General features: G+C 37.4%; 3 protein-coding genes across 3 annotated transcripts; all 3 read left to right on the top strand.

The window, feature by feature from the left end:
* The first annotated feature begins 19,673 nt into the window (after positions 1–19,673).
* On the top strand, positions 19,674–20,117 carry LOC141641354 (uncharacterized). Its single transcript, XM_074450021.1, has one exon. The coding sequence runs from the start codon at positions 19,674–19,676 to the stop codon at positions 20,115–20,117; it is 444 nt and encodes a 147-aa protein (XP_074306122.1).
* A 54-nt stretch (positions 20,118–20,171) lies between these two features.
* LOC141641353 (uncharacterized) lies at positions 20,172–21,603 on the top strand. The gene is made up of 2 exons (XM_074450020.1): positions 20,172–20,343; positions 20,456–21,603. The coding sequence occupies exons 1-2, from the start codon at positions 20,172–20,174 to the stop codon at positions 21,601–21,603; spliced, it is 1,320 nt and encodes a 439-aa protein (XP_074306121.1).
* Positions 21,604–22,146: 543 nt separating this feature from the next.
* Positions 22,147–26,441, top strand: LOC141641352 (uncharacterized). Its single transcript, XM_074450019.1, has 4 exons — positions 22,147–22,271; positions 22,378–22,623; positions 22,703–23,332; positions 26,438–26,441. The coding sequence occupies exons 1-4, from the start codon at positions 22,147–22,149 to the stop codon at positions 26,439–26,441; spliced, it is 1,005 nt and encodes a 334-aa protein (XP_074306120.1).
* The last annotated feature ends 45,648 nt before the right edge of the window (positions 26,442–72,089 follow it).

Raw genomic sequence — 72,089 nt, 5'->3', positions numbered from 1 at the left:
GGTTTTCGACGGAAACCGTTATTCTCATTAGCGCGGTCTAGGTTTCCGCCAATATTTTAAAAACGGTAATCTAAGTGTCGTTATTAAATGCATTAAAATGTCGTGATAAGCTCCTTATTGATGATCAGATTTGGTGTAGTGATAGTTTATGCTTGAAGAACATCCCTTATATGACAGATGTGAACTGGACCTCAGCAGGCATACCCGACTCACTTTATTTGTCCCCCTCCTTTTGTGCCCCCACTGGTCATGGATCAGGGGGGGTGTGATTACCTTTTACTTGATATATGAGGCATACAGCTAAGATGGAGCTAAACCAGGCTTTAGCCGCGTTCCCTGTTTCTGACCACTACGCCTGTTCTGGATGGTTGCCATCAGCTGGGTGCCCACACCCGTCTTACTACATTTACCCGGAGGGGTGGTACCCAGGCACTGCTACTACAGAGGAGTAGGACATAGCTGAGGTGGAGGAGCGGTACCGTGTTGGGCTTACTTCACGCTCCCGCGAGAGGGAGGAGGACGACGTTGACTACCTTACGGGCGACGTCTAGTAGCTGCTTGCTACGACGTCCCCTTGTTGTTGGCTGCTTTGAGGAGGGTATGCATCTGTCTGTTTGCATCCATTTGCATATTTATTGCATTTCTGTTTGCATATTTCTTGCATTTCCGTATGCATTGTTCTTTCTTTTCCACTTAAAAAGAAAAAAAGCTAAAAAACAAAAAAAATTGACAAATTTGAAAATTTGAAAAAAAATACAAAAAACATGTTTTCTTTTGCATATTAGGTCGAGTCGGAACTGTTGAATAACAATGATGAAACCGCGTCTGTGCTTTTATTTTTTCCCCCAAGCCTTGCATTGCCAGTGCTATTCTTGTATAATCATTGCATAATCTACGATTTTTTGATTAAATTTAATGAACGAATAGACTTGACTTAATATCAGCAACCTACTTAAAATTTCTAAGGTATAAAGCTTAATAAACTGATGACATTCATGATCAGTTTCATTCTAGGATGAGAGTAGTACTCCTTATAAGGCATGTAACATCAAATTGCATAAGCATGACATTTGTCTCTTAGTACATGTATGCATTCGGTTTGTGGCGCTGACACATGTGGAGAGGAAATTCCTCCCTTTCTTGTCTTTTTACCCTTGAACTTCACTAACCAAATTCACCTATTTTGACCCATTTATTAACTACAATCCTAAATTAGCCTACCCTAGTCAAACTCGTTTATTTGTAAATTGTGGGTATGTGTTGTTCGTCAGTTTGGTATTTGCATTTGATAATAAGAAGAGGGTTGAAATGAGAAGGAAGAAAAAAAAATAGTCGAAAAAAAATAAGCTAGAAAAAGAAATAAAAAAAAAAGAAAAGGAAAAAAACGGCTGAGAAAGAAAGAAAAGAAAAAAAAAATTGTGTCGGTCTTTTACTCCCATGTTGGTCTTTATATATTATGAGGAGTCGTGTTTTAATAATGTGAGTGAGTTTGTACCACATTGGCATCATTTATATCTTTTAAGTTGGGTATACAAAGCGGAATAAGCTTATTATTTGGTTACGATTGTACTAGCTTTGCTTTGCCTCCAAATTTCCAAATAGTTTTGCCCCTTTTTACCCAATTACCTCACCTCACACTATATGTAAGTTCTCGGCATGTGTCTTCGTCCTGTTTGGTTGGAATGCATATGTACGGTTGTAGAGATCAATTTATTTCATGTTTGATTGCATGCAAGTTCTTATAGGTCGCAGTTAGGTGAGTGGCTTATTTTCTTTCAATCTTACAATATACTTACCTTGTGCTTTAAATGGGTGATGAGTGACCCGTGAAAGTCCGATATATACAAGTCTTGCAAGTTCGACGGTTCAATAGCTTTATCATTGGTTTAACTCGTTCGCATTTGATTTAGTACTTTGGTTTTGGCTAGATTGCATTAAATTGGTTTGGGTATGACAAAAGCATACTTAGTTCTGAGTCTTTTCATCGTTCAATTAATTCCTTTGTTGTGTGTCAGTCTTTGCTTGTTTGGGGACAAGCAAGGGTTTGATTTTGGGAGGTTTGATGCGTGCTTTATTTACGTACTTTTACTGCTATTTTACCACGCATTTCAAAGCACAAATCGTAGCAAGTAGCTACTATCCTTCCGAGAATGATTTACTTTGGGTTACTTTGTATTTTATACAGGGTCAGGCCCGAATGATTGAAAACAAGCCAAACCTTGTTCCCAGTGTTGCATATTGGGAATTGGAAGAGTTAGAGCTCAAATATTGTCGTCTCGAGACGCGCGAGCAAGTGAGGAAGCATTTTGGAGAGAAAAATCAATGCTGTGCTAAGTCATTAGTCGATCGACCAGTTCTTTCAGTCGATCGACTAATGTGAATTTCTGCTGAAGCTGTTTTGGTCGATCGACTAGTTTTTAGTACATGCCGGGTTTGTTAAGTTATTATCTCGGCTCATTAGTTGCTTATTTAATAATTTTCCCTTATTATTATTTAAGGGGAAACTCAGAACTTTATTAGGTTATCATTTAATATCTCAAAACTCTCTTACACACGTTACTTTGCTTTAGAATTTTCGGATCTGAAACTTTGTAATCTTTCTTCCTTGTTTCGGTAATTTATTAATCCTTGTTCTTCAGTTAATTCTTATTGTCTATTTCGTTCTTCTTCTTCTTCATTAATTGCAAGCTTTATGTTCAGTTGTTATTTACATCTTGTGAACATGTTTAATTCAATTTTCATTATTATCGGTTTGTTTATCAATATAATTATGTGTACCTAAATTTCCTATGCTAGGATATAGGGAAGCCATGGTTATAAGACGATCATAATTAGATTATTAGGTCTGGTATTAATATATATATATGTGTTGTTAACTGTAGCATCTAATAGCATTTAATTGGTTAAGTCGACGTAATTAATTATCTGACCCGGGAAATTTTGACCTAGATTGAGAGATTGGAAGAAGTTAGACCTGTTGCAAACTATAGACCATCCTGATTAGAGCGAAAGCTAAATTATTACTCTAGGGCGAATAGTGGACCGGAAGGATCTTTTCATTACCCCTCAGACCGTATTTATGCCGACTGTTGACCTTACCTTTGATCGTTGTTGACTGCGGTGACCCGATATCCTAGCCTTTTCTCTTAATTGAAATCCTTTTCCTTAATTTAATTTCTTTTGCTTGCTACTTTAGTTAATAGACAAAACCAATCAACCCCCAAAATTTGTGACTCGGACGGACTAAGAACTCCAATTAGATCACTTTTGTCTTCTTATGGATATGACCCCGACTACTGCACTAGTATAGGCCAGTTGAATTATCTTTGATAGGTGTGCGATTTAGCATGGTAGTTAGTATCACTAAATTGGACATAAGTGATGCAATGAAAGACTAGCATCAGATTGCTTGATAGCACAATTCCATGGGCTATGAGAACATGGGGGTGTTCACTCAATCGCGTGGATATTATGGATATTGATACCGTCGTTTAGTACCAAAAATAATATTTATAACCTAAATACTACTAACAGAAGCTAGTGGCAGTCAGGGTCGATCCGCAGGGAGGAAGGGAATTTCAGTTGTTCTATATTTCAGTCTAGAAGTAACAAATAAGGGGGGTGTTTTGGTTTATTGATTCTAAGCTAACTACCGAAAATTAAATGAAGTTAAGTAAATAATAAAAGTTAGCTAGGAATTTCGGTTTACCATGGCTTAAGGGTCAGTCTAGTAAAGTCAAGGTCTATCCAATACCGTCTCAGGATGTCAAATAGGTCGTCTAAGCCCCTATTCAAATTAAGCCTTTCGGTCTCTTATCCACCCTAGAAAGAAACTAAATTACTTTCGCACTATAGTCTTTCCAATTACTTGCAAGAAGTCAAACTTTGCTAATTTCTCAATCTAGCAAGGGGTAAAAATCTCACAAAGGTAAATAAGGCCGGTACGGGTTCAACCTAGACTAAATAAAATTAACTCATGACGCCATGGATTCCCTAATTCCTAGCACATGGGTATTAGTTACTCATACTAGAAATAATAACAACAACGAAATTTACTAATAAAACAATAGAATTCATGATTTAAATAGCTAAACAAACAATTAACATGAAACGATAAATTGGCTTTCGGGAAACTATTCTAGCAATTCTATACTACGAACGAAATAGAACAATAAAACTGAACTAAGAACAGAAGAATACCGAACGGAAGAATAGTAGAGGAAAGATCCGAAACCGAATGCAAAAGGAACTTTTATTGAAGGAAATTATTCTAAGCTAATGAACCCTAAAATTTTATAATCTAAAACTGAATTCATAAAACTGAAAGCTAAAACTACGTTATAAAGGAAAAGTACGCAACTATTATTCCTAAACCTAATAACTTGTGGGCTTGATAAATCTCGATCTTTTAATTCTCGTCTGAAGTAGCATCTTGGTCGATCGACTAAGCATGGCGGTCGATCGACTGAGTAGCAGCGAACAGTAGCTACTGGAACCCGTGGGGTGGTCGATCGACCACTTGAACCAGTCGATCGACCAACAGCGCTGTACAGAATTGCATTCTGACGATTCCTGCAGTGCGCACTGATCTTAAAACAGCTGCCATTTCTTCGTTTCTTGGTCAAATCATGAGTTCTACGCGGCGTTGGAAAGCTAAGAGGATAAGCTTTCACCTCCAATTAGAATCACTCGATTATCTGCTCTAGAACTCGAGATATAGCCATCTGAAGCAGCCTGCAATGTCGTGAGGTGCTTCTTTGCTTGTAAAACTCGTACGCACCCATGCTTTTGCTATCTTCAGGCCTTGAAATGCATTCTAAACTTCAAGTCTGAGTCAAATATTCATGTCCTTCCTAAGCTTAGCTTCCGGGGTCAAGATTTGGTTCATTTTCTACCCATTTCCGCAATAATCTGCAATATTACATAAAAACACGAGAGTAGACAGAAATAGGGGAAATAGTAGAATAAACTACATATAATAGACATAAAATGCATGGAAATAAAGATGTAAAACATCTTATTATAGACACGCATTAAACTTCCCCAAACCAAACCTTTGCTTGTCCCCAAGCAAACTAAATGCAAAACTAAATCCAGATAGAAAGGAGCAAAACATGGACAAACTGAAAATCGTCTATTTAAACTAATTTAATGCATATGAATCAACTACTAATAGCTCAATGTCACGCAACCGAATTTATGCATATTTCGAAAAGATGTTGAACGTTTGACCTTGCAAGACTTTCAAGATTGGACTCTCCCGGGTCACTCTTCTCTCAACAAAGCAAATGGTAAGCAATTTATATGTAAGAGAGAAAGAGACAAAAGAGTCGCTCGCCTAAACTACGACCGACATAATCGTGCATGCAATATAGTATGATAAGTAATTCTAGCTACCGTGCACATACATTCCAACCATTTAGGGTCCATCACATGCCAAATACTTGCAAAGATTTGGATAAGTGAAGCTATGGGTAAGAAGAGGCAAAACAATATGGGAATGAGAGGGAAATAGCCAAGCTAGCATCCTAGCAAACCGAATAAAACATCCACTTCTAACTCAATGAAATAAGCTCAAATGCCTTAATGAATTAGGCAAACACTTCATTAATCCAAATAACACTCCTCATAAAATATAAAGCAAACATAGGATTAAACTTTTTTTTTCATTTTTCTTTGCCGTTTCTTTTTCTTTTGTTTTCTTTTTTTTTCCGTTTTTTTTTTCTTTTTTTTTTCTTTTTCGGCAGTCACTATATTTCAATTTTTTTCATTTTTCTTTTTCTTTTCTCCTTCATTCATTACCAACTTCATAGAGTGCAAATCGAGCCAAAATTGATACAATACAACGAATACCACTAAAACTACTAAACTAGCTCAGCAAAAGGGTAGGCTTAGTTTATGGATTGTAGCTAAAGGGTCAACTGGCAATTTTTGGCTAATGTGAAGCTAATGGGTAAAATGAACTAAAGGGATTTTCGCAAGCATTCTCCAAACATGCAATACCAACCACTAACCCGAATGTATGCAGGCAAAAAGAAATTAAATGTCATACTTGTGCAAATTAATGTTATACGATATGCAGGGAGTAACTACTCACAATCCTAAATGAAACTGGTCATGAATGACACCAGTTTATAGGCTCTAATTCCTTAGAAAGTTTTGTAGTTTGCCAAAATTTCAAGTCAAGTCTAATTGTTCAACAAATTTTGAAACTAAATTCGAGATATTGCAAAAACTTTTGCTAAAAGATGTGATAAAATGCAGGGTTTAAGCAAATGACAACTATCAGTAATGAATACTCCAATCTGACTCAACCTAATATGCAAAATTAAACATGATATTTTTTAATTTTTTTGAAATTTCTCAAATTTCACAATTTTTTTTTTTTTTGGATTTTCTGTATATATAGGGGAAAATACACAACAATGCAAGACAAAAATGTAAACGTGTAACTGAAATGCAATAAAAACAATGCAAATGCGACGCAAAACCCTTCCCCAAACCAAATCACACAATGTCCCCATTGTGCGAAATCATGTATAAAGAAGCAAAAGGAAACGGGATTTTGCGATAAATAACTAAATAAGACATGAAATTGGGACTCGGAAACTTACAAGATTTTAAGTGCAAAGGGAAACCTCCCCAAACCAGCGTGAGCTAGGAGGTTTCAGTAGCCAGCAGTGCTACCATATAGTACCTGAAAAGACAGAAAATACCGCGCATAATTCGAGAAAGCAAAATTGAAACGGTAATTATGTGTAGAGAATTAATTAAAAGAACGAGGTATAACTATTCTAGCAATTCTATACTACGAACGAAATAGAACAATAAAACTGAACTAAGAACAGAAGAATACCGAACGGAAGAATTGTAGAGGAAAGATCCGAAACCGAATGCAAAAGGAACTTTTATTGAAGGAAATTATTCTAAGCTAATGAACCCTAAAATTTTATAATCTAAAACTGAATTCATAAAACTGAAAGCTAAAACTACGTTATAAAGGAAAAGTACGCAGCTATTATTCCTAAACCTAATAACTTGTGGGCTTGATAAATCTCGATCTTTTAATTCTCGTCTGAAGTAGCATCTTGGTCGATCGACTAAGCATGGCGGTCGATCGACTGAGTAGCAGCAAACAGTAGCTACTGGAACCCGTGGGGTGGTCGATCGACCACTTGGACCAGTCGATCGACCAACAGCGCTGTACAGAATTGCATTCTGAAGATTCCTGCAGTGCGCACTGATCTTAAAACAGCTGCCATTTCTTCGTTACTTGGTCAAATCATGCGTTCTACGCGGTGTTGGAAAGCTAAGAGGATAAGCTTTCACCTCCAATTGGAATCACTCGATTATCTGCTCTAAAACTCGGGATATAGCCATCTGAATCAGCCTGCAATGTCGTGAGGTGCTTCTTTGCTTGTAAAACTCGTACGCACCCATGCTTTTGCTATCTTCAGGCCTTGAAATGCATTCTAAACTTCAAGTCCGAGTCAAATATTCATGTCCTTCCTAAGCTTAGCTTCCGGGGTCAAGATTTGGTTCATTTTCTACCCATTTCCGCAATAATCTGCAATATTACATAAAAACACGAGAGTAGACAGAAATAGGGGAAATAGTAGAATAAACTACATATAATAGACATAAAATGCGTGGAAATAAAGATGTAAAACATCATATTATAGACACGCATCAGATATATTGGGACTTGACCAAACTGAATTCTAACGTAGAACCAAAATCTATATTTAGAGGATTCCTTTGACATGAGTATATCATTTCAACCATGATATGATTAGTAATGCATTGACACTGTTAAACGCCGCGCCGTAAAAAGAGGTAATAAAGGCACTATTCATGGTGACTACGAATTAAGTGGGAGTTTTGATGATACAAAATTGGATAAGTCCTACTATACAATAGGATTGGTGTCTAGGCCTCTTGATGAGCAAGAACTAAGAAAATGCATGGCCATGCTGGATTGGATTAATAAGTTAATCCTTGTTTAATTAGTTTGCACTTGGGATCAAGGAATGTAATTTTGATGGAAGTTATAATGAACAACGGATGTTAATTATGTTATTAAAATTGACATTAAGAGACTTAAAGAATTTTAGTATTGAGATGTTGTTTACGGACGAGTGGGAGATTGAATATGTCCTAAGACATTTTCGGCAATTTTTAAATATAATATCTGATATTTTATAGAGATAATTATTATGTTATTTTCATAAATCATAATTGCTTGCTAGAGAATAATTATGGTTATTATTCACAATAATATTGGATTAATGACTAAGATAATACAATCCTATAAGGTCACACATAAAAGCACAATTAGGAAATAATATCAGTCTTATAAGGAATTAAATATGAGGCACCGGTTTTAGGAAAGGAATAGGAGTTCTTTCTTTGAGTTCTTTCCTTATTCCACCTAAACTCCATTATGGTATGTGATACTATATATAATGGGTTCTAGAGTGATGGAAAATGATGATGAAGTTTTTCCATAAGAAACCACAAGAGAGAAAACATATTATTCTTCCTATATACCGTCTGCCTCAAGCACCCATAAGTAAGAGAGTGATATTGACCCTTCTCTTCCGTTCGAGCAGACGTGGGTTTCCGGGTTGTGTATGTGGACCGACTAGAGGAGCAACAAGTGGGGCTCTCAGATCTCTTCTATAAGCTATTTATGGAATTTACGCTTCAACAGGTAAATATTTTTTTCGCCTTTTATTATGATTCTTATTATCTTATGCATGTGATCCTAGGGTAGATGTTAGGAAATTATTTCCTGAAATTCCGCTTTCGCATCTATATAATCCTACGGTAATGACGAATCAATTATTGGTTGATTTGTGGTCGTGGTACTTTGATATCTGAAAAGGGTGATTGATATGGCAAGTTGTGTGAGGTTGAGAGGATATGGAGAATATAATATGGTTACAGACTTACAGTACCACCTACTGTGTTCTATTAAAAATTCACAGTCCATTAGACATGCCACTACCAATGGCGTGTCTCGAACAAGTATACCCGCCATTTCATATGGCGTGTTTTGGCTTCTTAATTTATTTGGCTACTGACTATCTTAGCAACTTCAAACACACCAGTGCCAATGGCATGTTTACTCCGTGTTTCAAGTTTTGCAAATCCGAGTTTACGTAGACATCATTTTGACAAATATTTTCAAAATCAACCTAAAATGATAAATAATTTATTTTTAAACATTATTTTAAAAAATCGTTCTATTCCGCGAATTACCAACCTTGAAAATGTGAAGTGTTGTGTACAGTGTACTCATCTGTCATACTCTGGCGGTCTCACATTTTCGCGGCAAAATACAACTGGATTATGTCAGTAGGCCCATCCTAAGCATAAGTCAATGACAACTAGTTTCTAAAACCCAATTTGCCACGGTTGAAATAAGAACTGAGGCCCATTAAAAAAAGTTCACAGGTATCACGTTTAGCCCAGCAACGTCTATGAAGCCCAATGATTGGTTTGGGATGTTAAATTAATCCCAACGGATGCGACCTGGTTCTAGTAATTCAGTGTGACGGAAGTCGGAAACTACAATATGCTTTGCTTAAGACGGATCCTAAAATGTGACCCAAGTAAGACAAAATGTAACCAGATTATTTTCTAAGGTATAAAAGTTTGTCAGATAAATGGTCACATTTTTTATTAAAATGGCGACATATAGCCCGTCTTGTTAAAGTGACGAAAAGTGTCCGCCTTTACTGAAAATTCGTGCTGAAACAAAGGCAGTACCTGTAGATAACTAGATACTCGTATCCGTCGATATTGAAATTTACAGAAATCCCGACAAAACACCCGATGATGATAGGGCACATGTCTACTTACACCGCTCGTTAGCGGATTTCGTTTAGTGATGCGCGGGACAAGCGTTATTTGACGGTTTTTATAATTTAAATGAAATTTAAATAAATGAGATTTATTTCGACGGTTTTTATATTTACGAAGTTTATTTAAAATTTAAGCTTTTATAATTTACTTGAAAAACAAATTATTGTTCAAAATTTTTATTTTAATTTATTTGAAATGAGAAACGTGACGGTTTCATTTTATCGCTTTATTTTTAATTTGAAAAAATTAATTTTAAAGCGGTTTTCAAAAGAGTTTTTCAAGTGATTTCTAACTCGATTTTACGACGGTTTTAAGCTCGGTTTTTAGACAGATTTTGACATGATTTTCGAGGCTTGCTTTGGCCCAACCCATCCCCCCATACATCGCAGGTTCGAACCCCATAACCACCTCTTTTTCCCTAACCTTTTTCCACCCCAAACCCGCGCAAACCCGACACCCTTCCCCTGTTTTTGCCCAAGCCCAACACCAACCAAACATCACCCACCTAGCTCAACCCTCAACCCATCACCTTAACCATCAGCCCAACACCTATCTCAACCTATGACCAACACCAAACTCCACCCAAACAACCCACACCCGCACCCTGTTTTGCGAGGCAAAACAGGGACTCAACCCGTCCCTTTTTCGAGCCATATCCAAGCTAGCTCCCTTCCTTATCTTTCCGTAGCTTATTCCCCAAGTAAGCCATGTCATAACCAGCTCATACAATCTCTCCCAAAACCGAAATAATTTTCCAATTCCTATCCTTTCCATAACCGATTTATCTCCTTCCACCTTCCATATCTCATCCAACTCGTTTCCCCATTCCACAAGCCAACTCCCAACCAGCAAAATGACCTAACCCTAGCTCTCGTACCCCGTTTCCTATATAAACCAACTCCCATACTCTAAAAAACAGGACGATTTTAGAGAGGAAAAGCACTCGGTTTTGAGAGCTCGAAACCCTAGGCAAACAACCATCAATCTCACGTTCAAATGCAACTCTAAACTCCTCTCATACACAGAAACAAAGCATAAGGTTCATACAAAGGATTAGACAAACATTAGAGCATCGATTTGCTCTCTTGTTCGTGTCTTCCCGTGTTTTGGACAGCCACTATTCTCGTCCATTTTTCTTCATTTTAAAACTATTTTCACTTATGTTTCTTGCTAAAGTTTGAATCTTTGTCATTCAAGGATTCTAGAACATATTTCGTATTTAAATTTGATCATGAAAGGAAGTCACAATCTTCGTTTGAAAATCGGTGTGCGAAGTACAACAAAATCGCATTATTTGAACTTGTGTGGACTACATCTTTTCACACTCGTTGTTAATCATTTCAAAGTGCTTTCTACTTCTTATTTTTTTTCTAAAGTTAGAATCTTTGGAGTCTACGGATTCCAGAACATCTTTCGGATTTAGATTTAAGTAAGAAACGAAGTCACAATCTTTGTTTGAAAATTGCTGCACGAAGTGCCTTTTAAGCGAAAAAGTTAGTTTGTTTTTCGAAATCGTTTTCGCTAAATTGTTTCAAAATTTAATTTACAATCGTCGAAGACGCACCTTCTAAGCAACACTTGCATACGGGATCCCGAGTGGCGTCCAAGTCTACATGTAAGTTGAGGGTGCACAAAATCCCGTCTCTCTTTCTCTCTTTCACTCGTGTATGGCACGGAAGGCCTTCTTTTGTCTCGTTTTTTTATTGTCTTTTAATTATCGTTTCATTAGTTAATATTTTGTAATTAGGATGTCGATGATGGGTTAATTGCTATTTAGAATGAATAGTATGTTAATTGTATGCTTAGTCTTTCAATTTATGACGATAACATGCTTAGTTAGAATAATTAGCATGTTTAATGAAATAGTTTGCAATTGTATGACGATAAAATGTTTTAAATCAATTAAAATTAAATTTTAATTAATTTAATTCGATCTCACATGTTTAATATTTTAATTATGAAGTAATTGATTTGATTCACATTTTTAATGTTTTGGTTTAATTTTAATTATGAAATAATTAGATTAAATCATATGTTTTAATTGATTTATGATGCATGTTTGTTATTTGTATCGTTATCAATTGTTAAATCTGAACTTGGCCTAACTAATATGTAGAATGCATGTTATTTGAATTAGATATTCATAGGTCATACAAAACCCGACATAGGATTTAAAATGAATTTCTTTAAAGAATTAAAATGAATTCATCTTTTCTTATGACGATTTCTCGCTAGTTGAATTGTGCATGCTTAGCATCCGATTCATTGCACTCGATGACTAGAATAGTCAACGTTGACCATCCCCTTAGACCGTGTGTATGGACGTGTTCTGTCTCGTTTTCGTGCCAAGTTTGTTTCGTTTTTGTTTTGCTTTATTTAACTATTGCGGTTTTATTTAAATTGTTATTGTTATTTAATCGTTGTAATTATTGTAATTCATTTCAAGCAATGTAATTTGTACTTTAAAATCTGGGTCTAGTAAGTCCTTTATTTTGAGTCAAATTGATTTTATAAAACCTTTGTTTTAATTGGTTAAATTGAAATATTTAATCAATTAAATCGAAGTGAGTGCTCAAAACGATGTTGAGGCTAAGGACGAAGTGTGTCAAGTGTCGTGTGTCGTGTTTAGCAATTATATTTTGACCGTGTTGTATATTTAATTCAATTGTTTGAAAATCGCGTCGACGAGAATCGTCTGGGTTGTAATAGCTAGTTCCCCAATGGCTCCCCCATTCCCATCTAAGCCATGTTTGTGAATGCTTGTTAGTATAGTTCAAATCAATCTCACATGCTAAATCACTTGGACAAAATAGATTAGATGCATTAAACGATTAGAAACCAAGCTCACATGTTAGGAACAAAGTGGTGTTTTGCATTCTTTTACAACGAATCGTAGTCTTGTCCAATTAGCCATCGTAGTCCTTAGTAGAGGCCGTTATTGCAACGGCGGGGTGGATGTTTTATTAACGAACTTCCCATCACGTACTTTCGACAACGAACTCAAATCTCATTTATGGTTCCCAAATTTCCTTAAATTTGGTGGCGACTGCAAACGGTTTTCAAACCCGTGGATATCCGAATACCCACATCCACATTTTGGCGACTCCACTGGGGATTTGTAACTTAGAAAGAAAATGATGGCTAATAGGACTAACACTATGTGTAATACTACGGTTTTATGTGCTGTTGGGTACTCTATCGAATAGGGCTTATGATACCGTCGTCAGGTACCAAAAATAAACCTAGATATACTAATAGAAGCTAGCACTAAGTAGGGTCGATCTCCACAGGGAGATGGGAAAATGTCAGCTTTAACTAAGTTCGTGAAGGTAACCAGTTTCTGGGGGTTTAAATTTGTTTGTTCTAAACTAATGAGATTAAGAAAGAGGGAAAAGATAAGAGAATAAGGATTAAGCAAATAGAGAGAAAATAGCTAAGACAGTCGGTTCACCATGATCATTCAGTCAATCAGTGTATGTCTCAGGTCAAAGCAAGTATGGTCTATGGGGCAGTGAATATCTCCTTCCGGTCTCAATTCGCCCTAAAGCACAAATAGCTTAGCTTCCGCCCTCACTACGTGCCCTAATGTTCGCTACAAGTCTCGCCCTTTCCAATCTTCCAATCTAGGTCAAGGTTTACCGCAATTAAATGACTAATTGGGTCGACTCAATTAGACAGAAACAATTAAATGTAGCGATTAACAACATAAAGTACACAAGCATTAGACCTAATAATTCGATTTACAATTCCTTCATAATCATGGATTCCCTAAGACTTAGCAAAGGAAATTAGCTATGCATTATCATCGAATTAACAACAATCATACATAGACGATAGAAATTAAACATCATAACAATGCAATAGGAGAGATTTGAATAAAAACAATAGTACATAAAGGAAGAGAAGAAATAAGAGCAACAAAGAGATTATGATTAAGAAATAAAAGAGTGTATGATACCGATTACAAGATTCGATCCAAGCCAAAATTCCAAAGGTAAGAGTAAGAGTAGTAGTGAATCGAGAGAACAGAAGAGAGGAAAGTAACGTAGTCTCCTGGAGTAATGAAGTAGTAGAAAATCGTCCCCCTTAACCTAATAAAAATATAATTACAAAGCCCACTCGAAATAAGGCAAAAACACGGCTACAGGATAAAACCTCTCGATCGAGTAGAATTAAACCACTCGATCGAGGAACTAACCAGCAATTCCTCTCGATCGAATGGAAAAACCGTTCGATCGAGGACTTCTTAATTTGGCCTTCTCGATCGAGTATGAAAACAACTCGATCGAGTAAATCTTCAAGGGATAAAGCATTCGATCGACTGAAAAGTGCTCAATCGAGCTATATTAGCACGTAAGGCACTTTCACACCTTTCGAAATCAGTTCACGCGTCTCCAAAGTGATAGATTTCAAGCTCCAATTCCTTGTTCTCTCCATAAATGTATGCAAATGGGACAAGTTTAAGCTCGATTTATCTTCTTTCTGGTCCGTACCTACAATTTAGACAAGACAAACCAAAGTAGACTATTCGGGAGCATTTGTAGCTAGATGCTACATAAATAGTACAGAAATGCGTGTAAAAATAAGGTAAAACCTTATATAAAATACACGCATCAGCTTACTCTGTCGAGTAAGTGATTGTTGCGTGCGAAACAGTGTACTGCTGATGGGCACTCGATTGAGTAAGTGGGTTACTCGATCGAGTTAGGGGCACTCAATCGAGTAAGTAACTTACTAGATTGAGTAAGCCAGTTTTTACGGTTTATTTGCCGGGTTTTGATAGCAACGCGAGAAGTTTATAAAAACATATTTCATCATTTATTTTTCACTCTTACTTTATTCTAGACTTTTCACAAGAGAACACAAGTTACGTAGCTTTCCCTTCTCACATTGCTATCAAATCCTAAGGGCTAGAGTCGTCGGATCGTGGAGTTCTTTACGCCGTTGAGACCGTCTTATTGTGGGTAAGATCCTAATATAGTTTTTATGTTGTTTCTTTGATTTTGGTTGAAATCCTAATTGGGTAAATTGGGGGTTTTGGGAGTATTGTGTTTATTAGATGGTGATTGTATGATTGTGTATTTGATAGGAGGCGATTTCGTAGAGGAACTTTGCTGATTCGTTATTGTGACGGTATTGGTGATTGATTAAATTGTATTTGATGGTTGGTTGATTGTTGATGGTTGTTTAATGTTGTTGACCTATACCGTATTAGAATTGGTAATTGGTAATTTGTTGTTGTATAATGTGGTTGGTTGTGTTTGTCTGTGGTTCTCGAGGTGCGTCCTCGACTGAGTGTAGTCACTTGCGCGAGTGGCTTCATACCCTTGATTAGCCCTCTGTGGAACCCGCCACAGAAGTAGATGTGCACATTAATGAACATGAGTTATCGCTCGGAATAGATGAGCGGGGATTAAGTGGGTACGGTTGCGGTCCCTGACTGGCGGCATGGAATATCTGTTGCGATGGGTATTCTGGCAGGACTACAGACTTTAGTGTGTAGATAGGTGTGTGGAGATATAATGGAGTTGGGAGTTGTGTGTTGTTTGTATATTGTGTATCTTGTTTTGTTTAATCAGTAACTGACACTGTTTAAATGTTTTAAAAACTGTGGTGATCCATTCGGGGGTGGTGAGCAGTTGTCTAGCAGGTATACAATGGATGCGCGCGGGATTAGCTGAGGATGGAGTCGCCACGAGTCTGATAGTAGTCTTCCGCTGTGTTGTCATAATACTTTTGTTACTTTAGTTGTAGTTTGTTTTTAGAACAGTTGTACTTTACTTTACAGTTGGTTTTGTTATGTAATCACTTAAACTTATCTATTAAAGTACGTTCTTTTATAGTCTATTTGATATACATTGCCTCGGGTAACCGAGATGGTAGCATTCTCATACATTAGGTGGTCCTGGTAAGGCACTTGGTGTATGGGGTGTTACAAAATGGTATCAGAGCGACGATTTTGGAACCTGTAACTAATGAGCTCAATGAATATAGAGAGTCAAATTAAAATGAACTCGGGTAGGAGTTGTTAGGAGCTAATGCAAAGACTTGGAAGATGTCCTAAAGTCGCGAACTCGCCCTACAACTTTAAACCGGTCACTATGGGGTGTCATGGGATCGCTATGTGTTTATTAATATTTATATGAATATGATGGATGGATAAGATGTGATTGAATGGAGGATGTTGTGGAAAAAGATGAAGTAATTACTGCATAAGAATATGATGTATGATTAAGAGCATATTATGTGATGAAATGGAGAATTTATAATGTGGCTATACTAGCAACATGTGATTAGAGGATGTGATATGAGTATACATGATTTTGTTTGCGTAAAGGTATATAATAAAGTTATATACTTGTTTACTGTTGTTTCATATGCACATGTTGGATGAAGAATGTGGTTGAAATGGATGAATTGATTAGAAAAGATGGAGTGACAATTGCATGAGAATATGAATTTCGTGTTTAAGAATATGTTTAGGTGACAAGGTGGAGTTGTAATATTGTTGTATTAGTAACATGGGAATAGGCTTTGTAATGTATAAGTATGTTTTGTTTTACGAAAAGTTATAAAGTTAAAGCATGCCGGTAGTACATGATTGATAAGTTGAATATTATACGAGCATGATAGATGTTATTGTTTGGCTATTAGTAGATAGTAACATGTGGTTAGGGATACTAGTTTTACAACTATCGAGTCGCTTTTGTTCACTTTGTTGATGTTTAAGTTGTTTGAAAGGGAAAATCAAATAGTTATGTTGTTCAATTATAGAGAAGTTGTCTTTAAACTGCTATAAATTGAGATGTATATGTTGGAATATGTGTCCTCCGACAATAATGCGATCACAACTGTCGATCATGATGATCACATGTTTAAATCTCATTTTAAGAATACATGTGGGATGTAATATTTTACAGTCAACTGGTCCACACATATCGGTAATGACTGGCTGACTAGAGTTTGACATTACTGTCGTGCGACGGTGGTGATCAGTTGATCCCCTTAGGCCATACCTATAGGGAAAAACTCTTAATTGATTATTTAATTAATCGTATGCCGATACGAGTTAATTAAATTGCTTAAAATTGACGGATGATTTTGTGAGTAAAGTTAACGTGTCTTATTGTAATTCGATTAAATTGGATACGGTCTAAGTAATCGAATTGTTTTATTAGTTAGATAAAATTATTGTTTACGAAACAATTGAAATTGAAATTGAATGAATAATTTATTATAAATACAAGACGTTGTAATTTATAATTTGATAAACCGTTTTGGTACAAGTAATTATGAATTACTAGTCGATTTTGTATATGACATATTTTATGAGTATGTTGATTTTTAATATGTTAAAAATACATTACAATTTCATATGTCAAGTAACATGTCACATATGTTACAATTGACAAATGACAAAAATAAAATGGACCTCCCATTTTATATGTATGTGCCGAAAATGGAGGGGATTATGGTTGAATTTGTGTTAATTATTTTTAAGTGGAAAACACAATGATTACCCATAGTTGTAGCCATGCAAACCTATTTTCTTGGGAAGAAAATGAGCACCATGCATTGGCTCCCCTCCACCCCTCCCCACCGGCTTTTAGAAGAAAAGATAGAGGGTTTTTCCCTTTATCATTCATTCAGTACTTTACATTATATTTTCTAGTGTGAGAAAATATATTCTCTACATTTTTGTGAAAACTTAGAGAGATAAAACGTCACAAATCTCTCCTCTTGGCCAAAAATATTCAAGAGCAAATACTATATATTTTTGTGTCAAATTTTATGTAAGACATATATTGTTACTAGTTCATAAAAATATAAGTTATTAAGGGATTTTCTTGGGTATATACTTTTGGGAGAGGTTCTAATTTGGACCTTTGTTCATCCATTATAAGGAAGTCAAGAACTAACAAATAGGTGAATTTGTTGGTGCCCTAATCTTGTTTTAGTTTGCATGCATAAGATCTTGTATTTATTTTATGACTAAATAAATCAATTCATATATGATTATATAAATTTATGAGATTAATAATTCTAACAAGCGGTATCATGAGCCTTAGGTTGTTTGCATGCAAATCGGTTTATAGTTATTCCGAGTTATAAGATTAACATACAAAACTAATTAATTTGGATTTATGAAGATAAACCTAAAAATAAATTTGCATGTTAAAAGTTTCTGGTCCTAAGTGATTTTTAGGGCATTTTGGCACTACAAGAATAACTAAAACAGGCGACAAATGGTTTATTTATGGATTTTATTGTTCATTTTATATATTATTGGCATTAAAATGTGATTTATGAATTTTATTGTTCATTTTATATATTATTGGCATTAAAATGTGATTTTTATGATAAAAATGTCATTTTTGGACGACAAATAGCTAAACTTCGAATTTTTCAGTGGTTTTTGGATATGTTTTCACATAAATTATCTGCTGATGGCCTGTAAATGTTCATGTTAAAATAAGTTGTTTTGCTCGAAATATGATTTTTTAAAGTTAAAATCGTATTTAAATGGGTAAATGGTTAATATGAGTTATATTTAGAATCTGGTCATGAAAATTTATTATGTTGTCACATGTAATTTTATAAGATGTGTGTAAAATATTTGGCTATAATGAAGTCTTTATGCATGATTTATAAATTTTTGATGAAAAATCACATAAATAGTGACTATTATTAGTAATAGTGCTAAAACATACTTCATGACTAAAGGAAAAACGTCACATGTTGCATTTTATCATATATTTCAGATCTAAAAGTGAAAAGTTGATGAAAATATTTTTCTCATATTTTTATGGTCATAATTGTTAAAACCGATAAACCGCAACATTGTTTTTCTCGATAAATTTTCGAAATTTTTAACCTAAGTTTTGAACATTATGAGTGTCATGGTATTTTCCAAAATGTTCATGAGTTTAAATTTCAAATTTCGAAATTATTTGAAATTTTTATAATTTAATTTGAAGTTTATAGCATAATTTTGTATTTTTGGGTCCATTTATGAACAATATTAAGAAATCAAGTTTAATTATTGTCAAAATGTTAGTGGAGACCAATTTTGAGTCCTAAGATAGTTAGGGTAATTAACTTGTACATAAATATGAATTTATGTAATTATTGTGATTTTAACAAGTTATAATCACACAAATCAATGAAAAAACTAATTCCACAAAAGACAGAAAAAAACCCTAATGAGAGAAAAAACCCTATTAAGAATTTAATGCAATTTAATTTTGATTTTTGATTTGATTTTCGAGCGAATGGCTAGGAAACCAATCCAACAGAAGCAGCGTGAGATGACATTAAGAGGACGTAGTATTCAAGTTACTGCAGAGGCATCATCGCCTGTTGAAGAGATAGAGGAAAACGATGGAAATACAAACGCTAATGAAATTCAAACAGGCCCGGATGGTGAGAATGCAGGGAAAACAAAAAATATTAATGAGATAACAGGAATTCCTGAATTGGAGATAGAAACTGAGGATGAAGAAGAAGATGTGGAAGATATAGAGGATGAGGAGGAAATTGTAAGAGAAACGGTAGAATAGAGGACTGAAACTTCTGAGGAGATTCCAGAAACAGAGCATGCTGATTTACTGCAGATTCAACATGATGATGTAGAGGAGGAGATTGAATACTAGAGTCAGGCTATTGTATGCTATATCTTAGGAGCTAACCCTCCTTGGGAGGTGATAGAAGGGTTTATTAGGAGGATTTGGACCAAGTTCAACATTGATAAAAGCTCGTTTATGCCTAATGGTGTGTTTTTGGTTCGTTTCAAATCTGTAGAAATGAAAGACAAGGTGATGAACTCAGGTTATTATATGTTTGACAATAAACCAATGATTATGAAATCCTGGACACGAGATTTAGAGATGAAAAAAGAGGAGGTAAGCTCAGTTCCTGCATGGATTAAGATGCATAATTTACCATTGAAATTTTGCGGCAAGGGGCTGCCTAAGATAACTTCCTTGGTTGGCAAATACATCAAGAGTGATGTAGCTACTGAGGAAAAAACTCGGCTAGGTTATGCAAGGGTGATGGCAGTGTTAATGGTGGATCAAGAATTGTCAGAAAAGATAAAATTCATAGATGAAAATGGCACTGTGCTTCAAATTGAGGTAGAATATGAATGGAGGCCAGTTAAGTGTAAAAAGTGTGTGGGAATGGGACATGTGGAGGAAAATTGCAGGAAGAGTGATCAAAAAAAGGGTCACAAAGCTCAGATGGTCTAGAGACCAGTGGTGAAGAAGGCTTCTTTACCTCCTCCTGCTAATCCTCCTGGGAGTATGCAAGGCCCAATTCAGAATACAGATGCTAGGACTGTTACTCCTGTTAAAAAATTAGTTCAGTTGCAGAGACAGGACTACAGTGGAGGTGGATACAGCTCTGACTCTTTTGGTGCACATTCATACAAGGAGGTGGTCTCATCTCCTTCTAGAAGAAGTGGTGGTTCAAATGGTAACAGTCTCAAACCTACAAACCCTAATGGATAAAATAGGTTTCTGGAATGTGAGAGGTATGAATAGAGTAGGAAAACAAAAAGCAATAAATTTTTTCTTACACAATAAAGAGATCAGATTGTTTGGTCTACTAGAAACTAAAATAAAGAGTAAGGTTTTGAAGAAAGCTGTAAATAATTTCAATAACTGGTGCATATCAACTAATAATGGTCATCACAATGGTGAGAGGATCTGGATTTTGTGGCAACCACAAGCTGTGAAGGTTCAATTTCTAGAATATAATGCACAATTCATCCATATGAGAGTTGAATCTTTAGAGACTAGAAGTATTTTTTACATGACAATGGTCTATGCTTTCAATTCTATTCATGATAGGGCTCCTCTATGGGATCATTTAAGAAGAATTGCTAGTCATGTTAGTGGTCCTTGGGCTATTGCTGGAGACTTTAACTGTGTTTTATCAGCTGCTGAGAGGGTTGGTGGCAACACACCTTCAGGTGAGATGGAGCCTTTTAGGCAATGTGTGGCAGATTGTGGAGTCATTGATATAGATGCTACAAGATCTCTTTTTACATGGAACAATAAACAAAAACCTGAGGATAGAATTTATAGTAGGATTGATAGGTTCCTGATCAATAAGGATTGGTGTGATCATATGCCTGATTTGTATGCTCATTTCTTGCCTGAGGGTTTGATGGATCACACTCCTTGCATTGTAAGTAGCTCTAAGAATTCCCAAAGGAGACGTTGCTTCAAATATTTCAACATGTGGGGAGATGCAAAGGATTTCTTTCCTACTGTTAGAAGTAATTGGGACAGGGATCTTGTGGGCACTAGCATGTTCAGGCTGGCTAAAAACCTAAAAAACCTGAAACCTGCTCTGAAAAGACTGAATAAAGAGGGGTATAATGATATTGAGCATTCAACTAGCAGACTCCAGAAACAGGTCCATGATCTGCAGGAACAACTTGGAAGGAATCCTACTGATCTTCAATTGCTTAATGCAGAATATGAGGCCTCTCAGGAATTAAAAAAGTTAAGCATAGCTAGGGATAGCTACTTGGCACAAAAGACAAAGCAGTTTTGGATGAGAGAGGGGGATACAAATAGTGCTTATTTTCATGGCATTCTCAAAAAGAGAAGGAATGGGAATAGGGTGATCATGATAGAGGACATGAATGGCAAGATGTGTGACAGTCCAGAGCTTGTTCAGGCAGCATTCCTGGAATACTATATGCACCTACTTAGGACTAAATAGGCCACCACTAGAATACACAGGAAGATTATTGATCAAGGACAAAGGTGCGGGGAGGATCACAGTGCTATCTTACTGAGACCTGTCATTGGGGAGGAAATTAGAGCAACTGTTTTTAGTATCCCTGATAACAAATCACCGGGTCCTGATGGATACACAAGCAAGTTCTTTAAGGATGCTTAGAATAAGATAGGAGGGGAGGTAATTAATGATGTCCAAGATTTTTTCAAAACTAGGCAGCTGGTGAAGCAAGTGAATGCAACAAATGTGACTCTGATCCCTAAGTGTGATAGCCCTCAAACTGTGCTTCAATTTCGTCCTATAGCCCGTTGTAATGTAGTCTACAAAGTAATATCTAAGCTGATATGTGCCAGACTAGCTGAAGTGTTACCTCTTATCATTGATCATAATCAGGGAGCTTTTATACAAAATAGGAGCATACAGGAGAATATTCTTATATGTCAAGATCTAATTAGGTGTTATGAAAAGCCTAATGCATCTCCTAGATGCCTGTTTAAAATAGATCTCCAAAAGGCATATGATACTATGGAGTGTATTTTTGTTGAGAAGCTTCTTGATGAGCTAAGGTTTCCTGTGGAGTTTCAGGAAATGGTGATGCAGTGCATAACTACAGCTTCCTTTTCTTTATCCCTCAATGGGGAAATGTTTGGGTACTTCCAAGGCAGGAGAGGTCTCAGGCAGGGAGACCCCCTCTCTCCATTAATTTTTACATTATGTATGGAATACCTGACATGCTGCTGCTAAATATGAGTTCAGGTATCACCCTATGTGCAAGCAAGTTCAATTGGCTAATTTGATGTTTGCAGATGATGTGCTCTTATTCTGTAATGGGGATGCCAAGTCTATAATGTTGCTACTCCAATCCTATTCTACCTTTTCTAAAGCAACTGGGCTAAAAATAAGTGTTGCAAAGTCTAATGCTTATTTTAGAGGGATTCCTGATCAACTCAAACAAGACATCCTGAGTGTATCTGGTTTTGCAGAGGGTAAGTTGCCATTTAAGTATCTAGGTATGCCAATTCAAACTACCAGATTGCAGAAACAGGATTGTGAATGTTTAGTTGAGAAAAATTTGTAGCAGAATACATGGCTATGGAGCAAAGAAATTTTCTTATGCTGGGAGACTTGTCCTGGTGAAAGCTGTCTTGACTACCTTACATTCTTATTGGGCATCGTTGTTTGTTTTGCCAAAGGGAATTCTTGCAAAGGTTGAGGCTACTTGCAGAAATTTCCTATGGGATAACTGTGCTGACTGCCATAGGGTTCCACTGGTGGCATGGGACACTGTGTGTAGGCCTAAAGTAGAGGGTGGTCTAGGGATTAAAAACTTGGAATTGATGAACAAGGCTCTGATAGGTAAGCTGGTCAATTGGATTGCTGAGGATAAGGACACTATATGGGTCAAATGGGTGAAGAATAACCATCTTAAAGGACAGACCTGGTTGCAGTATAAGCCTAGTACTAACACAAGTTGGGTGTGGAGGAGAATTTGTAGAGTGAAACAGGATCTGGCTGCTGATTACACAAATGGGGCCTGGGATATACAAGGGGCGGGATTCTGTACTGCTAGTTGTTATCAATGGCTCCTGCGTTCTCGTCCTAAGATTAGCTGGGGTAGTGTGGTATGGAATGAATGGGTGGTCCCAAAGCACCAATTCATGGGCTGGCTTCTTGCACATGGAGCTTTCAGAACCAAAGATAAGCTGATCAGGTATGGGTTGGACAGTGATGATTGTTGTGTTGGGAAATGTGTCCTCGACAATAGTGCGATCACATGATTTAATATCATAATTAAATCCCTCTACAAATGACTTTATCACAAGTTATGCGATAACAATGGGAGCAACTTTCAAGTTAAAGAACCCAAGTCTAGTTAGAAGACTAGACAAATACTTAGAAATGAATTCAAGTTATTAGAGATAACATTGAATTGAAGGAAATAGCAATTGATAAAGTTGGAATATATAGATATCGAGTATGTCTACTTTCCAAGCTCTTATTGTATCTAAACTAGTGTTAATAATACACTAAAGATTATAAGATATGAAGTAGTAATAGTGTATTGACTATTCATATGTGATAATCGCATTTATCGTTTGAGTTTCATTAAACTCACCCGCTACCTTGTCGTATCCGAATGGGTTGTAGAGACAAATTGAACCCCATTAAAGTGAACTGGATTGACATGGTATTCGCCCCTAGTTACTTATATGAGGTGACGTCTCGAAGTGACTAGAGTGTGATGCGATTGATGGCAAGTTTAAGTGCCATAGAGTCATAGGGGATGACTAGTCGATCACATAGGCAGACTGTATGGGACACTTTGTCGGGCAGTGACCGCTTATAGAGTTCTGGTAATTCATAAAGCCTGGACGTGGCAGAAGCTACTATAGTATTCTTATGAGTCAATTCTTTTGACTAGAGACTATTCGCCCAAGTTGGCACAACTTCTGATTAGCTTTGATTTATACTCTACGATTTTGTAAATGAGGTTAAACTGGGTATATTTTGGGTTATGATGAACTGTGGCTGAACAAAGGGAATAGGGCGATAGGAATTGTCCACCCCTTGTCAGGGTTGTTTGAAATCTCAAGGCCACTCGAGGAGTAGTTAACTGGAAATGCGTGGCCACGCTTGGAAGGTATCTATGATAGATAATTCCGGTCAGACAGTTAATCTCCAGATCGAGAAAACCACTGAAGATATGATCAAGTGTAAGTACGACCTGCAAGACACCTTGCATTGATTGGGAGATTGTAATAGGACAAGGGAATTGATGACACACACTTGTCTCGGACAAGTGGGAGATTGTTGGGAAATGTGTCCTCGACAATAGTGCGATCACATGATTTAATATCATAATTAAATCTCATATAAAGAATACGTAAGGGATGATTCAATTATATAGTCAACTGATCAACATTAATCGATAACGATTGGTTTGCTAGAGTTTGACGTTACTGTCGTGGGACGGTGGTGGTCAGTTGATCCCTTAAGGTCACACCTAAAGGATGATGCCCTTATCTGTAAAGTTAATTAATTGTATGTTGATACAAGTTGATTAATTCCTTAAATATGAACAATTTATATTTATGAGAGGAAATATGTATCTTATTGTAATGTGATTAAATAAGATTCAATTTAGTGAATTAATATGGTAATTTACTAAATTATGTTGAGGTTTTATAAATATTTCGAGGTAGAGGTAATTAGTTATTTATATTTACAAGAGGTTGTAAATTTAACTAACTAGCAATTATGGGACCCATTATATATTGATATAATGGTAAAATATTACTCAATAAGTTGAGTGAATATATGTTTATTAATTTGTCATATAATTGTTGTATGATTAAATTAATATTTAATTATGTAAGATAATTAAACATAAGACTTATAAGCATTTGTGGGACAAATATTATAAGACAAAAATGGACCATAATAGCACAAGTGTACCGTCCAAATAAGAGGGATGCTTGAGTTTTATAGCTTTGTCATTTAATTGTTGGAAAGATACTCCAACATCTTATGACACAACTTTAATCTAGCTAAAGCCTACTACCTACACAATAAAGCATGTGATTTTGAAAGGACCAAAATGGCTCTAATAAGAGCATGTTAGACGGACCATTTGAGGATGTGAGAGAACATTTTTGTTGTTCATACTTTTCTTCACTTATTCTCTAAAAAGATGCTTACATCTTTATCACATGAAAAACCTCCATTATTCATAGTTTTCTTTCTATCAAAACATGAGATTTTTGATTCAAATTGTTCATAAAAGATTACTAATATTATTAGTGTAATATAAAAGTATTAGTAATCAATTTTAAGGTAAACTACTAAACAAATATCTAGCAAATATTATTTAGTGGGGATAAGGGATAATCTTGGGTGCAATCAAGAGGAGTGACTTCTATACTTGAAGTCTTTGGAGGATCATCATATTACTCATCAAAGCTCAAGAACAAGTGAAGGTAGGAGACCTTACTTGTGCCCATAAATCCGAAATTTACAATGTAAGTGTAACACCCGCGAATTTCCCATTTTGACATTTATAATTTAATTAACCATCTACTGTCTTATTTATATTTTAAATTATTTAATTTAAATTAATTTCATTATTAAACATGATTTTTATAAATATTATATTTTTAAAGCTTAAGTTATACAAAAATAAATATTTTGGTCGGATAATAATGATCATAATAATAATATTTTCCGTCTTGAGTTGTAGTGGGCTTGAGACGTAAATTCTTGTGTATATCGACTCAATCTTGCATTTTGGGCCTAGTATGACTAATGGGCTCACATACTACTCTTTCCTCCTCATAAAAATCATGAAGGAAACACTAACTACATCTCCTTTCTCAATTTTTCAGCATTCATCTTCAACAACAAACACCATTGTTACACATCTCTTTTACAAATCTTCAAAACACCATAACTTGCTCAATTCTTATCCGAATCAAGTGATTTTCGTGTCTATCTCTTCCTCTCATCGCCCTCCATCTTTCTAGATAAGAAAAGAACCGACGTTCCCCCTAATTTAGGGCTGTCGATCTATATTACACACGGTACCCTTTTTTCGAATTTCGATTCTTAGTCTTAATTTGTGTTTTCTTATGTTTAGGAGAAAGATTAGTTAACCCGGAAGTGGATTCTTGAAAGGTAGATGAGTATATTGTGGATTTAAGTGAAAAAAAGTAACGGTGATGGGTTACTCGACATTCTGTCAAATTTGTGTGTTTATATGTTGTAGTTTGTTCATATGTATGTTAAAGTTTGAATCTTTTCTTGTTTCACATGTTTGTAGTTGAATGGGTTTGTATGAGAAACCATCTCATGGTTGGTTGAAGAGATTTCCAATCTTTTGGGTTACATGAGTGTTTACATGGATGAATTAGTGGGTAAACCATCTTATCCTTGCTTAATATTTGTGTTTAATCATGTCATGAAATTGTTAGTTTGGAAATATTTGATTTGAGAACAAATTGAGTATGTTTAGTTGTTTAGAGTATGTAAAATTGTGATTTTAGAATAATTGGGTAAGTTGGTTGCTTGAATATGTAAACTATTGATTTCCTCCCAAGTATACATGTGGAATTTCATGTTAATTACATGTTCTTGTTCAATCGGATTGTAATGATAAGATAAGATTGACTTGAGGATGAAGATTTAGTTCGCATGTGTCGTGGGAATCAGGCCGTTGCCGCAGGCTCCGGCCACCACCGCAGGCTCCGGCCACTATCGCAGACTGCGGTTTAAGCCTGACCAGTTTTGGTAAAATGGCCATAACTCCTTCGTTACTTGTTTGTTTTGGGCTTATGACCTACCGTTAGAATCGTGAGAGGATAATCTATCACCTCCAATTAGTTTCATCTTATTCTCATGTCTAAAACTCAAGTTATGACCGTTTGAAGTTGACCCTTATTGTAGTCGAGTACTAAACTTGTTGTTATAGTTTGGGTTTTATGTTTCTTGTTGGGTATGCATCTTAACCTTGGTTCTAATGTTTGTGTATGGTGTGTTGACACTCTTATTATCATGGGAGCCCCGTTGTTTGTTATACTCATGTAATTATATGTGCTTCACATGAATTATTTACGTTATGTTTGTGCAATCATTTTTACTCGTATTTGTGACCCAAGTGTGACGTTTTACATTGTGTGACTACTTGACATTCCTTATTTAGCCCTTTCGGACCTTTGGTTACGGATATGTTTGCCATGTTTCCGGATTGCGTTATCCTACCGCCTCTTCGGACCTTTGGTTACGGACTGTGTGCCATGTTTCCGATTTGGGGTTACTCGACCTTTGGTAGCGGACTGTGTGCCATGTATTGAGTCTTGGATGCGGATAGGTCACCGCATGTCGAATCGGGTGACGCCCATCCCGAGAGTCTGGATCTAGGTTTAGACTTGGACCTTATTATTATCGTCGTCCTATCGAATCGGGTGACGTCCATCCCGAGAGTCTGGATCCAGGTTTAGACTAGGACCGTATTATTATCGTCGTCCTACCAAGAGGTTGGAGCCTAGGTGTTTGTCTTGTTTGAGTCCATACTACGTAAATGTCTTGCTTGATTATGGTCATTGGCGTGTCCTTATATACGAGAGTTCACGTCTTATATGATTGTTTGTGAGAGTCTTGGTCCTATCGTATACTAGTGGTGGGATGCAAGCCTCTAGTTGCGATATGATCGCCGGGATCGATGTTCCCATCCGTTCTTATGGTGAGATGCAAGCCATAAGTATGAATGTGACATTAGTAGCCACGTCCCGTGCTATGGTTGTTAAGAGGTTTTCAAAGAAATGGCTATTGGTTTCCATCCATGTATTTTCTATTTAATTGATCCGATATTTACCCTCTTCATATGATTCGATGCCTAATCTCACATCCATGTTTTGTTCCCTTGAATGCATTTTTAGTATAATGTACCATGCCTATCTCACTAAGAATGCAATATGCCTATCTCGTTATGATTATCGTTATATTCCCTTGTTCATTATTATTCAAGTATGATGTATGATCAATATGTTTAATTAAGTTCTTGCCTATGTGTATTTTGACATATTGTGGCTGGGGGAACCCTGAGTTACTCCCCACTGACTGTGGCGTTCATGTTTACATGAATGACAGGTTTGTGATGCAGATTATGGGGAAGACGTGTGGGCTAGCGAGAACGTCGACCCTTGGACCTTAGTTATCGTTTTCTTAGACTCACCTATCTTTAGACTTGTGCTTATTCGTGGGATATCTTTTACCCAACACATTTTGTTTTTAATTATAAAACTTAATTATCTTTCTTTTCATTTTTGTTTGATCACTTATGGTGGATTTTCGCACTTTAAACTTTTTTTTTATTTTTTATTTTTTTTTTTTTTTGGTTAAGGGTAAGTATATTAAATCAAAAAAATAGAGGTATACAATGTTTGAGTCAACTTATAAAGCCATCAGTACAAAAAGACAATGATCAACAAAACAAAGCTAAAGAATAGATGAGATCCATTGTTGATCATAAGGTTTGAGAAGTCTCTTGTTCCTTGCTTTCCAGCGGTCCATAACTTCCTGCCAAATTCGTTTAACAAGAACAGTAGGGTGAATTACATGGTGAAGAAGCCTTGCTTTGTTCCTAGCAGACCAAACTGCATAAATGAGACCAACATAACAAGCACCTGCTATTAATTTCTGCAAAACACTAAACCTTGTTCTAGCGGAAAACCACCTAACCATATCATGCTCTGGGAAATTGATACGAATCTTCAGTTTCAATAACTCCACACATCTTTTAGTAAAATCACAACCAGAGAAGAGATGATCATGTGTCTCAGGCTCCTTTGCACACAAGCAGCAAAGAACATCCTGACAAATCCCCATTTGAACCAGCCTATCTCTGGTGAGTAAACGTTTATGTAAACTTGCCCAGTAGATAAACGATGTTCTAGGAACATTAAGCGAATTCCAACACATGAATCTCCAAGGGACCTTAGGATTAGACCCCTGAAGCCATTGATAACCAGATGCAATCGAGTAAGAAGAAGGTCTATGTTGCCAGACATTGTGACAGTACCCAGACTTGAATAAGTCCTTAATTTGGACTATTTTCTTCCATGACCAGCTACAGTCCAAATGAGCTGTATATTCAGACCAGGCACAACCTTTCATATATACATGGTTAACCCATTTCACCAACAAATGATCTTGTTTTGTGGCAAGCCAGCTAGTATACTTTCCCAATAATGCTTTGTTCCAAAGTTTGGCATTCAAAATACCCAAACCCCCTTCCTCTTTAGGAGTACAACATTTCTCCCAAGCTACATTTGGAGCTCTAAGGTAAGCATCCTTACCCCCCCATAAGAAGTTCCTACAAATAGCCTCCACTTTATTCATAATGCCAGATGGGAGCAGGAAAATAGAAGCCCAATATGAATGCATAGTAGATAACCCTGACTTCACAAGAATTAATCTGCCTGCATAGGAGAGTTGCCTAGCACCTAAAGATCTGATGCGTGCAACAATCCTCTCTGTCAACTTGTTCCCTTCAAACTTAGTCAGTTTTTTGGACGAAATAGGCACTCCAAGATATTTGAAAGGGAGAGAGCCCACTCTAAAACCTGAGATGCTGATGATGTCTTCAATAAGTTCACTTTTAACACCATTGAAATAAATATTGGTCTTGTCTTTGTTAAGGTGCAATCCAGAGGCAGAGGAGAATGTAGAGAAGCCCCTTAAGAGCCACATGATAGAGGAAGCATTGCCCTTGCAAAACATTAGGAGATCATCCGCAAATAAAAGATGATTGAGTTTAATCTTACCACACATAGGATGATATCTAAATCCTTCCTGCTGAGCTACCACATTAAGTATCCTAGATAAATACTCCATACAGAGAGTAAATAAAAGGGGTGATAGAGGGTCCCCTTGCCTTAAACCTCTTTTACCATGAAAGAACCCAAAAGATTGGCCATTTATATTGAGAGAGTAAGAAGGAGTAGAGACACAAACCATAATAAGATGGATAAAGTCAGGAGGGAATTTGAGGTAAGTCAACATTTGATGAATGAAGTCCCACTCAACAGTATCATATGCTTTCCTTAAATCAATTTTAATCAGACAACGAGGAGAGGCAGCTTTCCTATTGTAGAGTCTAACAAGATCTTAACAAATTAAGACATTATCCACAATATTCCTTCCTTTGACAAAGCCCCCATGACTTCTATCAATAATATGGGGAAGCACCTCACTCAGTCTAGCACACAGGACTTTAGCAATGCATTTGTAGAGGGTATCACAACATGCTATAGGTCTGTATTCCAGAACACTTACAGGATTCTTAGTCTTTGGAATGAGAGTCAAAGTAGTAGTATTCACCTGCTTCAGAAGATTGCCAGTTGAGAGAAAATCCAGAATAGCACCAGAGACATCCTTGCCTATAATGTCCCAAGAATCCTTGTAAAATTGACTAGTGAAACCATCTGGACCAGGGGATTTAGAGGCAGGAATAGAAAACATAATACTCTTGATCTCATCAGGAGTGACAGGCTTGTTAAGAATAGCTTTAAGATGGTCATTAATCACAGGACCAGTTCTAACAGTAGGCTTGTGAACAGGAAGAGTAGAGCCATTAGCACCTAACAAATGGGTATAGTAGTCAAGGAAAGCATGTTCAATACCATCAGGATCAGAGTACAGGATACCATCTTTATCTTGGATTTGCAGAATTTTGTTTTGCACTTGTCTGGATCTAATTTGATTGTGAAAGAATCTTGTATTTTCATCCCCTTCACTAACCCAATCCACTTTAGACTTCTGGCTAAGAAAACTAAAATGAGCCTTGGCCAGCACCCTATAGGCTTCAGCAGAATCAGATTCAGCCTCCATGAGAATAATGTTACCAGGATCATTTTGTAACTGAATTTGTAAGTCCTCAAGCTGAATCTTAGCAATCGCCACTGCTTTGCCAATATCAGCAAATCTGTTCCTGTTGAGTTCTTTCAGAGGCTTTTTCAGACTTCTTAACTTGGATACTACTTGAAACATCCAAGAACCAGTGATTTTCTTGTGCCAGTGATGTTGGATGATATCTTTAAAATGTGGATCAGAACCCCACATATTAAAATATCTAAAATGGGGTCGTTTTTGTCTAACCACTCTCCTATAGCAAATGCAAGGGTTGTGATCAAACAAGCCTTCAGGCAAGAAGAAGCCATAAGCATCAGGATATAGTTGCAGCCAATCTTCATTAACCATAAATCTGTCAAGACGAGAGAAAACCCTAGTGGCAGGCTCTTGTTTATTATTCCAAGTGAAAAAAGCCCCTTGAGCCTTGATATCCAAGATCTCACAATAGTCAACACAGTCTTTAAAACCAACAATTTCATTCCAATGGACTGGTCTGCCAATTCTTTCGTTAAAATCTAATAAGTTGTTAAAATCACCACATACACACCAAGGACCATTCCAATAATCCTTGATTCTTTTAAGATCCTCCCAAAGATTTAGTCTTTCCTCCTCCTCAGTAGAGCCATAAACCACTGTAAACATGAATTTATCACCAGAGGCTATCTCAGTGACAATGGCAGAAATAAGTTGATCAGTCATTGTATTAATAGTAACAGAAAAGCTTTGTGGAAGCCAAATAAGTAAAATCCTACCCCCAGGATGATATTGAATATTGCTTATCCCATTCCAATGCTGACCTAAAGTATGCAACACCCCAGAACAATCCTGAGTTTTTATTTTTGTCTCAACTAAGCCAAATAAACCAACATTATTATTATTGAGAAACCTTCTTATTTCTAGTTGCTTACCAAGCTTATTCATACCCCTCACATTCCAACTTCCTATGTTATCCATTATTAATCATAGGTTGTAACACCCCGCTTATCCAAGAGCCTTATGTTAGGCCTCTAAGATAAGAGACGGTGTTACCATCTCAGTTACCTGAGGTAAATAGTATAAGAAACAACGTTACCAGGTACTTTAAATGTAAATTTAGCGAATGGTAAAAAAAAAGATACTTGTCCGCATTGGACTTACAAATCCCACGGCTAAAAGCCACCAATAAATAAAGTACTCAATAAATTTAATTACAACTGACAAATTTAGGTGATAACTAATAAGTAAAGTCCAACTACTAATGATAAGTAAAAGTGATGACTCGAGTCCCAGCTCACACGTCCCAGCCAAGCAACAACTATCAGCTATACCTGCTTATAAATTTATTTCCATGACGGAAATAGACAATTTAAAGACAACAATGAACACACAAGTCAACAATCTAAGAACCATAATAAAATAAAAGGACATGCGAATAATATATAAAAAAAAAATAAACAATGAAATGAATACGAAGTCACAATGTCACGGTCTCAATAATATGCCACAAGTAGTCTGTTGCCGAGGCTCTCGGCCCAAGCTCAACCACACCATGTGGACTAGCCACGCCAGGTCCAGGGCTAACTCCTTACACCATACCCTGCCTGTCCTATCCAAACCAAGGTCCACGGCTCTTCCACATCCCCGTGCCTGGCCTATCCAATTCACAATCCATCTCGCAACCTCGTTGCCAAATAATACCAAATGCCAATATAATAACCAATAACAATATAAATGCCAACAACAATATCTTTCCACAATGCCAAGTTCCTTTAAAATCAATGTAATATGTCAATTCATGATAAAATAGAATAAAATGCCATCTTGTGATATGAACATGCCAAATAAGCTGACAATGAATTCAACAGAGCTAATAAGCATTCGTGGCATGTAAGGCACATAAGAAAACCCCGCATACAAATGTTGAGTAGCTAGCCTACCTTTAGCAATTATCCAAGCTCAGCTAACAAATGCTAAAATGGTTCCTCGACAAAGCCTTCACCTAAGAATTCAATAGTATTCAATTATTAACCTTTCTAATTAATTCTAGTATGAAAAGATAATCGACAAATAAAACGGAAAAGTTCAGAGAACCACAATGCTTAGTTTGATTTGTCTTAAATGTTTAAAGATGAAGACTAGTAAAGTATGTAAACAAACTATAATACTAGGACTTTCTTTCTATTTTCCCTCTCCTTTTTCTTCAGATTTCAGCCCACACCAACAACTACTTTTAAGAACTACTTTTAAGAATTAGCTGTAATTGGAGTGCGTATGAATACTGAAAGAGTAGGGAAGTCTGATTGCTAAGGACGGCCACACAGGTGGAAATTTTGACACAATGTATTAAAATAAGCGAGAAATTCCTCCATTAACCCACACCCACAACAGCCTATATACGGTATACACAGAGCTCCCCTTGTCACCCATACACCATGTATAAGACGGTCTCACACGCTATAAGATGGTATAACAATGTAATACAACCCGTCTTAATACAAACTACACTAACCATACAAAACCCACCACCCTATGACCACAAGCCAACCTCGATGACCCGACACCCCACACCCCTCGTGGTAGAAGCCTTGGTCACGGCACCGAGCTACGGCTCGGGCACGCCTAAGGTCGTTACATAAGACGGTCTTTTATACCAATTTATACATGCCTAGATAAATTATAACAATTATACAACAATTAAATCCGTCTTAATACAATTATACCAAAACCCCCAATTTTTATTTCTATGTTTTCATAGTTCGAACTATACACTACAATAATAAGCTAATAATCGAATTAATGATGATAGGATAGTCTTACTTACGAATTAGGTTGAAAATAAGGTAAGAAATCTGATCAACGAACCCCCAAGTCCCTTCGTCGAGTTCGTCGCTGCTGTATTGTATCGTCTCTCTGCCCGATTTCTTTTTTTTTTTGTTTAATGTGTTATGAAAGATGATGGTGTCCTATTTTTGTATATATATAATGGGTTATATTGGGCTTCACCCAACTCAGCCTAAACCGTGACAATTAGTTGTGTTTTTTTTTTTTTTTTTTTTTTTTTCAAAATATAAAATGATGATTAACTTTATAAAAATTTACGGGTATTACATAGGTTGCTTATCCAGTCTCCCATCCAAATTTTTAGTAGGGCTTGTAAGGGCTTCAGCATAAGTAGGAGAATTAGGTGCAGCCTGAGATGTGGAAGGATGATGTTCTTGCCGTACCATAGTAGTAACCACGGTGACAGGAGATAGAGTAGCAGTTGCAGGAACCCTAGAATGCCCAGCAGTAACAGGAACTGCAGTATTAGCAGCTGCAGGAACACTAGGTTGCACCACAGTAGCAGAAACTTCAGTATTAGTAGTTGCAGAAGTTCTAGGTTGCACAACAACCGGTTTAACTATAGGTCTCCATACTTGTTTCGGTTTAGGTGGGATCCTAGCTTCTTGTTGCTTCTTACAGGCCATCTGATCATGTCCTATACCCTTACAGGAAGAACAAATGACTGGCTTCCATTCATATTCAACAGGGACACAAATTTCTGCACCTTTCTCATCTTTGAAAAAGATCCTCTCAGGAAATGATTGTCCAACTTCAACCTCAACCATTATTCTAGCGTATCCTAGCCTAGTTTTGTCAATAGTAGCTTCATCACACCTTGAATTTCCCAATCAGCGAGGCTAATTTCTCCAGGCTAGAAGCACTCCAAAATTTGAGCCCCAATCCACATAACCTAATCCAAATAGGAAAAAATTTGACTCTCTCCTTGGCCATGCTACAATTCTCAGACCATGGTTTGACAATGAGTGGTTTATTATCAAACATGAGGAAGCCTTGTTGAAGTACCAGGTTCCTACATTCCAGGGAAGGGAAATGCACCAGAAAAGTACCATTGGGTAAAAAGGAGATTTTGTCATACTTGTAATGCCCCCAAAGACGATTAACAAACCCCGACAACAACTCCCATGGAGGGTTCCCACCTAGTATATAACAAACCACTGCTGTAGACCAATATTCCAACTCAGGCAGGACATCCTCAGGAAGCAATTGTAACATACCAGCAGCAGATTTAAGCGAAGAAGAGGGGGAACGAGACTTACCAGAAACTTTCGTCCAACCTTCCTCATCATCCTCAATTTCCTCTTCTGATTCAGTTTGAGCATCTTCAACAATGACACTGAGATTCAGAACTGGTATGCCCACTATTTCTCCCACAGTTTTTGTAGTCCTAGCATCCGCAGTACCTGGAACCACAGGCTCGGATACTACAGGTTCTGCAGCAATCGTGTTGTCACCCGCAGAAGAAGAATCAAGAATTGTTTGTTCGGATACAATCGGTGTACTTGTAGATTCCATATCTAGGTTTAAATCAGAACAGTTGCTAAAAGAAAGTCTAGTTTTTGCTTTTGATTTCTTTGGTTTACTCGGATTTTTGATGATTTTCCTTCTTGCCATTTGCAGGAAAAGAGAAACCCTAAAAACCCAGGAAACCTAGAGAGAAGGAAGAGCTTTCTCTCTCCATTTCTAATTTTATTGGGTTGTTTGGTTGCACTTTAAACTTTTAAAGGTTTTAAAAATCTCGTATTTTCCGCTTAGATTTAATAGTTCTTTTGATGCCTCATCGAGGGGTGTCACAGTTGGTATTAGAGCATATGTTGCTCCCGACGCACACATGTGTACCCCGAATTTAAGTTGAACTTGACCTTGAATAATAAATGAGAGATGGGTAGACTTAAGGACCTAAGGTGGTAGCCTGTAGTGTGTTTGCTCTTTGTTAGGTTCTAACATGTTTGTTGATTGTCATTTAATAATTGTTGTGCCCTTGGATTGATAACTATCAGCTTACCTATGTGAAGATCAAGATTTGGTACCTATTGCCGGGAATTGAAGATTTGTTCAACCTTTGAAGAATGCTTCTACTTCCTCGAAGATACTTCCTATTCTTTGTATACCTTGCCTTATTCTTTACTTCTTAATGTTTACTTCTCCTTCTAAACTCTCTTTTCTTTTTTCTTGGAAATTACTCTTGTACCCTCCTAACTTGTGCTTTCTTCCTTGCATATCCTCCCTTAACGCCTTTTTTATAGTACTCTTTTTTTTGAGGAATGTTGACCTTGGTTGGGAAATTTGACTTTTGAGGAGATTATTTGTGTTTGACCCTTAACCCTGTTTTTGAGAGGTTGTGATGTTAGAAAGACTTAGGTAGTGTGATGAGACATGCCTAGCAATTCTTATACCTAGTTCCTTGATAAAGTGAGGCTGATCGATTGGTAGAATTCCTTGTGTAAGTGTGAGTTGTATATGTTACTTAGGCTATGGAACTTGGCTTTGTTGTCTATGCTTGGAATTTGAAAGCTTAGTAGGTTGAGCGTTGTTACCTTAGGAGTAATCATGGAGTAAGGCTCATGATATGAGCTTGGAAGAAAACCCATTTTTAGATGTTAATGATCCCGTATAAATTGGTGATGTGATTTGATATTAGTTGTCCCTTGAGAATTTTGTTAAGAAGTCTTTGTTAATTCATTCTTTGGTTTTTAAAACATTGAGGTTGTGTCGAGTACTTAAGATAAAGAGATGTTGTTATACTTGAGGGGTAAATTTACTTTAGGGAAATCCTAATATGTGATAGGATAGGTGAACGAGGAGTCTAACCAATTTATCAACCCTTAAGTGAGCGTTTATTTTACTTTGATCAGTCATAGAAGTGTAATCCTTTAAAAGAGACTTGCATATGAGGAATGAGATGAATTGCCTTCACCCTCGTTTTGGGATTTGGTTGTTTTGTTATGGAGGTAAAATGCCTTAATAGGAGTGACCTTGTTGGAGAGAACCTTAAGTTTTAGGAAGCGTATGGATTAAACCTTGAAATCCTCCTTCGTGTCATTAATCGTTTTCCTTCCCTTCGTTCATACCTTGGTTGGATTTAATTCCTAAGTATAAAAGTTTACCTGTCATTTCCTTGTCTTGAATACCTCCCTAATTCTAATAACTCTTACTGGTGTTAACTAGTTATCTTTATTATTTGACTCATTTAATCTCACATCTCGTCATGTTCACGTATCCCTTTGAAATTTCATATCATTTCCTGACCTGGTTATTACTCTTGTTTCCTTAGTGGAATGATGGCGTGGTTGGCTACGTTGTAGAGTGAGTGAGATGCTCTTTGAGGATTCTTTGTGAGCCTTGTTTTCGTCGAAGTTGGATTTGTGGAACTTAACTTAAGTTGAGTAGGAAAAGTTGCGTGAGATACCTATTTACCTTTTTGGTTAATGATCTTTATAATTTGGGGAATGTGATCATCTATGCTTGTGAATTCGAGTGTGAATAAGATTTTGTTTGGAGTGTTAGAAAGTATAAAGAACTTGGGATTATGATCTTTGATTAAGGATTTTACCATAGTGAGAACTCCTAGTGGTCGATAGTTGGTTATGAGTGTAACTCTTTTAATAGTTTTGATCTTGTTTCGTGGAAATCGTTTGTAGATGATTTATATTTGAGAATTATGGAATCACTATTGCGGTGGAGTGACTTGACCCACGGGATAGCATAGGAGTAAAGTGTGTAAGTATTTTGAGGAAATCCTTGGGAGTTATGTGGTTATGAGTTTTGTGGTTAGGAAGTTTTCAGAACCGCTTAGGTTGATGTTGTTGTTTGGGATTTGAATACCGACGTTTCCTTGTTGCCTAATTTCCCTTCTTCTTTGACCATAAGCATTACCGTTTATACCTCTCTTCTTCGCTTCACCATTCTCCTCCTTTAAACTTGATACTCGTAACCTGTGAAACTCTATATTTGACATCCTTGTTGATTTAACTTCAATTCTTACCCTATGAAATTCATCATAGCTCTTTTGATTAGTTAAGTTGAACCCTCTTAGCATACTTGTATCTATGTTGTCTAACTTACTTTTCACTTCGTACAATTTCTAAACATTTCAAACTACCAATTTTGATCCATTGTTAAAAGTTTATGTTACTTTCACAAACCCTACCTATTTTAAAGGTTTGAAAATGGAAATTTGATTTAGTTCTCCTTTTGTTCTATGAGTATAACTTCTTTTACCGATTTTTAATTGCTAAACCCGAGTTACTTTTAATTTTGCTCAATTTCTAACTAACTTTGATCTATTTGTGATTTCTTTGTCAGAGTTTAATATTATATTTTCGGAAATTTGACTCCCTTTTGAGTTTAAAAGTGAAACCTTTATCTCTAGTTTAACTTTGGCAAAAGCAAATTTGAGCGAATTACCTTTTTCTTTCGATTTTGACGTTGATCGGATGTTAGAATTCGTTATTAGAGACGTTTAATAACTTGTTCTACTCTTGTCGGCGAATGATTTTTGTTTTAAATTTTTCTTTGACTTGGAAAGTTAGCGTTCTTGTGTGCACGACAAGAGCAATTTCGTTCCATGAATGAGACTTATACTTTTGAAAAATCTTCATTTATGTTTTTGAAAGTATTTTGATTTTCGATTTATACAAATGATTTGCTTTAGACCATATCTTCGATTTGGAATGTGATGTTCTTGAATGCGCAACGAGAGCACTTTCGTTCCTTTGATGAGAATCTGGTTCTGTCGGAAAATTTTATTTGAAACTTTTGAAGGGATTTCGATTCTTACGATAAGTAACCTTTTAATGTTTTGGTTACCGATTTCAAAATTCCGGTTTCATTTTTATACGACTTTTCATTTCTGTTTTCAAGTTTCGAGGACGAAACTTTTTAAAAGATGGGGTGATTGTAACTCCCGCGAATTTCCCAATTTGACATTTATAATTTAATTAACCATCTACCGTCTTATTTATATTTTAAATTATTTAATTTCAATTAATTTCATTATTAAACATGATTTTTATAAATATTATATTTTTAAAGCTTAAGTTATACAAAAATAAATATTTTGGTCGGATAATAATGATCATAATAATAATATTTTCCGTCTTGAGTTGTAGTGGGCTTGAGACGTAAATTCTTGTGTATATCGACTCAATCTTGCATTTTGGGCCTAGTATGACTAATGGACTCACATACTACTCTTTCCTCCTCATAAAAATCATGAAGGAAACCCTAAGTACACCTCCTTTCTCAAATTTTCAGCATTCATCTTCAACAACTAACACCATTGTTACACATCTCTCTTACAAATCTTCAAAACACCATAACTTGCTCAATTCTTATCCGAATCAAGTGATTTTCGCGTCTGTCTCTTCCTCTCATCGCCCTCCATCTTTGTAGGTAAGAAAAGAACCCACTTTCCTCCTTATTTAGGGCTGTCGACCCATATTACACACGGTACCCTTTTTCTAATTTCGATTTTTAGTCTTAATTTGTGTTTTCTTATTTTTAGGAGAAAGATTAGTTAACCCGGAAGTGGATTCTTGAAAGGTAGATGAGTATATTGTGGATTTAAGTGCAAAAAGGTAACGGTGATGGGTTACTCGACATTCTGTCAAATTTGTGTGTTTATATGTTGTAGTTTGTTCATATGTATGTTCAAGTTTGAATCTTTTCTTGTTTCACATGTTTGTTGTTGAATGAGTTTGTATGAGAAACCATCTCATGGTTGGTTGAAGAGATTTCCAATCTTTTGGGTTACATGAGTTTTTACATGGATGAATTAGTGGGTAAACCATCTTATCCTTGCTTAATATTTGTGTTTAATCATGTCATGAAATTGTTAGTTTGGAAATATTTGATTTGAGAACAAATTGAGTATGTTTAATTGTTTAGAGTATGTAAACTTGTGATTTTAGAATAATTGGGTAGGTTGGTTGCTTGAATATGTAAACTATTGATTTCCTCCCAAGTATACATGTGGAATTTCTTGTTAATTACATGTTCTTCTTCAATCGGATTATAATGATAAGATAAGATTGACTTGAGGATGAAGATTTAGTTCATATGTGTCGTGGGAATCAGGCCGTTGCCGCAGGCTCCGGCCACCACCGCAGCCTCCGGCCACTATCGCAGGCTGCGGTTTAAGCCTCACCAGTTTTGGTAAAATGGCCATAACTCCTTCGTTACTTGTTTGTTTTGGGCTTATTACTTACCGTTAGAACCGTGAGAGGATAATCTATCACCTCCAATTAGTTTCACCTTATTCTCATGTCTAGAACTCAAGTTATGACCGTTTGAAGTTGACCCTTGTTGTAGTCGAGTACTAAACTTGTTGTTATAGTTTGGGTTTTATGTTTCTTGTTGGGTATGCATCTTAACCTTGGTTCTAATGCTTGTGTATGGTGTGTTGACACTCTTTTTATCATGGGAGCCCCGTTGTTTGTTATACTCATGTAATTGTATGTGCTTCACATGAATTATTTACGTTATGTTTGTGCAATCATTTTTACTCGTATTTGTGACCCAAGTGTGGCGTTTTACATTGTGTGACTACTTGACATTCCTTATTTAGCCATTTATGACCTTTGGTTACGGATATGTGTGCCATGTTTCCGGATAGGGTTATCCTACCGCCTCTTCGGACCTTTGGTTACGGACTGTGTGCCATGTTTCCGAGTTGGGGTTACTCGACCTTTGGTAGCGGACTGTGTGACATGTATCGAGTCTTGGATGCGGATAGGTCACCGCATGTCGAATCGGGTGACGCCCATCCTAAGAGTCTGGATCTAGGTTTAGACTAGGACCGTATTATTATCGTCGTCCTATCGAATCGGGTGACGTCCATCCCGAGAGTCTGGATCCAGGTTTAGACTAGGACCGTATTATTATCGTCGTCCTACCAAGAGGTTGGAGCCTAGGTGTTTGTCTTGTTTGAGTCCATATTACGTAAATGTCTTGCTTAATTATGGTCATTGGCCTGTCCTTATATACGAGAGTTCACGTCTTATATGATTGTTTGTGAGAGTCTTGGTCCTATCGGATACTAGTGGTGGGATGCAAGCCCCTAGTTGCGATATGATCGCCGGGATCGATGTTCCCATCCGTTCTTATGGTGAGATGCAAGCCGTAAGTATGAATGTGACATTAGTAGCCACGTCTCGTGCTATGGTTGTTAAGAGGTTTTCAAAGAAATGGCTATTGGTTTCCATCCATGTATTTTCTATTTAATTGATCCGATATTTACCCTCTTCATATGATTTGATGCCTAATCTCACATCCATGTTTGGTTCCCTTGAATGCATGTTTAATATAATGTACCATGCCTATCTCACTAAGAATGCAATATGCCTATCTCGTTATGATTATCGTTATATTCCCTTGTTCATTATTATTCAAGTATGATGTATGATCAATATGTTTAATTAAGTTCTTGCCTATGTGTATTTTGACATATTGTGGCTGGGAGAACCCTGAGTTACTCCCCACTGACTGTGGCGTTCATGTTTACATGAATGACAGGTTTGTGATGCAGATTATGGGGAAGACGTGTGGGCTAGCGAGAACGTTGACCCCTGGACCTTAGTTATCGTTTTCTTAGACTCACCTATCTTTAGACTTGTGCTTATTCATGGGATATCTTTTCCCCCAACACATTTTGTTTTTAATTATAAAACTTAATTATCTTTCTTTTCATTTTTGTTTGATCACTTATGGTGGATTTTCGCACTTTAAACTTTTAAAGGTTTTAAAAATCTCGTATTTTCCGCTTAGATTTAATAGTTCTTTTGATTCCTCATCGAGGGGTGTCACAGTAAGGGACATTGTTTGCTCATAAATCTTTTATTTTGTTATGCATGCACTAGATCTAAAGAACAAATAATTAACAAGTTAATTAGTTCACTATTATAGGAGTCTAATAATAGGTATATGAACCTAACATGTTGCTACTTATGTGGACAGGCACCTGAAGACTTGGAACATTTGTTCTTTAGGTGTGATTACAGTTCGAGGATCGTTCAGTGTATGCAGCAGAAAAGTGGCCTTTATTTATCAGTTGACAATGTGATTGAATGGTGTATACAAGCTGCTGGAACTAAGATGCAGAAAGGGGTACAGGCAGGTCTGGTTTTGGGAGCTGTTTATCATGTGTGGCATCATAGAAATAAGTGCAGGGCTGATGGTGTTCTACTAAGGCCTGAGAAGGTTGTAGCACACATTGTTGATGACACGATATTGGCTCTTTAAAAGGCGATTTAGCATAAAATCTAGCATGTTCATACATATTATAATGCTGCATTTTATTTATGATTGTCATATTTTAGTTTTATGTAATTTTTGAATTATGTAATTTTACTTAGTATGGCCTTAGTTTTAATTGGTATTACATGAAATGTATGGGAATATCGATTCGGTTGTAATTATTGTGATCTCGTATCACCGTTTTGTAATTTAGTAGATTTATTTTATTTTAATTACAAATGTATAATAGGAAATTATGTAATTCATTTTGTAATTTAATCATTCCGGAGTTCCTTGAAGACGGTGCCATTCGAGAAGGCGATCCATCAAAGAAAGTGTTGTCTTGAAATGCGTGCCAAGACCGAAGTTCAAGGGACCAAAGGAGTTGGTTTCCGAATTTGTAATAGTTTATTAGATTTACTTTTTTTTAGGAAGGCCATACTAGGATTTTATTTTTATGCTTTGCATTTTATTTATATGTTGCATGCATCGCTAAATCGCCATAACTAAACATGCATTTTAAATCGAGTTTATCGACCGTGTCAATTACAATTATCGTAGTTCACCGCTTTAGTTCACTTAAAACGTGATAGATAATAAATTGACATGACCTCTCGCTAAAATAAACAATTGAGACTCAGCCTTACCAGAAAGTAGAAACCATGAAAACCTATTTCGTGAGGGGGTGCGCTCGGCCACACCGGGGTACAAACCTTGTTACGTAGGGGAAGTGGGTGATAAATGTCTATCCACCGAATTCATGTTGATAAGGGATGAATCGGCTACACCATGCCCAAGTTGATGTGGATTTGGATCATGGACACATTTATTCGAAATTTAGGTTGAACTCAACAGAAGTATTCTCGACCATTGCCGGATGTGTTTTGGGCTAAAGATAAATATTAATGTAATTTTATCGACCAAGAGTTCTAAAAGTAGAATCGATTAAAGAGTTAATGCACCGAGTTATATTGATAAGGGATGAATCGGCTTCAGCGTGCCCAAGTTAATATGAATTTGGGTCTTGAAATCATTTATCAAGTTGGGTAGAGGTCACTAGATAAATGCAATAAAACTTGTTCAAATTAAATTTTACAAGTATTATTATTATTATTTTGAAAACGACAAGTGTTTTATTCCTTCTATTTTGTTTTGTAGACCACTTTTATTTCTCATAACAAATGGCCGCACCAAACACCAACGCCACCACTCTCACTAATGTTTCATGGCTTCGATCCTTCATGGATCGTTGTAAACTTGAAAAAATGGGTTAAATTTCTCCGATTGGGATGCCCAACTCAAATTAGCCGCTCAAGGTGACGACAAGCTTCGTTAACTCATTGAGGCCTCTCCACCCGAACCTAATGCTAGGTCGAGTGCCGCCACTAGGGAAGCATGTGAGGCTTACCGCAAAGAGTCTGCTGCTATGAAAAATGTGCTGATTTTTGCTATGGAGGCGGATCTCCAAAGGAGTGCCTTTAAAATGGGCACCGCTTATGAAATCTATACCAAACTTGTGACCATGTTCTCACAAGCACCGAGGATCATCCAATATGAGGCGGCCTCGGCATTCTTTGATCTCGATTTCAAGGAGGGCCAAAAGCTTAGCCCTCACATGCTCAAATTGTTGGAACTAGTCGAGACATTGAAAATTCAAAAGGTTGAAATCTCCAAGGAGCTCATTGTTGATAGGATTCTTCACTCCTTATCCAAAGTCAAAGCATATGTACAATTCCGAGTGAATTTCAATATGCAAGACAAGGGCGTGTTTCTTGAAGAGTTGCACAAGTTACTTGTGCAAGCCGAAAGAGACATGGGGCTAAATGTTAACCCACCTAAGGATGTGCTTAATATAAGCACTAAGAGCAATGGGAAGTTCAAGAAGAATGGGAAAAAGGATAAGAGGCAAGCTCCCATGTCCACCAAGGCTAAGACTTTTGAAGCTAGCACTTCCAAAACCAAGAAGGGTCCTCTTGATAAATGCCATTATTTTAATGGTGTTGGACATTGGAAGAGGAATTGTTCCAAGTATCTTGGTGACATCAAAGCTGGAAAGATCACTCCAGTAGGTAAATAACTATCCTTTCTTTTATGTTTCTAATTCAACTAAGTTATTTTGATACAAAGTTGTGATAATGTATCCCCTTTTTATTGTAAATAGGGCCTCCTCCAAGCAAAGACAAGGGAAAAGAGAAGCAAGCATGAGAAATCATGAAGGAGTAACTACCAATGAAGCTTGGCTTTTATTATTGTCTTTATTTTAATGTTATGAATTTTAGAACTATTTTGATTTCCGTGTTCGACATGGAAATGGTTGATCCTTTCTAAACAATGGTTGTATTTTGGATTATGGTGGCTTGGCTAGCAACCCAAGTCACCCCTTTTATCGTATTTATATGTTCTAAAAATTCGTCTTTATATGCGTGCACCTAGAAACATATGATCATCTACTTAAAGTGATCCAATAGACAATTATAATGATGGGATTCATTAAATGTCCACAAGCTTGAGTCTTGTGTATGATCAATTATAAAGTGATGTTGAGTTGATGAACTCTCCTAAAGGAATGTCAATTACCAAGTACACTCATCAAATCTAAAATCTATTAGTCAATCTATGAGATAGTCCTCCTTCTACTTCAAAATTATTATTTGTGTCTCATAAGCTATCTTTGAATATCTAGTGTATTTATTATAAAGATAGAGTGGGAGAAAAATTAAGACACAAAGAATACAAAGAATAATTTGTATGCTTGAGTAAATGAGATCTACGAAAGAAAGAATGATTTGTATACCAAAATAGATAGTATACATGAATAGATGAGATCTATGGTCTCGAATAGATGAGATCTACATGACAAAAGAGACCAAGTGAAGTAATCAAAAGAATATGTTCTTAAGATAACTACACGAGGAGACCAAAAGAAAGTTTTGAAAGATAATGACTAAAGAAAAGTCTCAACTAGAGATTTTGCTAGTTTATGACCTAGATATAAATATAGTTTCAATATTGATATTTACTTAACAGCCTAAATGAAATAAAGTTGCATCCTTGAATATAAATGAGATTTATGATTAAAAGTTGCAAAGAAAGATATGCCGATATCTACAAAAGCTAAGTTAATTGTTAACCACGCTAGTGACATTACTTAACCTCATTATGAAAATGAAATGGTTATACCTCCTTCCGAAAAGGGTATTTTGAGAAGGACGTGTATTAAATGGGATTTTACTTTTAAATAATGACATTGCTACGCATCATTATAACAATGAATGAGTTAGAGATTAAAATCTCTTTCCATAAGTTTAAGATTGAAACCTTTTCAAAATAAGTATTTTGAAAAGATATGTTGGAACATATATGGTTTTAATCTTAATAACTTGGCAAAGCAAAATGTATTTCAATTCTTGAAATGTTTCGATTGAGTAGTCAAATACGAAACATGTGGAATTGAGTGGGAGTTTGAAACTATCATGTGAAGACATGAAATTTAGTCGGAGCTATCATCTTGTAAAATTTATAACTCATTATTCATTGAGAATGACGATCTAGTACTATCCTTCACAAAGAAGTATTAGAGTTTTCAATTCTGGATGAAAATGGGCTAAGATGAATCCAATCACATCATGGGATGTTGGATACGCATTGAGATATGCACATCAAATCAACGAGAAACGTAGGTTATTCATATCGATGAAAATAGAATTACCATAAGCAGTCATGGTCATTCATTGAAGCTAAGAATGGTTGATCACATGATTAAAGATTACTAAGGTTTCCGCCATTAGAATAATCATGCACATGTCCTATAATGAATCATATGCTTAAGAGCATGATGAGTCATTGGTAAGCCACAGAAGAATCGTCATGAATTCTCGAGGAGAACTAATGAGCTATTCTAGTGTTTGACAGAACACTCTGTTATGTGACAAGAAGTTGCACATATTGAAGTTTCGAAAAAGCGTAAGGATTTATGAAAATCCTAAGCTATTTAAGATAAAAGGAGAAATAAGAAGTTTGAAAAGATACTTGGTTATAGTAAGAAGTTACTCAAAACTAGTATTTTCAAATTTGCTAGGACTTAGGAGAAGTGCTAGGCTAATCATCTTGACAATTGTTGCAAGATCTTACAAAACATATACCTGGTACATTATGAGTTGGAAGAACACTTGACTAGTGTAAGTTATGTCGTCCACTATAATTCGTTTGTTATATGATAATCAACAAGAAAATTCTCTCAAAGTAAAGAAGCTAAACCTAGTTTGGGAAACTAGATATGTACTTGGTGAGATTCATGCTATGTAAGACAAACATGAAAATAAAGGAAAATGCAATTCAAGAGTTTGAACACATGGACACATGGTGTGTTAAACTCATGTTGCAAATGACTAGTGTTTACACACTTACAATGTACATCACAAGGTGGTAATATGGTATTGACTACCCAAATGTGATGTCCACATTTGTCGTTTGAGTTATTATTAACTCATCTTATACTTTGTTACATCCAAACGAGTTGTTAAGACAATTGAACCCCGTTAAAGTGAACACGGATTAGCATTGTATTCGCCCATTGTCACTTATATGAGGTGACGTCTCGAAGTGACTAGAGTGTGATGCGATTGATGGCAAGTTCAAGTGCCATGGAGTCATGTGAGATGACTAGTCGATCACATAGGCAGACTGTTAGGAACACTTTGTCGGGCTAATGACCGCTTATAGAATTCTGTCAAATTTATATAGCCTGGTCGTGGCGAGAGCTACTATAGTATTCTAATGAGTCGATTCTTTTGACTAAAGACTAGTCGCCTAAGGTAGCACACTTTCAGATTAACTTTGATTTATGTTACTACGACCTTCGTAAATGGGGTCAAATGGGCATATTTTGGGTTATGATGGCTGTGGCTAGTCGAAGGGAATAAGTGCGATAGGAATTGTCCACCCCTTGTCAGGGTTATAACAATATCTCAGGGCCACTCGAGGAGTAATGAACTGGAAATGCGTGGCCACGCTCGGAAGACATCTATGGTAGATAATTCCGGTCAATCAGTTATTCTCCAGATCGACGAAACCACTCTCGATATGATCACTTACAAGTACGACCTGAAAGACACCTTGCATTGAGTGGGAGATAGTAATAGGACAAGAGAATTGGTGACGCACACTTGTCGAGGACAAGTGGGAGATTGTTGGAATATGTGTCCTCCGACAATAATGCGATCACAACTGTCGATCATGATGATCACATGTTTAAATCTCATTTTATGAATACATGTGGGATGTAATATTTTACAGTCAACTGGTCCACACATATCGGTAATGTTTGGTCGACTAGAGTTTGACATTATTCGTCGTGCGACGGTGGTGATCAGTTGATCCCCTTAGGTCATACCTATAGGGAAATACTCTTAATTGATTATTTAATTAATCGTATGCCGATACGAGTTAATTAAATTGCATAAAATTGACGGATGATTTTGTGAGTAAAGTTAACGTGTCTTATTGTAATTCGATTAAATTGGATACGGTCTAAGTAATCGAATTGTTTTATTACTTAGATAAAATTATTGTTTACGAAACAATTGAAATTGGAATTGAAATTGAATGAATAATTTATTATAAATACAAGACGTTGTAATTTATAATTTGATAAACCGTTTTGGTACAAGTAATTACGAATTACTAGTCGATTTTGTATATGACATATTTTATGAGTATGTTGATTTTTAATATGTTAAAAATACATTACAATTTCATATGTCAAGTAACATGTCACATATGTTACAATTGAGAAATGACAAAAATAAAATGGACCTCCCATTTTATATGTGTGTGCCGAAAAGGGAGGGGATTATGGTTGAAATTGTGTTAATTATTTTTAAGTGGAAAACACAATCATTACCCATAGTTGTAGCCATGCAAACCTATTTTCTTGGGAAGAAAATGAGCACCATGCATTGGCTCCCCTCCACCCCTCCCCACCGGTTTTTAGAAGAAAAGATAGAGGGTTTTTCCCTCTATCATTGATTCACTACTTTACATTATATTTTCTAGTGTAAGAAAATATATTCTCTACATTTTTGTGAAAACTTAGAGAGATAAAACCTCACAAATCTCTCCCCTTAGCCGAAAATATTCAAGAGCAAATACTATATATTTTTGTGTCAAATTTTAAGTAAGACATATATTGTTACTAGTTCATAATAATATAAGTTATTAAGGGATTTTCTTGGGTATATACTTTTGGGAGAGGTTCTAATTTGGACCTTTGTTCATCCATTATAAGGAAGCTCAAGAACTAACAAATAGGTGAATTTGTTGGTGCCCTAATATCCGAAATCCCTTAGTAAGATTGATGATTTCTTCTCTTATCTTGTTTTAGTTTGCATGCATTAGATCTTGTATTTATTTTATGACTAAATAAATCAATTCATATATGATTATGTAAATTTATGAGATTAATGATTCTAACAGTATATATGATTTTGATGTGATTCCAATTGGAGGTGATAGCTTGTTCTTTTACGATTCTAACGATAGGTCACATGCCCAAAATGACGAAGAAACGAGTGAGATATGATCGTTTTACAAATTGGACAGTGCTGAGAAATGCGTAGGGTACTCGATCGAGTGGCTCTTACTCGATCGAGTGCACCCCTTGTTACTCGATCGAGTACCCTTTACTCGATCGAGTAGCCCTGATAATTTGTTATACGTGCTTCTGACCTTCACCTACTCGATCGACTGGGCTGTACTCTATCTAGTGACCCCTGTTTAGGATCATATGCTTATCTTTTTACCTCGTCGCATATATTATTTAATTAAAGGATGTTCTTTTGCTTCTTTATGCATTATTTTACGTATGTGTTGGTCTTGATGCGTAAGTTACCCAATCTTATGATGTAAGAGTAGCACTTTATGATGGGTATGAGTTTGGTGCGGAGGACATGAGTTATATGTGGTTGTGATGGATAATGAAAAAAGAAAAGGGAGGTTAATGAGCTTATTGAGGCATGGAGTATGCTTTGTGAGATGTGGTGAGTGATATGATTGCGAGTTTGGGTAATGTAAGGTAAGTGTATATGGGCAAGGGGTGATGTAAGTTTAAGGAACGTGAGAATGAAAAAGTTAAAATGAGGGATGCGAATGGTGGTAACTTGGGAGGTGTAAGGATTTATAGAGGGAGATGGTTAGGATTGTGCTGGTTAAGGTTATAATTGATGGAAGGTCGTTATAGAGGGATAGAAACGAATGGTGTATAGTGAGATCGAGTTATGTCGCGATGTGTAGATAATGGCTGAGTTTGGGAATTTGTATTATCAAGAGGTGAAATTAATTTGTGATTTCCTTGGGCAATTAACGGTATGAAATGAGTATTGGTTTCTAGAGGCGGAGAAAAAAAAGGGGTGAAGAGTAAACTTTGCTTGTGTGGACGGATTGGTGACAAGTGTGTGTGATAGCATGATGAGAGAAGATACATGGTAAGAAAGAGTGAGATGGTACTGATATGAAATATTGGGATTTGAGTTTTGGGGCAATGAGAAGGTAACCAGAGCACTAAAGAGTTAGGTAGAAGGAATAAGGAGATGAATTGTTAATTGATTTTGTCGAAGTGTAAAAAGAAAAGAATGAGGGGAGTATGCTAGGAGAATGTTGACCGGAGTTACATGATATAGAAGTAAGGAATCGTCGAGATGTATGATACTATCATAAGGATGTGAGTTAATGGTTATATATCGGAGTTTCTGGACAACATGTTAGCCATGAGTTTCGAGGAATTAAGGGGAGTAAAAGTTGGTAGAGTATTTACACGATATGACATTTTGGTGGTGTGTTAGGTGGCGATACAATTAAAGACAGAATTGGGATGAATGTTTAAGTAAATTTTGCTGATGGGCTTGATGTTCGTCATTTGGCATGTTAACCAAATATGGGAAAGAAACAATGATATTTAGTGATGAGTGTAAGAGGTTTGATATACAAACAGTGGTAGTGTTAAGGTGTTGTCACTAGTGGTTAAGGGTGGTGATAAATAGAAAGGATAGCCATTCTAAAGAGGTTGATTTTATAGAGATTGGATTGATATGTATGGTTGTAAGGGAGTATAAGATGTGGTTATAGGAGGCGGTTGCTAGTACTTGGGTATTAATGGTATGGTTACATTTGTCAGGGGTGATGGTTATGCGAATGGGAGAATGTGTTATGAAGGGCATGCGAGTTAAGCTCGGGCGAGAGATAACCTTTATCAAGTGGTAACTTACGTGATCAGGATTGACTAGTTGGATGTGATTATGGGTCTATGATTTGTGTAAGTGTTTATGTGAGGTTCTGACCTCACGCGTGGTGGTATAATGCGATAGTCATGAAGCTGTTATCTGAATGTTCTGTAATATATGTTGGGTACGGTAACCTAATGGGATGATATTCAAAAGTGATAGGTTGGGTGATCTGGCATGGCTAGTTATACTGGTATGTGTATTCATGATATATGTTTATTCCGTGTAATGGTATGAATGATATTCACGTGGCTTTTATCTGTTTATTCCATGTAATATGTTGCATTGTGATCTAGTAAAGTGGTTTTGAGAAAGTTATCTTGTCCAGGAACTTATACTGAGTCAGTGTTTATGGGAATTGTGTAAGTTGTGATGACTATCGATGTGGTTGTTGTGCCTCGGGCGGTGATCCGTGTAATACCCCGTATTTTATTTGAGCGAGATATTATTATTTAGTAGTATCGTAAAAGTAATTAATTGATTCATATTGTAAGATGAGTCGGGTTTATAGTTTTAGGTGGCATTTTTGGGTCAAGATGTTATAACCCATTTACCCATTTACCATATAACCTAATTTTAACCTAATTCTACCCTAACACAAAATGTCCTACTCCCTCAACCCGCCACCCTCATTTCAGCAACACCAATCCCCATCTTCACGCAATTCGAGAGAGAGTGAGAGGGCGTGGGCAGTAGCGGCACATCAGGGATGAGGTAGGGGCTTTTGTCGACGACTGTGGGTGGCCGTGGTGGCTGTTGTGGCGGCGGAAAGGTAAGTACTCAACCCATTCCTCCGTTTTAGTATTGATGTCGGGTTTTGGTTGATTGTTTCGTGTCTTATATTGGCGTCTATGGTAGTTGTTGACAGGGTATAAGGGTAGTGTGGTGAGAGACGAGTGACGTGGTGGTTGTTGGGGTGGTTATGGGTGGTGGTAGTGGTTGTGAAAGGCGGCTTTGACGGGGGGGTAGCAACGAGTTTATGTATGCAGTTTCAGGCGAGTTTAGGTGGTTAGGATTGGGGTGGCGCCACCGTGGACTCGGGGGAGGTCGAAACGGCGGCGCCACTGTGTCTGGGTGCGGGGCTTGACGACGAGCAGAATGGTGGTGGTAGGATAGGGTGCCGTTGATAGCAGTGGTGGCGATGGGGTTGCAAAGGGGGGCTGTTGGTGGCGGCAACCTCTGCTAGGGTGGTGTTGGTAGCCCTGGTTCGACTCGCCGGCGGCAGTCGACTAGGCTGGTGCCGGTGGTTGGTGGTGGGGTCGTGTTGGGGAACGTGTCTGGTGGTTGACACGGCCTCGTGGTGGCGCGTGGTGGCGGGTGAGCGCGTGGGAAGGGGTAGTGTTGATAACGGGCTGTTTTGATTTCGAAACGGATTTTTGTCATTGTTTAATCATTAGAATTCGTTAAGTTATCGCATGCTTAATTAATTAATCTATTTCCGAGTTATTAATTAATTAGAGACGGGTTTGAGTCGGGATGTTTGAGTCGTTTAAAGTTTGATTCGGGTATTTCTTAATCGTATAATTCGTTTAATCTTTTATTTAACATATTAGTTATTTAATTCAATCCCCGAGTCGTTTAAATAATTAGAGATGGATTTTGAGTCAGGACTGGTTAAAGTGGAAAGTTACTATATCGGGAAAGTTTCTATTTTGGGAGATTGCTATATTTAGTAGTTAGTAATTATAATTATTATAATTGTTTTAGGTGACGGATTCGTGAAGGATCGATAATCAGATTTGTTGCTTTATTTTTTGGACTGCTTGAACTACTTAATTGGAATTTGCGGCACCTTGAGGTAGGGAAATACACTTGTCCTATTATCGTTGTTGAATTGTGTTGACTTGATTCGTGGTTGTTGATTTACGTTATGTTTCATGTACGGGAAGATGATTGACTGAATTGATTATATTGAGTATGATATCACAACATCGGGTAATCAGCATAATTTTATGATTTATCAGTTCATCGATTTATATATATATATATTGTGTTGCATCCATTTCTTTTGAGCATTCATATGCATTGGAGTTGGAGGATGGTGTGGTAGTGACGATGTTGAGATACGATGTGAGTTGTGATAAGGCCAGCGGGTTCTGCAGACTTGCCCTGGTGTCCTCTTGCGAAATGGCAGATCGGCTACGGTCGATATATATAGTCTACCGGGGATCGGTATGGTCATTTGAGTTGTCCGGGTTATGAGATATGAGAAATGAGATATGAGATACGAGTTGAGATGGAGATGGAGGTGACGGAGGATCATGCATATCATATTTTGTTGTTTAATTGTTTTCCCTACTAAAACCGCGGTGACCCCCGTGTATTCGTGTACGCCTGTGATGATCCAATTATTGGGGAGCAGATTGATGGTATTTTAGACCGATGGGAGCTGGCCGGGAAGAGAACTTGGATGACTGACTTAGTGCCTAGCCCACCTTAGTCTTATTAGTAGATTTATCAGACTTTATCTCTTGGTCATATTTTTGGAGGCTTTGTTTAAATTCCAGTTGTAACCTCACTATGAACATTTTAATAAAGTACTGTGTTTCTTTCCTTTGTTAACTACTGCCTCGGGTTTCCGAGATGGTAACACCGTCATTTATCTGAGGAGTCCTAGTTCAGGCCCTTAAATAAATGGGGGTGTTACAATCCGGGCATGGTAATTCATGTCGCGATGCGGGTATTTTCACGCTGTGGTGCGGCTGTTGGTGGCGGTGTTGCGATGCCGTCGTCGGTTGTGGTGGAGTAGACAGGATACTTATGAGGCGAGTTTTCGAAAGTGCATACCAGTTATATAGATTGTTGTTTTGTTTGCTACTGTTTCCTGCGAGTTTCGGTTTGGACAGATAGACGGTTGTTTTGTTTATTGACGTTTCTTACCAGCTTCAGCTTGGGAGTGAGGGTAGAGTATGATATGGAAGAGAGTTGTGTATGTTTTCGTTGTTGTCATGGTATAGAGATATCCTATTGATGGGACACAGTTGTGAGAGGTTGTTGGAGTACTTGTGAACTTCTTTTAGAGGAGGCATTGGTTGACATAGTAATGGCAAGTGATTTGTGGAACATGTGTTGTGCTGATGTGGAAGCTGCTGGTGGATCATAATCTTTTATTAGGACAGTGAGTATATGGTGTTGGAAATTAGTATCATGTTAAGTTATGGATGAGTTTTGCGGTAATAAAAGAATAGAACTTAAGGATCTAGTGTGAGTGTGTATAACAAGTGTGGATCGTGAGTTATGCTTTTAGAGGTAGGTGCTTTATACAGAGAGGTATGTCGTTTTGCGGTAATGTGGAAGAGTTTGAGTATTGATTATGCTAAGGATTTTTTGGTATTGGTTAGATGGAGTGCAGGATTATTTGAGCTATGATAACTGTTAGGGAAAGAGAGCCCTGGATATTGGAATGGTTGTAGGTGTTGAGGTTATAGTCGGTTATCTTTGACATGTGGTGGTGATGAGGATAATGAGAAGATATGGCTAAGGAGCTAGTATTAGTGAGTTACGAGGACGTAGCATTTATCTTAAGAGGACTAGGATGCGACAAAGAGAGTTTGATGGTTGTACATGTTGTAGTAGATTTGGAAGTTTGAGTCTTGGTGAAGAATAAAGAATGGATTTGTATTGTGGTTGATATTGTTAAAAGGCCATGGTCGTGCTTGTAGTAGTGTGACATTTAGGAGTGTGAGAATAATTCGATAGTGTTGACAGTTGGATGATGATGTATATGAGTGTGAGTAAACTTCGAGGACAAAGTTCATTTTAAGGGTGGTGGAATGTAACAGTCTGCTCGGTGTATGAATCTTGCTTGGTGTATTGTCTTGATATTGGATTTTCTAGTGGATAATATGTTAGTGAGACGGAGCTAGCGGCGTTTGTGGATGGTATTTGTTAGTGTATGGAGTTAGTATCGAGAGGCTATAATGTAGTTGATACGATATCGTGAACCATGTTGTAGAGGTAGGCATAAGTTGGTGGAGTGAGTGTTAGGAGTTCATGTTTTGTAAATTGGGTTTGAACTTCGCAGACGAAGTTCGTTTTAAGGAGGGGGAAGACTGTAATACTACGGTTTTATATGCTGTTGGGTACTCTATCGAGTAGGGCTTACTCTATCGAGTAAGTGAATGTTGCGTGCGAAACAGTGTACTACTGATGAGTACTCGATCGAGTAAGTAGGTTACTCGATCGAGTTGGGGGCACTCGATCGAGTAAGTAACTTACTAGATCGAGTATGCCAGTTTTTACGGTTTATTTGTCGGGTTTTGATAGCAACGCGAGAAGGTTATAAAAACATATTTCGTCATTTCTTTTTCACTCTTACTTCATTCTAAACTTTTCACAAGAGAACACAAGTAACGTAGCTTTCCCTTCTCACATTGCTATCAAATCCTAAGGCTAGAGTCGCCGGATCGTTGAGTTCTTTACGCCGTTGAGACCGTCGCATTGTGGGTAAGATCCTAATATAGTTTTTATGTTGTTTCTTTGATTTTGATGGAAACCCTAATTGGGTAAATTGGGGGTTTTGGGAGTATTGTGTTTATTAGATGGTGATTGTATGATTGTATATTTGATAGGAGGCGATTTCGTAGAGGAACTTTGCTGATTCGCTATTGTGACGGTATTGGTGATTGCTTTTCCAGGCAAGGTTTTCCTACTCGGTTATTGATTACATTGTATTAGATGGTTGGTTGGTTGTTGATGGTTGTTTAATGTTGTTGATCTATATCGTATTGGAATTGGTAATTGGTAATTGTTGTTGTATAATGTTGTTGATCTATATCGTATTGGAATTGGTAAGTGGTAATCATTTTGCATACATGCATCACCCATTTGAGACTTTAGGAGGACCACCTCCCCATTGGATCGATTTCAGTGGTTAGGAGGTGACGTCCACTATGGTTATTTAAGTATCAAGATGGTACCGCCGAGATCTCTAAGTACTTGCTCTCACCATATTGCACACTTCTGCTTATGGGAGGCTTGACTTTCTTTGATAAGGTAGATCATTGCCGTAGACCCAATTAGAGGACCGACCGAGACTTAGAAGAGTCTAGGTTCATGCACGACTAATATGTGAATGCTTATGTGCTACGTGATCATTCTCCATGTTTTTTTCGAAAATTTCAACTGTTTTTTTCAAAACCGTTTTTTTCGGAAACCATCTTCAAATCATGCATGTTTTCAAACTCAAAATGTTGTCGTAATAGATATAGGTTTTTGACCAAAATGGGCTTTTTATAGCCGGCATGCTGCCCATTTGAAATATCATTTTCAAATCATCCATTTTCAAATCAATTCCGAAATGATTTCTCACCTCTCCCGAGCATGGAACATGTTTCGAGTCAAGTCTAGTTATGTCTTGGGTTCAAGTGAATCGTGTCAAGTACAAGACCCTTGTGGGTCACCCAAGTCACCTCTTGTGTCCAAGTCAAGTGTGTCGACCCTTTGGTCAAAGTCAAACCACAAAATGCCCTCTAGGACACCTAGGACGTTTTTCTTACAAACCCATGAACCAAGTTGGTTCAATCACGGGTTAGCCACACCGAGTCGATGTCAAGTCCAAATCAAGAAGTTACTTGAGTCGAGTCATAGTCTTTGTCAGGTCTAGACCCCTCTCCCTTGTGACCCTTTACAAGTGAGCCACTTAGCTCATTTCCTGGGTTAGGTTCTATCTTAGACTCAAGTCTGAGTCAAAAGTCAAGTCTGTGAGTTGAGTCCTTGTTTGTGCAGGTTTTTTTTTTAATTCAAGTATTGATTGGTTGGGATTTTTCTTATAGAAAAGCCGCCTCAAACCCGAAAGAAAGCAATGGAGGCTGCCGTCACTAAGCGAAGTAAAACTATGGAGTTAATGATAGCGCGATTGGATGCTATTGCAGAAAGAATGAGTGGGAAAAAAAGATGTGACTACCCCATCAGAAATATCTGAACTTGACAAACAAATCGAGCTCACAAAATGCCGGCTGAAACCCTTGGAGGATATCCGTTATGACCCTCCGGTCCAAGACCACCATTGGCCTGAAAATTTCTTTGTGGGAAAAGTACTTATTGATTGTTCAAAGTACCTTCCAAGCCCGAAGCACGAAGTTTGATTCGGGGATTTCGGTATCAACTACACACCAAACATTCCCCAGTATGGGAATGAGATCCATGGAATTTGGGACGACAATGAAGACGACATCTACCTCACCAAAGGAGCATTTTCCCATGAACCCAAGATGAAATCTTGAAACTGAGAAGGAATGTCCTCGAATCCAATCATTTGACTCGATCTAGGCGCCCCTATTGAGTTGAGAAATCAAGCCACACCTCTATTTTTAAGGATGTCCTAAACAAGGTACCCTCAAAAGAACCTACTTTAGTCGAGGCACTTAATAAAGGGTCGACCTCAGAGGCTTCCCTCATTAAGCAGCTCCAAAAGACTAAGGCCGATGTCTCCATTTGGCAACTCATCCTAAGCTTATTTGAACATCCTTAAGCCTTGCGGCAAGCACTTATGAACATGACCGTATCCCCAAGCACTACCCCAGAGGATATGGTCACCTATGTCGCCCAAAGTCAGCCACGGCTCTCTAATGTCGTGACCTTTTCAGATGAAGACTTACCTCCATTTGGGCCAAAGCAGTATTTGGCCATGTATATTATGGTGGTGTGCCTCCAAAAACACATCTCAATGACCCTTCTCGACGATGGGTCAGCTGTCAATGTCCTACCATTAAGAACCGTCCACGTGTTAGGCCTGGACAAGAAAGAATTCACTTCGACTACTCAAACAGTCCGAGCATTTGACGGGATGATCCGTCGGGTATCCGGAATCATCGACTTTGTAATTCAAATAGGATCTATCGAAAGAAACGTGGGTTTCCAAATTATCGATGTAGCCTCATCCTTCAATCCATTATTGGGAAGGCCATGGATCCATGCAGTTAGAGCCGTGTCCTCCACCTTGCACCGAAATATCAAGATCCCTTTCAAAGATGGAACCATCACCATTGATGCCACCCCCATTGTGGTGGCCGGAGGGGATGTCACCTCCGAAGTAAGTCTCGAAACCACTAATGATACTTGTAGTTTCGAAGTCATAAGCATGATCTAATCCAACCCCGAGTTGGAGAATATGGACCTTTACACGGGAAGTCACATTTGTGAAACAATCCTCAAAACGGAAAAAAGTACTTATGATTTTCTATGTACCCCAGAAAGGAGGACACATTTGTGCTAAACCAGCAGTCCCAAAAGGAACAACATTTAGGATTGGATATGAGCCCGTGGAAAAACATCTTTTGAAAAAAAAAAAGAAGAACTCGATCGAAAACCGAGAAATCGAAATGGAACCGTACCTATTAACACTAAATGGGTATTTCGTGAGGGCCGGAGAAGATGAACCATGTTTGGACTTTCCCGAACCCATTTATGATTGGAAGAATAAAAGGACGGTTCCTGGAATTGAAATATTCCAAGACTGTTACTAGATTCCCGAAGACGTGCTAGCAGTAATACCAGAAAAGAAATATTCGACCCCTAACGAAGATGGAAAAGCATCAGGTCTCCTTTTTGTAGAAGAAAGAAAGAGGGCAACACCGAGCGAAGACTTGGTTAGCATGATTCTTCTAAGTGACAGATTTGATCCATCTACCCTCATCACTGATGTAGATCCTAAACGGACTATCTCTGGATGGCAGAAAACTGTTAAATGGACCGATAATAGAGGACTCCTCTTCAAGATAACTACGGCAGAAGGAGAAATGTTCAAACTGGATGATTCCGAGTCTGAGTCTGATTCTGAGTCTGAGTCTGATAAGAGTCTCTAAGTTTAAGTCTAAGGAGTCAGGTGTCGAAGCCACCCCCTCCCAAGTCTTTCCTTTCAATCCACCCCTTTTTAATTCCGGTATCTCGGGGCCTGTCCCGAGTACCTCTGTTGTCTCGCCAATGACCTCTGATCAGTTGGCTCAAATTTTTGCGCATTTCGCGCAATTTCAAATTAATAATAGGGTTTTTTGTCAAACACAACCTTTAAATTTTTTTTTTCCAAACACCACCTTAAAAAAAAAAGTTTGTAAAACACAACCTTTAATAAATTTTTTGTTGTCAAACACGACTTTTTGGCCGAAGGACTTAACATTTTGTAATGGGGTAACTTTAAGTCGATGTTTGAGATAGCAAACGATGTCGGTTTGAGGCGTTTTTGGACTCGTTGGAAAGGTGGAAATACAGGCTTTCCAGGGGTTATCAATACGATGGTCAAAGACGGCCTTATGTGGGGTCTATTGTTGTGTAAAGTAAGGCTGGTCGGAGAGATTAGCGAGTGGTGGGGGATTTTTAGTGAGTCTTTTAAAGAGGTTATGATGCTTTCTTTGGTCTAAAAATTGGTATGTAGGTAGCGGGAAGTGTAAGGTAGGCCGTATTTGTGTTGTTTTTTGTGGTTGTTGGTTACAAGTGTTGGTTCGAGGGGAGTTAATTTAAAGGTAAAAAACATTCAAAAGAATATCAAAGTAGGATTTCTTTTTTGTGGGTCAATTCACTCACCTCAAACCAGCAATTACAACAAACAACCACAAAAAAACAACACAACTACGGTCTACCTTACACTCCCCGCTACATACATACCAATTTTCAGACCAAAGAAAGCATCATAACCTCTTTAAAAGACTCACTAAAAATCCCCGACCACTCGCCAATCTCTCTGACCAGCCTTACTTTACACAACAATAGACCCTACATAAGGCCGCCTTTGACCATCGTATTGATAACCCCTGGAAAGCCTGTATTTCCACCTTTCCAACGAGTCCAAAAACGCCTCAAACCGACATCGTTTGCTATCTCAAACATCGACTGAAAGTTACCCCATTACAAAATGTTAAGTCCTTTGGCCAAAAAGTCGTGTTTGCCAACAAAAAATTTATTAAAGGTGTTTTACAAACTTTTTTTTTGAAGGTGGTGTTTGTAAAAAAAAAAAATTTAAAGGTTGTGTTTGACAAAAAACCCTTAATAATAATAAGATGAACCAGTTTGCTTACGACTTGTTTTATTTACATTGCAATTCAATTTTTGAAAATAATTGTTTTAGTTGTGACAGGTTGAAGAAGATGAAGAAGAGGTGGAGCCACCTCCACACTTGGTTAAAGGCTTAGAAGAATATGACCAAAGAAAGTCGGTGATCGAAGATACAAGAACTATCAATGTGGGAACTACCTTAGAACCATAGGAGCTTAATATAGGAACTACCTTAGATCCCGTAGAAAGGCAAGGGTTCATTGACTTGCTGTTTGAGTTCAAAGATGATTTCGCATGGTCTTACAAAGACATGATGGGAATTGATAGCGAAATTGCAAAACACAGGATTCCGATCAAACTAGGGTTCAAGCCAGTAAAGCAGAAGCTACGTAGAATGCATTCGGAATGGTCTTTAAAAGTTAAGTAAGAAATTGATAAACAGCTCAAAGCCGGGTTCATTAAAGTGTCAGAATATTCGAATTGGGTGCCAATGTAGTGCCACTACCGAAAAAAGATGGTAAAGTTCACGTGTGCGTGGACTTCCGGGATCTGAACAAAGCTAGTCCGAAGGATGATGACTTTCCATTACCTCACATCGATATCTTAGTTGACAATACCGTGAATCTTGCATTACTATCTTTCATGGTGGATATGCCAGTTACAATTAGATTAAGATGGCCGAGGAAGACATGAGTAAGACAACATGGCATATTAGTTGATAGAAGCATTTGAATTAAGGGTTGTATATGTGTTAGTTGCATCATGGCATGTAGTTGCATATTAGACAATTTTGTGAAAATGCCTATTTGGGAATCTTGGCAAGTGTATATAAGGCCCTTGTAGATAATTTTTCTTCTTGAGACTTTGTTTGCTAGAATACCCTCAAGACACCCTAGGATGTGTCATACTAGTATCCTTTGACCCATGGACTAGGACCTAGTCAAGAGTGCCTTGTGGTGTGATAACTCCTTGGCTACCATTTATTCCAAGGTGACACTTGATGCCATACGACCGTCCTTACACTTATATCGTCATACTTTTGTCAAACAAAAAGGCAATGGGCACAAAAATGTCAAATTGAGTTCAAGCTATTAATGTCAAATGTTTGCAATTGCATCAATGAAAAGAGGAGCAAAAATAGACTCCTATGCTTCAATAAAAGTACCCTTGCTACAAAATGGGGTTACTTTGAAAAATATTCAAAGAAAATGCAAAAAGTTGAAAATGCCAAAAATGGCATGATCTTAATCGTCAAATACTATAAAAATGTGGGAAAAACAAACCCAAAAAGAAAACTACTATCAATGAAACTCATGTATCTTGAAACCCTTTTCTATCCTTTGATGATCCTACTTTGTTACATGGTGGAGAGGGGACGACCCTTCTTCTTGTCTAGCCAAGAGAGGGAATCCCGCGATCCTACAGTGTTTCTAACACCATAGGGACTTGGCTCTTGACAAAAGCATTTAGCGATTGTGGATAAAGGTACCCTAGTTTAATACAACTTGGAGGTGACTTGTTTGTATCCTCTTGGACATAGTAACTAGGAGAACCAATATCTATAATGGAGTGTGTGCCCTTGAATTGCTTTCCTAGTAGGTGATTTCCGCCACTAGATGAGGAAAGTGGCTATTCTTTTTGTAGATACATTCTTTACTTGTTTTTATATGCCTAAATGTTAGAATGAATCGCCATTTTGGCAAGGCCCACCTTGCCTTGCAAGAAGGCATCTTACCTCAAAGATGTCTTGTTGTGAGTTGAAGGGGGGAGTGAGGCCCGCTAATTGTTTCATATCGGCTAGTAGTATTAATAAAGTTATAGTTTTTGACTTTTCGTCACCTCTTTACTCGGGACGAGCAAAGGTTCGGTTTGGGGATATTTGATGTGGCTCATATTTACGCACATTTAGTCCCCTAACTAGCCTCGTTTACATGCTTTCTAGTACTTATTTGGGTCATTTCTATCTCATGTTCCCTATTTTGCACATTCTATGAGGTTTTAGTGCCCTTTGTAGGGGAGGATGCTAAGCCTTGCACATATGGAAGTAAAAGTGAAGCTAAATTCAGCGCACCTAACGACCAAGTAACAAAGAGGATACTAATACTAAAGGCCTATGTTAACAAACCAAGTAAAATGGGCAATGATGAAGACCCCCACGACTCCTTAATGATCCCCTCGGGTCTTGAGGCAGTCAAGAAGAAGAGAAGCCAAGCTGTGAAACAATTCGGGTGTCCCGACCTCAAGTTGGGCGACCCAAGGCTGAATCCGGGCGTCCCGACGACGGGACGTGCGAATCCTCAAGCAGCATGAGCTTCCAACATAGGCGGGTCGTGGGACTCCTCATGGGACTTGCAAGGCGTTAATATTCATCTTAGGGACTTAATCGTTACTTAAGCCCTTAGTTACCCTAATACTTATACTTAGTATAAATACTCCATTGTATTAGGAGATAATTATCAAGTCATTAGAGTAGATTAGAAATCAATTAGCTTAATTACATATTAATCCTTCGTCAATTATTGTTGAAGAATTCTTAGATCTAGTTGAGGAATTGGAAGATTATTTGGGGTTTATTAAAGAATTGACAACTCTTCATTCATCAATCAAATTTTATTCTATTATTCTTTCCTTCAATTTGTTCATCATAAGTTTGGTACAATTTCTTTACTCCTTGCTTAATTATTGTTTGTTATCCTAATCATTCATCATGTTTGGACTTGTTAATATGATTGACACCCCTATTATCATGTTTACCATGATCATGAGTGAGTAGTCTCCTAGTTAGGATTAATGGGAGATTAGGGGAACTAATCATGAGGGTAGATCCATACTTAATTTAATATGTTTTCATAAAGAATGCTTGCTTGTTGTAGTTTCAACTTATGCACATGTTATGCTTGATAAATTGCTTGATTGACAACCTAACATGAATCTCTTATCCATTCAACAAGACTTGTAAGATATAAACTAACTCAAGGCTTGTTAGACCATGCATATAGTTGAATAGGAAGAAACTAAGTCGACTTGTAGGTGTTGTACAGTCTTGACCGACTCGGCTCCGGGACCCAAATCTTCCCAGGAATTGTAAGACATAAACTAACTCGATTCCACTACAACAATAATTGCTTGCATCTATGTAAACATGTTTGTATGATTTTCACCATGATTCCTCTATAAACCCATGGCACCCTAGTACCTTTTATGAATTGTTTACATTCTCATTTACTTTACTTACTTTGTTTCACATGCCTAGTAGTTTAGAGAACCATCTCAACCCAAACTAAATTGTGACACCCTAATACATGGCTACTTGCAGTCGATAATTTAATCCAATACCCGTCCCTTGGGATCCGACCTTTACTCACCACTCTACTAAGAGTAGTTTGTTTAGATTATAAATATTGTTTTGATTGGTTAGCTTAGACGACAATGTTTTAAACCGAATCAAAAACCAATTTCCAGATGCATTATCTAAGTTAGCTGCCTTGATCAATATTCCCGACTACATAGACAGTATGCCAATATGTGTCAAACGAAGAGCGTCACCCGCCTATGTGAATGTAATCAATGATAACGAGGAAGGTGAAACCGAACCGTGGTACACAACCATTTTGAAGTTCAAGGCAACAGGAGAGTATCCTCCCGACCTTGACACGCATGGAAAACACGCCCTTTGAATGCTATCCGCCCAATTCATTAAGACCGATGACGGGCAATTGTACAAGAAGACGGCTCAAGGTGTTTTGTTTTGATGCATTGATAAACCGACAACTAAAAAGGTTATGGAAGAAGTCCATGACGGTGAGTGTGGGCCACACATGAATGCCCATATGTTAGTCCGAAAAATCATAAGACTTGGTTATTATTGGACAACGATGGAAACGGATTGTTGAAAATATGTCAGGCACTGTCACAATTGTCAAATATTCGCAAGTGTACAACATGTGGCACCTTTTATATTATACACCATGACGTCACCTTGGCCATTTTCAACCTGGGGAATCGACATCGTTGGAAAAGTACACCCATCAGGAACTGGAGGGCATTGTTTTATTCTTGTTGCAATCGACTACTTCACGAAGTGGGTAGAGGCTAAGTCTTACAAACTGCTAAAAGCGAAGCAAGTAGCACAGTTCATTCAGAATGACATCATTTGCCGGTACGGAGTACCACATAAGTTCATCAGTGATCATGGAACTCATTTCCAAGCTGAGACCAAGGTTGTACTTGAAAAGTATAAAATCAAACATCACAAGTCATCACCATACCTGCCACAGACAAATGGTCCGGTAGAAGCTGCTAATAAGACAGTTACAGCCATTTTAAGGAAGATGTTTGACAACTATAAAGAATGGCCAGAAAATATACTCTTTACATTATGGGGGTATAAAACTTCTATTAGAATAGCCATAGGAGCAACCCCGTATTACTTGGTATATGGTATGGACGCGGTCGAACCAGTTGAGTTAGAAGTACCATCCCTAAGGATCCTCCTAGAAAGCCAGGTTCCTGAAGCAGATTGGGTTCAAGCAAGATATGATTCACTAGTCATGCTCGACGAGCGGCGTTTGAACACATTGTACCATGTCCAACTGTACCAGAAAAGAATAGAGAGAGCTTTCAATAAAAAGTTGAAACCTAGGGGAATTAGTGAGGGAGTTCTGGTTCTGAAATTAGTTAGAGCTTTGTTACCTATTGACCCGACGGGTAAGTTCAAACCAAATTGGACAGGCCCTTATTTGGTAAAGAAGATTTTGTCATGAGGCGTTGTTCGATTAACAAATTTGGATGGGAATGACTTCACAAATCCTACGAATTTGGATCAGTTGAAGAAGTACTATCCTTGACGACCTCATTCTCAAATGTTATGAAATAATTTTTGAATTACAAATGTTTTTAGAATAAGTTGTGAGTTGTTTACACTGCATGAAATATTTTATGTGAGAACTATGCACTCGGTTTGATTATGTTGCAAAACAGATACGTAGGCAATTCTTAGTTAAGAGTACAATCGAAACATGTAAAACAAAAATAAAATTTTTGATGTAGAAACTCGGGATTTCTAATAAATAATAAGTTTTTATTTATTCTAGATTTCGGGCGAAGCCCGTTACAATCTTTTATTCCAGACGAAGCCCATCACACACAACTAAAAAGGAAAGCACGCAAACAGTAATACTAATAATATATAGTACAGTCGAAGACTACTCTTTTCTACCCTCAGCAGGGCCGCACGCCCTATCACGACGAGACGAAAAAGTCTCACCCATCATCACTCGGGCTCTTTTCTTTGGAGGAATCATCAATTCTTCCCGAGGGCCCAGTCTGTCTTTCACACTAGGTCGAGGACCAAGTCTTTCTGCAAGTGTCAACCCACTTTTATTTCTCGGACCTAACCTCTTCCACACATATGAAACCAAAGACTCAGTCCTAGGAGTCCAACTAGTCTCTATTTCGGGCCTAGTTGAAATCGGGGTCGTCCCAGTAAAGAATTCTCGGTTCTTCTTCCCTCTCTTGTGGTATTTGTAATCAACGGCCTCATCCTCGTAAAGTTTTCTCCGGGCCTTGAAAAAAGGTTCAATAGTTCACTGCAAATAAGAGGGTGACACCCAAGTAGAAGCAAATGGCTCAGAAATATGCCAAATAGTAGCGGGAGTCACCCAGGACTCTAACCATGCATTACACCTCGCGAGAGTCACTCCTTGAACTTGGCCACGAACGGGCTCAGTAGCGGGAATCCATTGCCAATGACCGACCTGTCGAAGAACACGGTCTGGATAGATATGGGCAGACCGCTCCAGGCCCAAAAGAGTGAGATGTCTAATTCTGTCAGTTTCAGACAAACCAGTAGCTGCAGTAAGGCGAAGCTAGGGTAAAGCCCATCTAACATGTAACCCAGCATTGGCAGAAAGCCGCTATTGCCAGAAAGGCTCCTTTTTCCCAGTAAAAAATTGAGGATGATGAGAAGTGAAACTTCTCCCTTCATATGCACCCGGAACTTTTGGTGGATCAACCAACTCGAGTCTCTCACATAGCCAGATTTGTGAAAAGGACCGAGAAAGCGAATCAGACTACAGGAAATGATGTCAAAACCCACTGAAAAGAAAGGAAGTGGGCAAAAAAAGGAAAAAAGACGAAAAAAAAAGAAAAAAGGCGAAATAAAAGAAAAAATAAAAGAAAAAAAAACGCTGCAAAAAAAGAAAAGAGAACAGCGAAAGACATACCTGTAGAAGACGGGTTAATCCAGTATAAGCAAGGTTCGGGTTGGCCTTCCGAGCATCAAACCCAGCAATGATTTCAGCAAAAATAAGCCAACCTAGGCTCCTACGCTGCTCCATCTGTTCAACAATCCGAATGAATTTCGCATTACCATAACAAGTTAGTACCTCAATATGCCTTTCAAAAGCATAAAGATGAAGCATAATCAATCCAAAAGCCCTACGACGGAACGCCGCAGGAATCAATAGGTCATCAGCACGACCAAACTTCTGATCAATAGCGAGTAAGCAAGTTTACTCGTTCCCCATCAACAAAGGCACGTTCCACTTCACATGACAAACCAAGGAAATCACAATACTTGTTAGTCCATCGTCTCTGAAAGTCGGGAATTATGGGAGTCAGCTCAATCTTCCAACCTCCTAGAATGGCAATTTCTTCTGGAAAGGGACAAATCTCTCCTTCCGGAAAAGCAAAAACTTGATGGGTAGGGTCCCAAAATTTTAAGCATTCATCAAGAAAAACAGTTTCGGGCAAGACCTGCCTTAACGGGACTAATTGTCTCATTTACGTATCAACAAGTATTTGAGAATCCAATCCTTTGAAATCAGAAGCCCAAGATGACATGGTTTTTCGAAGAGAATTCATGCTTAACAAAAGTTTTTGTGAAGAAAAGAAGAAGAAGGTATGATTTACCTCCTATTATGATATCCTTATATAGGAAAAACAAGGAGAGAATTCCAAGGGTTTTAGGAAAATCCTTGCTTGCAGTCCAAGCTATTCGGCCGAAGCCATGGGGCGTGGGCTTCCGGGTTTACTTACTTCTCTTTATCTCCTGGTGCACCAAAGTTCGTGGTCACGGGCTTAACTTATGTTTTGCTGGCCAGAATGGCCAATCTAAATTTTTTATCCCCTGCGAATCCATACTCGAATTAAAAAACCCATACACACTTACGGTTTTTTTATGTATTACGGGTCGATCCCCGAGTCAGAAACTCGAAACATGTTTACTTATCGTTTTCCAATGAAATTCCAAATGTCCCGGGCGAAGCCCATTTCAAAATGAAACTTTAGCTCCGAGCGAAGCCCGTGTTCAAAATGAAATGATCTCGGGCAAAGCCCATCTTCAAATGAAACTCCAACTCCAGGCGAACCCCATTTTCAAATATATGTTCCGGGCGAAGCCCATTCTCAAAGCAAAATATTCTGGACGAAGCCCATTTTCAAATGTATGTTCCAAGTGAAGCCCATTTTCAAAATGAAGCAATGATTCTGGGTGAAGCCCCTTTCCACGTGAAAATCGGGTCAGAAACCCAATATTTTAGTTCGGGATAACATTATATGTTTTATGTTATGATATATGTACAAAGTTTAAACAAGTACGCTTCAGCTAAGCACCCTAAAGTTAGAAACTTCAGACCCAATGCAACTGGGGGCTCTGTTTGCTTTCCAAGCTCCAGAGACCGCCAAAATGATGTATGGAGAAGTCTCCACCAAGTAAAAGTAATCCGTGTCGGGTTACTAAAACAAAAATATTCCCCAGCGGAATACAACCTGTGATATTACAACAATACTGCTCAGAGTTGGGCACAAGGAATTATAGCTCAAGAGAGCAACGATCATGAAAACTGTTAACTCTAGTGGGTGACAGTATGGGAGAATTATCTCTAAAGTATGACGACATCTTCCTTTCAGAAAGCTCCGTTTTGGGTATAATTAGCAGAATGCGTACCAGCAGCATTTGGGTATAGTTAGCAAAATACATACCAGCAGTATTTTGGGTATAGTTAGCAGAATGCATACAAATAGTATTTGGATTCAGTCAGTAGAATGCCAAGACCAATGTTTGCCGAACTACGATGCGGGTTTGATTCCGTCACAACGGATACGTAGGCGCCTAAGGATAAGGCTCAATCCACCATATATGCAAGTTTATGGGTCGACGACCAATGATAATGATTTGATGCAACAGAAGCAAGAGTCAATCCTTAGCAAAGTTTTAGGTATGATCTCTTCTTATGGCTGGCGAGCTTACATACGCAAGTCTAATGGACTCTAAACGACCCGCGGAATCCTCAGGTCCCTCGATCTAGGGTATACTTTAACTTTCGCCTTATCTAAGCCTCAGTCAAAGTGGGGGCTCTGTAGATACCCGTATCCGTCGATATTGGAATTTTACAGAAATCCCGACAAAACACCCGATGATGATAGGACACATGTCTACTTACACCGCTCGTTAGCGGTTTTCGTTTAATGATGCGCGGGACAAGCGTTATTTGATGGTTTTATAATTTAAATGAAATTTAAATTATTTTGAAATAAATGAGATTTATTTCGTCGATTTTCATATTTTCGAAGTTTATTTAAAATTTAAGTTTTTATAATTTACTTGAAAAATAAATTATTGTTCAAAGTTTTTATTTTAATTTATTTGAAATGAGAAACGTGACGGTTTCATTTTTCGCTTTATTTTTAATTTGAAAAAATAATTTTAAAGCGGTTTTCAAAAGAGTTTTTCAAGCGATTTCTAACTCGATTTTAAGACGGTTTTAAGCTCGTTTTTGGACGGATTTTGGCACGATTTTTGAGGCTTGCTTTGGCCCAATCCCATCCCCCCATACATCCGAGGTTTGAACCCCATAACCACCTCTTTTTCCCTCCCCCTTTTTCACCCCAAACCCGCGCAAACCCGACACCCTTCCCCTGTTTTTGCCCGAGCCCAACACCAACCAAAAACCAACCAAACATCACCCACCTAGCTCAACCCTTAACCCATCACCTTAACCATCAGCCCAACACCTATCTCAACCCATGACCAACACCAAACCCCACCCAAACAACCCATACCCGCACCCTGTTTTCCGCGGCAAAATAGGGACTCAACCTGTCCCTTTTTCGAGCCATATCCAAGCTAGCTCCCTTCCTTATCTTTTTCTAGCTTATTCCCCAAGTAAGCCATGTCATAACCAGCTCATACAATCTCTTCCAAAACCGAAATAATCTTCCAATTCCTATCCTTTCCATAACCGATTTATCTCTTTCCACCTTCCATATCTCATCCAACTCTCTTCCCCCTTCCATAAGCCAACTCCCTACCAGCTAAATGACCTAACCCTAGTTCCCCAACTCCGTTTCCTATAAAAACCAACTCCCATCATCCAAAAAATAGGACGATTTAAGAGAGGAAAAGCACTCGGTTTTGAGAGCTCGAAACCCTAGACAAACAACCATCAATCTCACGTTAAAAAAAAACCCTAAACTCCTCTCCTACCCATAAACAAAGCATAAGGTTCATACAAAGGATTAGACAAACATTAGAGCATCGATTTGCTCTCTTGTTCGTGTATTCCCGTGTTTCGGACAGCCACTATTCTCGTCCATTTTTCTTTATTTTAAATCTGTTTTCACTTCTGTTTCTTGCTAAAGTTTGAATCTTTGTCATTCAAGGATTCCATAACATATTTCGGATTTAAATTTGAGCATAAAAGGAAGTCACAATCTTCGTTTGAAAATCGTTGTGCGAAGTACAACAAAATCGCTTTTTTTTTTAACTCGTGTGGACTGCATCTGTTCTCACTCATTTTTAATTATTTTAAATTGCTTTCTACTTCTGTTTTTTATTAAAGTTCGAATCTTTGGAGTCTAAGGATTCCAGAACATCTTTCGGAATCAGATTTGAGTAAGAAACGAAGTCACAATCTTCGTTTTAAAATCGCTGCACGAAGTGCCTTTTATGCGAGAAAGTTTGTTTTTCGAAATTATTTTTGTTAAATTGTTTCAAAAATTGTTTTACAATCGTAGAAGACGCGCCTTCTAAGCAACACTTGCATACGGGATCTGAATGATGTCAAAGTTTACATGTAAGTTGAGGGTGCACAAAATCCCGTCTCTCTTTCACTCGTTTATGTCACGGCCTAAGGCCTTCTTTTGTCTCGCTTTTTTATCGTTTTTTAATTATTGTTGCATGAGTTAATGTTTCGTAATTAGGATGTCGATGATGGATTAATTGCTGTTTAGAATGAATAGTATGTCAATCATATGCTTAGCCTTTTAATTTATGACGATAACATGCTTAGTTAGAATAATTAACATGTTTAATGAAATAGTTTGCAATTGTATGACGATAACATGTTTTAAAGCAATTAAAATGAAATTTTAATTAATTTAATTCGATCTCACATGTTTAATGTTTTAATTACGAAGTAATTGATTTGATTCACATGTTTAGTGTTTTGGTTTAATTTTAATCATGAAATAATTAGATTAAATCATTTGTTTTAATTGATTTATGATGCATGTATGTTATTTGTATCGTTATCAATTGATTTAATTAGACATTCATAGGTCATACAAAATCCGACATAGGATTTAAAATGAATTTCTTTAATTAAAGAATTAAAATGAATTCATCTTTTCTTATGACGATTTCTCGCTAGTTGAATTGTGCATGCTTAGCATCCGATTCATTGCACTCGATGACTGGAATAGTCAATGTTGACCATCCTCTTAGGCCGTGTGTATGGCCATGTTCTGTCTCGGTTTTCGTGCCGAGTTTGTTTTGTTTTTGTTTTGCTTTATTTAACTATTGCGGTTTTATTTATGTTATTTAATCGTTGTAATTATTATAATTCATTTCAAGAAATATAATTTGTTCTTTAAATATGGGTCTAGTAAGTCCTTTATTTTGAGTCAAATTGATTTTATAAAACCTTTATTTTAATTGGTTAAATTGAAGTATTTAATCAATTAAATCGAAGTAAGTGCACAAAACGGTGATGAGGCTAAGGAAAAAGTCCATGTGAGCCATGGCCTCGAGACCAATTAATCAATTAATTGGTGTTCTTTTGATGTTAAGGTGTTGTAATATCTCTAACACGTGCCTAAGCAATCTACTGATATCTTTTATTTCTTTGTCACAGACAAGTATTCAAGAGTAGCGGAGCTGTCCATCATGAAGATTTATGGGAAAAAAAATATTTTAGATAGAAGACTTGGTCGTTTTTGAAGCATGTGTAAATTTGTAGAGTGATTTATTAACAATGTTGTCATGGAATCATATAAATTGAGTGTAAATTATAAGGTTCCCAAACATGCAATCGTATTTTGTAGTGATATATATACATCATGTAGTAGTATCAGGCTACGATTTTATATATATATATATATATATATATATATATATATATATATATATATATATATATTATTTAGAAACGGCTACGGTTCTTCTCATACAACCGTAGCCTTTTTTATCTTAAGGCTACGGTTATTTATATGTAACCGTAGCCTTTTCTAAACTTACGGCTACGGTTTAACATAACAACTGTAGCCTTTAATATTTTTTGGTACGGTTGAACAACCGTAGACTTAAGTCCTTGACTTAAGGCCTTGACTTAAGGCTACCCCCTGATTTACTACGGTTGTAGAACCGTAGCCGTATGTCCTTTTTAACCGTAGCCGTAAGTGATTTTTGTACTAGTGCTCATCATTGGCACGTTTTTCAAGGCCTAGACAGGCGTGTCCAACGTGTGTCAAGTGTCGTGTTTTAGCAATTGTATTTTGATCGTGTTTTATCTTTAATTCAATTGTTTGCAAATCGAGTCGACGAGAATCGTCTGGGTTGTAATAGCTAGTTCCCCCAACGGCTCCCCGTTTCCTATCTAAGACACGTTTGTGAATGCTTGCTAGTATAGTTCAAAGCAATCTCACATGCTAAATAACTTAGACAAAGTAGATTAGATGCATTAAACGATTAGAAACCAAGCTCACATGTTAGGATCAAAATGGTGTTTTGCATTCTTTTACAACGAATCGTAGTCTTGTCCAATTAGCCATCGTAGTCCTTAGTAGAGGTCGTTAATGCAACGGGCGGGAGTGGGTGTTTTATTAACGAACTTCCCATCACGTACTTTTGACAACGAATTCAAATCTATTTATGGTTACCAAATTTCCTTAAATTCGGTGGCGACTGCAAACGATTTTCAAACCCGTGGATATCCGAATCCCCACATCCACAGTACCCATAAAAGGTCAACATTTTTAGATTCTCAGATTTCTTTATAAATAAAATTTTTCTACGCGATATCCTAGTAAAATTATACACACTAAGCCTACTTTCTAAAAAACACACAATAACCATATACTTTATTAATACGGAGTATTTTATTAGTGTGACCTTTAACTTTTACTCCGTCAATTTTCTTCATTAAGTAGCTAAATAAGCAATGACATGACTGATGCATTTTGGGTTCTCCTAGCCCTATGTTTTTAAAAATATTATAAGAAATCTTTTTATTTAACTGATAGGCTTATTTGATAGGCTTATCGCGTACCTATGCAAAGATAATTACCCTAAACAACAAGTAAATGTAGTAATAGGGGTCGAACCACAAGGAAACGGGAATTACGTCGTGAATTGCTATGGGTAGATTTTTATCAAGGTCGACTTCGATTTTGGTTGGGTTTGTTTGATTGATGATTAATAAAAACTGTGATTTAAATTATATAATAAAAGGGAGTCTAAGGGGT

Source organism: Silene latifolia, chromosome 2 (genome assembly GCF_048544455.1).
Source record: "Silene latifolia isolate original U9 population chromosome 2, ASM4854445v1, whole genome shotgun sequence".
NCBI lineage: Eukaryota > Viridiplantae > Streptophyta > Magnoliopsida > Caryophyllales > Caryophyllaceae > Silene > Silene latifolia.
The sequence above is the reverse complement of the archived record's forward strand: the minus strand, read 5'-3'. Positions and strand labels throughout refer to the sequence as shown.

Excerpts from the sequence above, each read along its gene's own strand:
- LOC141641354 (XM_074450021.1), top strand. The coding sequence starts at position 19,674 with ATGAAAGACAAGGTGATGAACTCAGGTTATTATATGTTTGACAATAAA.
- LOC141641353 (XM_074450020.1), top strand. The coding sequence starts at position 20,172 with ATGCAAGGCCCAATTCAGAATACAGATGCTAGGACTGTTACTCCTGTT. Across the intron at positions 20,344-20,455 it reads AAGAAGTGGTGGTTCAAATG|AGATCAGATTGTTTGGTCTA; the intron begins GTAACAGTCTCA and ends TACACAATAAAG.
- LOC141641352 (XM_074450019.1), top strand. The coding sequence starts at position 22,147 with ATGGAGTGTATTTTTGTTGAGAAGCTTCTTGATGAGCTAAGGTTTCCT. Across the intron at positions 22,272-22,377 it reads CTCAATGGGGAAATGTTTGG|GTATCACCCTATGTGCAAGC; the intron begins GTACTTCCAAGG and ends ATATGAGTTCAG. Across the intron at positions 22,624-22,702 it reads GAGGGTAAGTTGCCATTTAA|AATACATGGCTATGGAGCAA; the intron begins GTATCTAGGTAT and ends AATTTGTAGCAG.